This window comes from Rhamphochromis longiceps, linkage group LG4, assembly GCF_057381845.1.
Source record: "Rhamphochromis longiceps isolate RC_006_pf linkage group LG4, R_longiceps_female_GT1.1, whole genome shotgun sequence".
NCBI lineage: Eukaryota > Metazoa > Chordata > Actinopteri > Cichliformes > Cichlidae > Rhamphochromis > Rhamphochromis longiceps.
Window position 1 is genome coordinate 17,476,324 of NC_140560.1, and position 72,089 is coordinate 17,548,412.

At 41.7% G+C, this 72,089-nt stretch overlaps 2 protein-coding genes across 2 annotated transcripts; one reads left to right on the forward strand and one right to left on the reverse strand.

Moving 5' to 3' along the window:
• Positions 1-8,757: 8,757 nt before the first annotated feature.
• Positions 8,758-12,804, forward strand: LOC146671359 (peroxisomal reductase activating PPAR-gamma-like). The gene is made up of 6 exons (XM_085403576.1): positions 8,758-8,886; positions 9,379-9,553; positions 11,273-11,391; positions 11,509-11,605; positions 11,704-11,856; positions 12,277-12,804. Exons 2-5 carry the CDS (start codon positions 9,400-9,402, stop codon positions 11,805-11,807), a joined length of 474 nt encoding a protein of 157 aa, XP_085259702.1. The 5' UTR covers positions 8,758-8,886; positions 9,379-9,399; the 3' UTR covers positions 11,808-11,856; positions 12,277-12,804.
• Positions 12,805-14,048: 1,244 nt separating this feature from the next.
• LOC146671360 (protein cramped-like) lies at positions 14,049-48,988 on the reverse strand. The gene is made up of 19 exons (XM_085405338.1): positions 48,937-48,988; positions 26,697-26,899; positions 26,450-26,603; positions 25,914-25,997; positions 25,688-25,736; positions 25,371-25,456; positions 24,808-24,931; positions 23,851-23,932; positions 21,134-22,075; positions 20,668-20,839; positions 20,320-20,492; positions 20,138-20,212; positions 19,952-20,033; positions 19,666-19,776; positions 18,872-19,029; positions 18,021-18,207; positions 17,127-17,294; positions 16,745-16,890; positions 14,049-15,823 (listed from the first exon to the last, which is right to left on the reverse strand). Exons 1-19 carry the CDS (start codon positions 48,986-48,988, stop codon positions 15,710-15,712), a joined length of 3,162 nt encoding a protein of 1,053 aa, XP_085261464.1. The 3' UTR covers positions 14,049-15,709.
• Positions 48,989-72,089: the final 23,101 nt, after the last annotated feature.

Sequence of the window (72,089 nt, forward strand, 5' to 3'; positions counted from 1 at the left end):
TGGGAAACAGGGGTAAAAACATTCTTATGAGTTAGCACAAACTCATCGGCCAACACAGCTGCTTTGGACATGGACGTCACCTTCTGTTCGTTTAAGAACATTATGAGCCTCTCAGGTAATGAATTTTTAAAATCCTCCAGTAGCATTAACTCACGCAGCGACTCATACTCATCCCCAACTCCGTTAGCAGCGCACCATTTATCAAAAAGAGCCCCTTTTTCATGTGCAAACTCCACATATGTTTGACTGCTAGACTTCTTATGGTTCCTAAATTTCTGCCTGTAGGCCTCAGGTACCAGTTCGTAGGCACGTACAATTGTTTCCTTCAACACGTCGTATTTCATGCTTTGCTCTAGCGAAAGTGAAGCTACTACCTCCTGAGCTTTGCCCACTAATTTACACTGAAGTAATATGGGCCACATGTCTCTTGGCCATTTCAGAGCAGTAGCCACCTTTTCAAAAGCATTGAAGTACGAATCTACCTCAGTCTCACGAAAGGTAGGTACTAGGGCAATATGTTTGCTAACGTTAAAACTTTCCAGGGAGACTTTCGGGATTTCTTTAGTGGCATCTGTTTTCTGTCCTGATGACACCCTCAGTGCTTCTACTTCAAGCTGCTTTAACCTGACTTCCTTTTCAGCTTCTATCTCCAGCCTACGGACCTCCAGCCGGAGATCATAATCCGCTTTACGCACCTTATCCTTCTCTTGTGCCTCCAACTGTAAACGCAGTAAGCGAACCTTAAGCTTTGCATCACTGCTAGATGTTTGGGATTCTGGAGTGAAAGGCTTAAAGCGAGGCAGAGTTTGGGGAGCCGCATCAGAGTTAACTTGGGCACCCGGAGGTGTAGCAGGCAGCGCTTGCTCATCAGTTCTCTCTGGAGAAGCTAGATCAGCAGAGGCACCAGGGGAAACTGAAGGGTCCTGAGAAGGCACCCCAGCTGGAACAGGGCTGATTAAAATCCCCAACTCGAATAATCCCTCCAACAAAGCCTGCTTAATATCCTTCTTCACTCCATACTTTGGTACGGAAAGGTTATACTGGGCAGCAATACTCAACAGGTCGTCTTTGCGACACAAGTCAACTTTGTCAACGCTAGGGTGACTAACAAAACCAGGCAGGTCGAAACTCATCTCCGGCTGATACTATGAAACGTAGACACCCTAAAATCACGGCACCGTCCTCATTAATACAGGTTGTCCACCACATACAACGATCCCGGACGAGCCCCCACTTGTGTTACGTCCCCCCCACCATGGCGGAGGCAAAGGTAGGAAGGAGACAGCAACACTGGACAACCACAATCAATGAAGGAGGAAGACCACAGAACAGTTAAGTATCAGGCAGGATTTATTGGGTGCTTGCCTGGATAGTCAAATTTAACAACAGTAAAGAGGTGGGGGAGGAGGACTGGGCGGTTGATCCAAATCAAAGAAAGTAATAAAACAAAAAGAGGTCAGTAGCTTCCAGGGCCTAGCCTAACTGAAAGAAAAATGCAAAACAAAAGGCCTACCTAGCTACACGATAAAAGTCAGTGAAAACATACAAGGGTGGCATCAACCGCATAACCTAGTGTGACTAACAGAGTAAAATCTACAACCAGTGTATAGGGTACCCCGGCTTACCTGTCCAGCCTCCCACCACACACAACATAAAGATGCCTGTTCGCAAATGTTTGTCAAAGCAGAAGCCAGCAGCCACCAGCTGGCCAGGGAGCGGCTCATTTGTAGTGTTCCTTGGAGTGTGATTGGCCAACTGAGCCCAGTCCAGCCAATAGACACCTGCCAATCAACTTCGAACTGGCCAATCAGAGGAGGCCTGACGCCTGAAAGATGAATAGAACACAAAACAGAGTACAAAAGCAAAGCCACACCCCTTGGCACGTAACAGATGTTTTTAAAATTTAGTAATATTTAATACTATATTGCATCATGGCAAAACAACAGTCTCCTCAAGCTGCTTTATACTGTAAGGTGAAAACACTACAGAAAAAGCCAGAAAACCCCAACAATCCAAAGATCCCCTTTGAGCAAGCACTGGGCGACAGTGGGGAGGAAAAACTCCCTTTAGGAAGAAACCTCCGGCAGAACCAGGCTCAAGAAGGGGCGGCCATCTGCTGCGACCGGTTGGGGGTGATGGAAAGAGAATAGAGGGAGACAAGATGAAGTATACTTCTAATGGCCTATTCCAATTGGTGGTAATACATCATAAGAATTGAGGAAAGGTGGTGTTGATGGAGACTCTGGGGAAGGCCTTCGTCTGCCAGGGTGTTTTGGAGCCACTTGAATAAATTTAGTTTGCACTGGAGGTGGACGAGGTTTAATCTGTGGAAAGATCTGAGACGGAGTCTCCCCATAACATCTCCCCATCACGCCTCTATGGACCAACGGTGCGAGCTTTTGTCCTTTCTGTTTTTCTAATTTAAGCTGGAGTTGAACGTCTTTCACTCTAGATTTTAGATGACCTATCTCTTTTTCTTCATTGCCAGCTTTTCTAATCATCTGGTTCACTGGTCCAATGAGCTCCTGTTTTTGTTTGAATAAAGCGTATTCGGAAGACTTTACCATATCATTGTACTGCTTTTTAAATGATTCCAGCTCCCGTGTTTTATCTAGTAAAGCTGCATCTAGATCCTTGCATCTGGTACGTAGACAGTTCAGCTGTTTTTCAAGAAACTCCTTCGTTGTTCCAACAAAGGGGATGCCTTCCACACCGTCTACGTATTTCTTTTTCAAGTTGAGGAATTTATCCCTAAATTCCACCTTTTCTTTTTCTCTGAAGTGACCTGCATGTGGAAATGCCTTTTCAAAGGACAAAACGCACTGGTACAATTCCTCTTGGAAGTGGCGCTTTTTCTTTTCCAGGCAATTCGTTTTGTGTGTGAATATTTCTGTTTGCTTTTTTGTGGCGCGCAGTTGCTCTTCCAGTGAGATCTTTTCAGCCAGTGCCTGATTGTGTGCCGTTTTTACTTTATACCTGTCCACTGCTGTCTTTCTGTGTTCTTCCTTCTCTTTACTTAGGGCCTTTTTTATGTCTTCATTTTTCTTTTTCAGAGAATTATTTTCATCTTCGACCCCAGCCTTCGTTTTCTTTTCAAAGGCCAGAGCCCTAATATTTCTCTGACATTTTTGTTTCATCTCCATTTGCTGGGCCGTTTTTTCGTTGATGGTCTTCCCCATTTGAGCTTTCTCATCTGTTAAATCTTTCACCGTTTTGCCTATTAATTTGTTTTGGTCCTGCAGCTTTGCATTATGCGTCAAAAGGCCCTCGATCCAAAACTGCGAGGATTTATGTTCCTCCTCACGTTCTTTGACTGCATTGATGCTCACACTTTTACCAATTTCCACTTTCTTCTCAAGCTTTGCAATATATTTATCATAAATGCCTATGACGATTTTTAACTTTGTTTCTGCAGCATATGCTTTGTCTGTGAGTTTTGATGTATTTTCGTCGTAAAATTGCTGCATCCGATTTTTCTCCTCTTTGTGGCGTTTCACCAGTAAGTCGACGACTTGGCTGTTGTGAAACTGCTGACGCGCAACTTTTTCTTTTTCTGTTTCCAGCAGTGCTTGCAGCACTTCAACATCTTCTTCATGTTTCCTATTAAGTTCAGCCAGCGTTTTCTCCGTCTCTGCGCGGAACTTTATGAGAGCTTCGTTGTCATCTTTTATCGAGTCCAACCTGTCTGAGATACTAGTCCTGTCGTCCACAACAGAAGACAGCATCTCATTATTCTGCCAAAGTTCTTTGTTTTCTTTAGTTAGATCCTCGATCCGTTTGTTCTTGATTGTGTCCTGTTTTTTGAAGTAGTCAAGCTCAGTTTTAAGCTTTTCAACTTCATCAATCATTGGCTGCAGTCTTTGGTCGAACTGTCTGGCATATGTTTCTTTTTCACTTTTTTTAACCATTGCTTTCAAGAAATTAACATTTCTGTCTTTGTTAGGTTTCGAAGTCATTTCTGCTTTTTTATGTGCTGTATCACTCCAACAAAACGATAGCTCAATGAATTCCCTTTGACAGCTTTCCTCTATTTATAGACTTGAACATCAAAGGATGAAAGGACTGTCACTATGACATCACCACGTTCTGTGACGTAATGTCATTAAACGGCACCACGTTCTGTGGTAATAGGGCTTTGGAGCGTGATGTCACGGGGGTGGGCGTGGAAAGGATTTTGGGGGTCTAAACAAAGCGTGTCTTTTTTTTTTTTAAACTTTATTTATCAAACAATGAGTATACAATATACGAACAGATGAAGTATACAAAACAACAGAACATGAACACAAAAAGCCAAGGGTAAAAGAAAAAGGTAACAATTATAAGAATACACGCAAAAATTCACATACATATATTGTTTTGAGAGCCTTTTTGTTGCTGGAGTCTGATATTGATTGTATGTACATTTCCACATCCTTAAAATAATGACAGAAATATGGTGTTTTGTTAGTAAACTTACATTTATGGATCAAAAATTTAGCTAAAAGTATTAAGAAATTTATCATAAATTTTTTTTTCTCATACTTCTTGGGGAACTTAAAGAAACAGAATAAAACATTTTCCCATCGTAAAGAAAACTCCCTTAAAATATGGACAATAACAAACCTGCTAAATTCCTTCCAGAATCTCTTTGTAAAAGAACAGTACCAAAAAAGATGTGTCACAGTTTCTGGATGATCCCCACAGAAAGTACAATTAGTATTTATGTCCCTTTTAAATTTGACCATGTAGTGACTGGCTGGATAACATTTATGTAGAATTTTAAAAGAGACTTATTTCACCTTATTTACAATCAAATATTTATGGGGGACCATCCAGACTGTCTTCCACTTGATATCTGGAACATATCGGTTCCAATAAGATGTTATATATGGGAGAGAGACGATATCTTCTTGGAATAAACTACGTATTCTCTTATTGCTGTTACCAAGTTCCTATGAAAAGCAGATTTTTCCTATTGGTGACTCAGCTGGATCGGGGAGAGTGACTGAGGTAGATATTAAGCTGTCAGTGTTTTTATATAACATTAAAGTCCCTGAGGGTATGGCACCAAGCACCATTGAGAATTCCTGAACACTGATTGGAAAATTATATAGTGCAATAAAGTCGTTGTAAGTAAGTAGTTGTCCCTCTTTATTAACCAGCTGAGCCACCAATAGGATCCCATTTTGGACCCAAGTTTCCAGGAAAAGTGATTTATTTTTCTATAAAATATCTCTGTTGTTCCAGATAAGGTATTTGTGAGGTGAGAAGTTGTGTTTATAAATGAGGGTCCACGCTAAGAGGACCTGCTTATGGAAGGATGAAAGCTTTACAGGGAGTTTCTCACCATTGTAATTACAATTTAAAATAAAATTAAAGCCACCAAAATGAGAGAAAATATAATATGGTATAAAGTTCCAGATAGAGGTAGTTTTTAAGAAAATGTTTAGCCCAATTAATTTTGAAAGTGTTATTTAAAGTAGAAAAGTCTAAGACGTTAAGCCCACCTGATTCGTACTTATTCATCACAACAGTTTTTCTAATATAATGCGTACGGTTTTTCCATATAAAATTAAAGAGCATACGGTCAATATCTTTACTAATTTTCTTATCCAGATGTAAGGAGAGAGCAGCATATGTTAATCGGGATATCCCTTCTGCTTTAGTAATTAACACTCTACCTTTCAAAGACAAGTCCCTTTGCAGCCACTGGTTGAACTTTTTTAGGGTTTTCTGTATAATTGGAGTGAAGTTTGAAGAGCATCTTGATTTTTGGTCTTTGGATATTAACAGTCCCAAGTATGTGACTTCTTGTTTAACAGAGATATTACAGATAGTATTTGCAGGGCAGTCTTTAATTGCTAGTAACTCACACTTTTTTAGATTTAGGCATAAACCAGAGGCCTCAGAGAAATCACTAATCACAGTAAGGGCTGCAGGGATTTGGTTTGCATTCTTCAAGAAGAGTGTGGTGTCATTGGTTAACTGGCTGATGACGAGCTCCTTATCAGCTATGGTGATTCCTTGTACAACACTGTTTGAACTATTAGTTGCAAGAATTTGTGTACAAAGTAAAAATAAATATGGTGAAATAGGACATCCTTGGCGAATAGCACGTTTCAGGTCAAATCTCGGGGTGGAGCCGTTAATTATTTTAATAGAACTATTGCCATTTGTGTATAAGATTTTGACAGCTTTACAGAAAAACTTGCCAAAGCCAAATTTTTCCAAAGAGTGGAATATAAATTGATGTTCAATTGTATCAAAAGCCTTGTTAAAATCCAGGAAGACAATGAAGCTATTGTCAGGTACCAGATCAGAGTAATCAAGTAAATCCAAAACCAGTCAGTCTAATGTTATTAGAAATGTGTCTGTTTCTCATAAGTCGTCCTCAACATCTTGCATTTCCATCCCCTGTTTCTGACTCCCTGCCGTCTGTCTTCTCCTTGAAATTCTTCTGTAATGAAACCTGCAATCACCAATGAGTCAGCTGAATGGCTGGCTTATCATTTTAACTGTAACACTGTTCAATCTCAACTTTGCACCTACCGTTTTCATCATTTATGTCACAAGCATTTGTAAGTGCAATTTGTTTGGAGGCACAATCGTCTAATTTTTGTGTGTGTGACAACATTTCTGCATCTCAAGAACGGTTTAGTTTGGACTACTTGCACAATTTTGCGCTTTAAACTGACCTGCAATTTCGTTTGACTAAAAACTTCACAGCAGACATTTGCCCAAATTTCTGGAAGCTTTCTGGGGTGAACACAGCCTCTCATCAGTTTAATATATGAAGTGCCAGATCTTTATTGCATGTCCACATCTCCACTCATGTGACTGAGGCCTGGTATCAGCTTGGCATCCTTTCATCTCTCTAGCCTTTTAGTTAATTATGCCTTACTAAAAACGTGTACAACAGAGAGCACAATCTGTGATTAGGTATTGAAACAGCTGTTTACTCCCCAGATGTTTGTGTCCTCAAAGAAATTCCATTTTGATTTATGTGAATGTATTGTGCAGGTACTTTCTCTGCTTCGCCCTCATTGCTTGCTTTATCTGAGAACATAATCTGCCTTCTTTTAGCTTGGGGTAGGCCTCACTTTATGTTTTAAATTAAAAAGCTTGAAGACAAAGTGAACTCTGGACAAGCGTGCGGCCTACCTGAAGCCCAGGTGGGCTTGTTGATAATCACATTTTCACACTCATCTCGGGGCACATCCGTGGTGTTCTGGTGCCAGCCTGTCCCCTCTGTTTTTGTGGGGGTTTTCCCCACATACGAAAATGGCCGCTTCTGCCTGGAGGGAGTTTTTTATTTTTGCTTTGCAGCTGCACAGGATCTGTTTTAAACACTTCTATTTTAGGCAATTTTATAATATTTTAGACGACAGCACATAAAACACTGTTTGCTTGGACTGAAAACTGACTCACAAACAGGTTAGAGGCTCCACCCATAGAAGACCTGCAGGGAAAGATTTAATTAAAGATGCATCAACAACTATAACAAAAAAAGAATCCTATTAGACATGATTTTAAAAAAACAAAACAGTTATAGTCCCTGTTTACAACACCACACAGGTTGGAAACTAATTCTTGCAAAAATAATGCTTTCTACACAATTGCCCCAAGGGATCAATAAACTATTCTGATTCTGAAAGTCCAGATCACAATCCACACAACGGTGTATTCTTGGTATCCTTGGGAAATGTGTTGGATAGGTCTCAAATGTGGCCGGAACTCACATCTACATCAGAAGTCACATGAGATGATAAACCGTACCTTGATTTGATTTATAAATCAGAGTGTTATGGTCAGACGAAGCAAAGATTGACCTGTTTGGCCACAATGACAAGAGGTAAGTTCAGGGCAGTAATGTTGAGTCTTTAAAACTTAGTAACAGTGTTAACCAGGGTGGTAGCATCAATAGCTACAAAAAGCATCTGGTTGAAGTGCAACTTACTAAAGGACATTTAACCAAATATTACTGGGGGTGTATGTATATATTTGGGCCTATATATACTTTTGACCCTGTGTGGATTAGAGAAAATCCAAAATAAAGAAGTCTTTTTTTAAAAGTCATTAAAGATGTACGCTGTATAATCATCCCTTGAAAAAAATGTTACATTAAAATCGTTTATAATTATATTTATAAAGCACAAATTTTAACTTGCAACAGCCTTAGAGGTACATACGTTTGACCTCGTGTAACCTTGGATTAGAGAAAGTTCAAAACCAGTTCAAACTTGTTTACCTAATTTTTGTTCATTTTAAAGAAATTAAAAATGTGTGCTGTACAATCATTTCACCCAGGACAATTCAAAGAGATCATGAAATTAAAGTCCATAGTGAGTCCCTGTAAACTTCTGACCTCAGCTGTATTTATTCACACTCAGGATGTCTGCATGACTCTGAGTCAACTTCCTGTGTTTGTGATGCAATTTCCATTCTGAACTTCTGAAGAATATGACCCTGACAAATACCCTACATTTTGTAATAAATAATAAAAATAAAGTAAACTAAAACTAAGAATTTTTAAATAATTAAAAAGAAAAACTGAAATGAGATGTAGAGCACACTTCTAATGGATCATGTAGCAATGAAGAAGATAGCAGCTGATTAAATAGGCACTAGTGGTTTAAAAAGACCTCTAAATATAAATGTAAAGCATTAATATAGCAAATTATCAAATTATGAGCTTTACGAGAAATAATAGCTTATTTCCTTATTTGTTAATCATTTGAAAGAGCGCATTTTGTTAAGTGCATACTCCAGATCAGACGGTGGCGCTAAAGCGACCAAAAGCTGTTTTTCTAACCGTCAATAAAGACAAAACAGAAGGAAGAAGATCAGCTAAAAGAAGAGGAGACACATTGACACACTACTGCTGCTCTGCTCAGCAGCTCGGCTCAGGTGAGACCTGTAAAAAACAGAACTACAAACCAACACTTGTTAGTATTTGCTAGAGATGCTAGCTGTTGTTAGCTTTAGCCTCAGTAGCCGTTATTTTGACACTGCCTGCGCAGAACAAGCTAGTGCTAAACCCAGTGTGTGCATGTGCAAGGTGTTCACCTGGCATACTGAACTGTACTTTTTAACCATGCGAATATTAATGTGCTAAGTGATGCATGTATTTAGTTAACATTTGCTTAATAAGATTGTCCGAAGTCTGGTGATATCAAGTTATTGGTTGTTGCTAGCAGGTGGGGCTTAAGTGGTTAAGAAGATAAAGGAAGATCCATAACTCCTACTGTTCTTATTACAATGAATTACCATTTAATTCCCCCGCTTTTTTGGCTGTATGTGTGTTTATTATTGTCATGTTGGTAGTTGCATTCAGATGGACTTTAAAGGTACAGTAAGTAATTTCTTATAAGGTATTTACTGTTTATTTTTTACCTGCAGGTAGCTGGTGATTGCCAAGTAATGGAGCGTGTGATGGGAGGAGGAATGCTACCGGTGGTTTTAACCGGTTTGGGAGTCGTATTGTTGTACCGGATACTTGTACGTCTCAGAAAAGGGGCTTCAGTCCAAGGTGCTGTAGTGGTCATAACTGGGGCCAGCTCTGGGCTCGGGAAAGGTCAGCCTCCATTCATTCATTTCAGCTTACATGTGCAAACTCTCTAAACCATACTGCTTTAGTGCTAGTAGGCTTTTATTTAGATAATGTGCAATCTCATTCTTCAGTGTTGTTGTGCAGATGCCAACATGTAGTTGTAGTTCTTTATCAGATTTGGACATTGTACTGCCCGTTGGTTGTCTCGGACCAGTCTGCGTGCGATCAATGGGAAATTAGGATTTAAACATATATACGTATACATGAATCATTTTGTCCCATTTCAGACACCAAACACTCTTTGATAAATTCCTGGTCAGAGAGTGGATTCCTGATTTTTGTAGGAAACCACAATACAAATTTGTCACTTCTATTTTGAACATGAATGCTATTTTTTTACTTTACAAACACATGTTTGTGAGCGAATGCATCTCCTCTGTAAGTGTGCCTGATCTTTTGTTTCTGAGAGTTTCTAGCCCCGAAAGATGTCAGCTGACCTTTAAAAACAGGAAAGATTGATACGGAGTGTAGAGTTTTTAACAGGACGTAGACTTCTAAATATTTAATTACTGAAGTCAGAGGTAAAGCCATGTGTTTAGTTTGTGGAGAGCAGAGTGCTCTGTTTATGGATTACAGATTGAATCCCCTTTGTGAGACTAAACAGAGAGAGAAAAGAGCTGGACTGTTGCTAGCAAATCTGCGAAAAGCAACAGGACTTTTCACTAAGCCTCACACATCCAGGGATGGAGCAGGCAAGACCAGCTTTGTGATTTCAAACAAGCCATCCTCTGAGGAGTTTATCAAAGAGTGCTTGGTGGCTGTGGATGACAGTTGTGATGACCCAGCCCTGTTAATGAATTTTTTACATGGGACAACGAAAAGTGTCAAGTGTGTGATCATGTATAAGTTGTATAGTGTTAATGTTTTATTTTGGGAACAGAATGGTGTGTATGTGTAAGTTTGGTGATGGAGTTTTTATTATGAATGAATGATGAATTTTTATGAATTATTATGTCTATTTTTATGCTTAAGGACAACAGATGGAAATTAGCCCTTGGCTATAATCTGGTATGTTTACATTCATGTAATTTTTTTTTTTACATTTATGTTCATTAACATGCACTGTCCTAAATAAATAAATAAATAAAAGAGTTTAGCAGCCACAGGCTCAGTAAAAGGGACTACCAAAGTTTGTTTGTTTGTAAACAACTTACACCTGTCAAAATCTGACAGGGAAAAATGTGGGACTTTTAAAGCAGATGCAAGATAAAGTGACTGAAATGAAGCCAGAAGTAAAATTGCTTTTTTTTTCGCTGAATCGTACAGCAGAAGGTGTTGTGCAAGTCAGTGAACCATGCTGTTGGTGTTGTAACTAAAACCGTTAACTTCAGTTTGTTGCACTGTTGATTCACTGGATGTAGAAACTCAAGACGGACTAGATTCCTGTAGCTGAGCAAGAAAAAATAATTAAAAATAGCAATAGCACTTATTTTAAAATAAAGTTAAGTCTTTTAAATTTTGCAAAAATATGGACATTTTGTGCACAATTGTTTTGGGGAATGTTTATTATATCATGATAAAAATGTTAGCAGTTTTCTTCTATGCTTATTTCAGTTTTATAAAGTGCTCCTGGTAAGAATTAAAGAGATACTGAGCAGATTTGAGTTCAGCTTAGTGGTGTGGCTCTCTGCACCCACCCCTGTTTTATGCTCACTAATCTACAACGAGAATTCTGCATTGTAGAGTCTGCGCGGGTCTTCCACGCTGCAGGTGCACGGCTTGTGCTGTGTGGACGTGACGCAGCTCGCCTGCAGCAGGTGGTCCAAGAACTAACAGCGAGTTCAGCAAACACACAGAAACTGGTATGTATATACACACAAAGGAGTAACACAATAAAGTCTGGTCTGTCTGAACTATAGCTTAGCCTCTAAGGATCCATATGTAAAGAGTCGTTTTGTTTCGCTTTGGTTATCCACCAGATTCACACTCCCTGTACTGTTGTCTTCGACCTGGCTAAAACGGACACGGTGATTAGCAGCGTCCAGGGGAAGATAGCCATTCCTTACCGGTCAGCCTGTAAGTCGTCTTTGATTAATGCAAACAAACACAACATGAGTTTGCCAGCAGGAGGAGGGTAACTAAAGCAAGCGTCTGATTTGTCTCATGCTGGTCAGATGCTGCGTCCAAGCACGCCACCCAGGCCTACTTCGACTGCTTGCGGGCAGAGATGGAGCGCTACGGGATCCCAGTGACTGTGATCAGCCCCGGGTACATCTGAACCAACCTGTCGATCAATGCTGTCACAGGAGATGGATCCAAGTATGGAGGTGAGGCAGTGAGAGGATGGAACAAAAGAGTAACAGTAGCAAAAGCAGCATTTTTAAGAGTCAGCTGGTAACAGGTGATAAATCTCAGAGTTATTAAGGTGGTGTTGGAATGTGTGTGGATCTTTGATGCCAGCTGGGATTTTGTGTTTTCTTACGGATTTTTTTTTTGACTAAATAAGGAAAAGACTACAAGCCAAATGGATTTTTATAACTAAATAATAAAAGTAAGAAGCAACATAACCAGAGTAATTTATAAGTTATTGTAGGGTCTTTCTTACCTTACATTAAAAAGCACCTCGAGGCAACTGCTGTTGTGATTTGGTACTATATAAATAAAAGTAATTTGAATTAATTGAAGTAATCTGTACTCTCTTGTATCAATGATGCAACATGTCTCTTGTCTTTGCAACTACCGCTCAGTATTGGACAGAACTACAGCTACGGGCTGGGACCCCAGGGACGTGGCGTGGGAAGTCCTAAAGGCTGTTCGTCAGCAAAGTAAAGACGTGGTTTTGGCCGGCCCTCTGCCCACTGCTGCAGTATACCTCCGCACACTCTGGCCTGCACTTTTCTTCAAGCTCATGTCCTCGCGCGCTCGAAAGGAGCAAAAACCTAAGGATAAGTGATGTTCGAGCTGGTGAGGTCTAGGACCTGAAATAAGCAAGACTTTGGAGGAAATGAGGAGATCTGTTTTATAACATCTGGGACAGAGCTGGAGTGGGTTTTTGTACTATTCATTGTTTAATGTCTAATTTACATGTTGATATTGTCTGTCATGTCTGAGAAACTTTTACCCTTCCCACCCAAAAACAACAAAAATTGTTGGCAAAAGCCTGCAGTATCACATTTTGCAGGCTGGTGAGAAGAGATGGTTTAATTTGAACTCCATAATTTGGGACTCCTGATGCAAACAGAACAGCTTAAATAAACCAAACTGTGGTAAAGGAATCATGTCTGATGTTTTGGCAGAATGTCTACCCACAACTGTGTCACTTACTCTCCTTTAAAATATCTACTGTGGTTACAAAGTCAACGTTTGCCAACAATTTCTCATTGAAAAATGGTGCAGCACCCGACCTGTTTCTGGGTCATATTTTCCATGCAGTATGCAGAGCACATCACTGAAAATGAGTCACTTCAGCACACGTACGTGCAGTCGAGTTTTTGTTTCCGGCTAATATTCTTTGTCACTTTAAAGTGTCGTCTGGATTGGAGCATGATTGTACTTTTATTGGGAGCAGCGAGGAATTCAGTGTGGAGTCTGTGCGGATAAACCACTCATCCATCTCTGGAGAAGCTGACAAACCTGTCAGAAACAAGCCCAAGGCCAAAGACCGAACTTTGTACAAGCTTGCATATGAACTGCTGTGTATCCCCCAAACACAGTGAATACAAGAAAACAGGCAGGTTTTTATAACTATCTTTATGCACAGAATAAAACACCTTTTACAAACTGAAAACAGTATTTTTTTTCCTCCTTTCTTGGATGTCACCTTAAATTAAAACAGAAAAAACACTTGTCTCAGAAATATTAACAATAAATAGTCCAAATAATGATTTACATTATGTTACAAAAGCGCAGTGAATACTGGAATTTCCATTTGTACAAATACATCCTTCAATAGGATTCCTTATTAAGAATCATCTAGTGTGACAAGATCAAGCGTTTCCAAATGTTCACAAACTAACACCACAGGAGCGCTTACATTTGTTAGATCGTCTTACAATCTCGTTTGTGGAATGACAAAGAGGTCTAACAGTTTACACCAAACGGGTTCACACAGCTGCATAGAGATGATGCTGGTTGATCAAATTAAATGTGAAGGCAATGAGTCTGTACTGCATGAAAAATTCAGAGAAACGATGTCTGCTTCTGTAACATGCAAGAGCCACTCTTTAGTCATAGTGTTTTGTTAGCATCCACTAGTCAGAGGAAAGTAATTTGGGGGCATATAATAAAAAACAAAAATTAAAATAAATGGAGTCAACTATGGCTTTAGTGTTTCATTAAATTAACCGCTCGCTCTTATGGAGTGTATTTCTACTGGGAACTCAATAGTAGCCAGGACATTCATAATTCTAGTTTGTCAAACAAAATGAATGTGTGGCTGCAGCCAGCTCATTTGTTTGAACTAATTAGGACGGCAAGAAAGCAACAGAACTAAGGAAAGTAAATGAGCAACATTGTTAGATTTCCTTGTAATCGATGGCGTCGGCAAGAGAGCGCCCACCTGTTGTGTCAGCGTTACTGAAAACGACAGCAAAAGTAAACAAAGACACGCCCTCCTTGCTGTTGATCTGGCAGCTTCAGGTCTGGATAGGTCACCTTTTAAAACAGCACAAGCCTGAATGTATGTTAACAGACAGGCACGCATCAGAGTGCTGCCGCTCACGCGCATCTTTTTGAGTTGTTCATCTCCCTTCATTAAAACCTTCCTGTGCAATTCACGCTCACATCTACAATACAGGAGGGAAATTCTCCCTATTGCAGCTTGCGAATGAGGAGCTGGGAAAGCGCCGAGTCAAAGGAAACGTTTTAATGTGAACGTTCCTCAAGGCTTTCATTCAGACGCAACAACCATGAAGAACAGTACATTACGCACATTATGCTGTTTGTGGCTATAAGCACTGTCAGCACAGACTCTTTAAAACATTCTGATTCAGTCTCCAAATACCACACGTGTGAAGAGGGCTTAAATATCTAAAAAGGTATTCCTGTTTATGCAACAAAATCCAATATTTGAACTTGCATCTCTGCACACAAAACTAATGAGAAATGAATGCAACAATAAAATAATTCCAATAACATTTTCAGCATCTGTGGAGCTACCCAAGTGGAGTCAACCAACAAGCTGCCATTTTTTATTTGTATTTGTTTGTTTTTTTTGTTTTGTTTTTTTTGTTTGTTTGTTTTTAAATGTGGGTTTGAGAAATGAAGAACCCGATTCCAAACACGTGTGACTACAACACAATCTGTAACACCTGAACTCATAAGAGATGAGGAACAAAAAGAAAAGAAAAAAGGAGGCCAACAGGAAAAATGAACTTCTACACATCACTTTGTTTTGTTCCACTTTTGCTACTGAACTATGCCAAGTATCTCTTTCTCACCGACATTACTTTTAATAAAAATCACAGTCCAGTGGCTGTTTGCCACCAGCTGATGATCTGAACTGCACATTTTGAGCGGTCAGCCTTACAGCCTTTAATACACACGCACACACAGATACATTCATGCACTCACACACCGAGAGCAGGAAGAGACATGAAAGATCAGATATTTTGTTCGGATATGGCATAGTATTTTCCTGTACATGAGGTTGTATCTTTGTAAACTCATTTGTTTTATCTAAAGTGTTTGTATTTAAAGGGAATTGTTCCTTAGAGAACAGTTCAGTGAAACCAACGCAACTCGCTTTTGAACAATGGTCACGGTTGACCACCTATTATTGCACTTTTACAAACAGGCCATGGATGGCTTTGAGGGGGGATGGGGTTGGCCTTTCTCCCCAGTCTTCTTTCTCCAAACAGGGAGAAGACAGAGAGGAAACCTCTCCTCTCCTCACTTACAGTACCTCTTGTCACCAACAACATGATGCTCTAGGTGAGCAAAGTTCTGCCTTGGTCTCTTTTTAGGACCGGCCTGCTTATCGACAGGTGTGAGAACCAGACGTGGTAAAAGTTGGGGTAATTTGCAGCTGCTGGCTGCAAATCGGTTTTGAATTTCTAGCAGTAGTCACTGCTTCCAAGTGTGGGCCCAGAAGTTTGTGTCTCTCTCTCCTGGAACTGTGGAAATGCCTGGAACTGGCTGTAGATTAGAGGTACAGATGACCATGGCTTGGTGGAGTCTTCCTCAGGGAGGTGGAATGGAGGGCTCAGTTACGGCGAGCTCCTGAGCCAGATCATTGAAGCGAGCGATGTAGTCTATGCTGCTCTCACTCATCATACAAGCAAGCTGAGAATCCATCTGCAAGCAACACCAAAGAGCTTTCAGACTGACAACAAGGGCAAATCCAAGAAGGAGAAAAAAAACCCAAAAAACAAGATTTTTCCAGACATCCCTCGAACAGTTTCATACTTTAGGTCAAGAGTGCAGGGGGGGGAAAGTTCATCACATCAATATCTGTCAATGAAATTAAATTATTTACTGAAAAAGCAGATGTGTTAGTCCAAACACAGGAGGCAACAGTCACCGGGCTCTATTCACCTCCCAGGCAGGTTTGGGCCCCATCCCAGGAAACAGGTTTAAGCTAACAAGTCTGCGTTTGTTAACCCTGAGATGAATCACTTAACACAATCTGAACTAAACCTGCTCACTGGCAGGTTATCTTTAACAAACTTAGAGCTTCTCTCTGCCTCATCCCCTCCTGCCACACCTGAACCAGCTAACTGACACTCCCGATTCATTTCTTCATAAAGTCGCTATCAAAGCACGCAAGAGAGCGAGAGAGAGCACTAAAAATGGAAACGTGTTCACAGACTGAGATTCAGATATTAAATGCTGTCAGCATTTCAAAAGGTATGGTGTCTGAATCTCAGGGTGTGACTCAACAAGTTTTTCATTAAAAATCACCTAAAATTTGGTGGATCAGCCCAGAAGCTGATCTATCCAAAAGGTACCATGTGGTCCCTAACACAACCGGCTCTGGGTCAGAGTCCACTTGCACAGCAGGACAGATCCAAAAGGGGATAAGAACCACATTTTCAGAGTGGATATAAATGCAGGTTATTTTTAAAATGGGAAGTGATGTTTTTACATTTACATTTTAGAGACTAATTAATAACATATAACATGTTGGTTGCTGAGATTCACACTGTGTTGTGTTTGTGGCAAGTGTTGCTTCTCAGTCACAACTTTCTTTCATTTAATCAACAAGCATTTACTTACCTCTGCCACATCAGGAAGGCCACGGGATTGAAAGGAATCATGAGAATTGCAGTCCAGGAGGCTAGGACCGAGTAGAGCTGTGCCACTGGAGGGGCCAGTGGGGGTTAGGGTGGTCCGTCTGCCCTTATCAGGAGAGACCATGCTGGCTGCAAGGAAAATAAGAGCAAAAGACTGAGTAAATGGCCTTTCATCATACAGCTGTGTTAGTAATATTGGGGATTTTACAAACAAATCTTTGTAAATGTTGACTGCACGTGCTGCTGTATGCAGCATTTTTAGTGGGAAGTAATGATAAAAATACATCCACTTAATATTCTGTTCTTCTTGGCCTAAAATGTAACTTCTGGCACACTCTTGAGAAAGGAAGCAAAAAAACTCTTACAAAGGAGGCATCCCAGTGTGGAGTCAGACGAGTCGCTGGGGTACCACTGAGGGTCGTGGCTGGGTGAAGGGATCCAGCCTCTGGATGGGCTGAGCGAGGGAGACGAGGCCAGCAGTTTGGAGCCGTCGCTGTTGCCCAGCTTGGCTGGAGAGAGAGCAGCCTCCTCACCTGCAGTGCAGCAGGCAAACAGAAATGAGATATCAGCGATTAAACTCAGCAGGCTCAGATGTTTAGCTGCTTGGATGTCAACGTGCACTCTTTTCCACAACCTGCAGAGGAATTAATGCTGTGGAGCCACAAAGCTGACCTCAGTGGTAATTACAAAACCTTTCTAACCTACTCTCACTTTCCATTTCACTAAATCAGAATCAGAATCAGAATCAGAATGGGTTTATTGCCAGATGTTGAGGTTTACAACATTAGGAAATTGCTGCGGTGCTTCAGTGCAGACAATAAGAATTAAAGTGCTATGTAGAAAGAAAGATATGTGCATGAGATATACATGAGATATATACATGAGAATAAGAATTATGAGTGCTACGTAGAAAGATATATACATGAGTGCAGGTGGTGATCAGTGCCAAACATGAAATGATGCAGTGACACAGCGTAGGGTCATGTGTTAGTGGCGGGGACAGTCATGTGGTTATTGTTCATGTGTCCAACAGCAGAGGGGAAGAAACTGTTCTTGTGGCGAGAGGTTCTGGTGCGAATGGACCGGAGCCTCCTGCCTGAGGGGAGCAGGTCAAACAGACTGTGTCCAGGGTGAGAAGGGTCAGCTGAGATCCGGGCTGCACGCCGCAGTGTCCTGGAGGTGTACAGGACACTGTACAAGCTTTATTTAGCAGTTTCTTGTCAATATGGCTCGGGTAAGACGTCTGCACGTGCACGCACCGTAATGTGTGGAGTTGATGGCAAGCTCGATGATGGAGTCGCTGATCTGCGTTTGAGGTTCTCCGGGGGTTAGAGCCTCTTCAGGAGGGCCTGGGAGTGAGATATCAAGGAGCGAGGCAACGCTCGGGGGAGAGAGGAGTGAGTCTCCCCCGCCGGTGACTCCAGGAGACGGAGGTGGTACGCCATTCTATGGAAAGAGCGATTTAACTTAGCACATCACATTTTTTTAAACCATTTATTCAAGCATAGCTGACAATTTTCTTTACCAAATGGTGATCAGCTACGACTGGAAAACAAATGAGGTTACGCAGACTCACTGCCTTTAACTAAGCCAAGTGTTCCCTCACAAAGGTCCACTGTGAGCAAGGAAACGCCCTGATGGCGATACAAACAGCTTTATTTATCCCATCAGGGCAAACTGTTTGGAGCAGCTTGTTTTTAAACCGTAACAGACAAATAAACAGGTGATCATGAATATGACAACTGTATGCAAGAATAATGTCTACAAAGAAAATCTATAAAAATTACTAAATCATTTGTGAAGTCTTGTACGACAGATGCACAGTAAAAAGAAAAACATTATGCAAAACCTGGCCTACACCGCACAGATAAACAGAAAATCATTAGAGTGAGCAATAACTTTCATTAAAGTAAGATAAATCAAAAACTGACAGTTTTAAATGTAACACTCCAAGATGGTAATGGGCAATAGCATTTATTCTAATGCCACAGGCAAGGAGGAGACATCAAATGAAGGAGGCTTCTAGCGTGTGTGTGTGTGTGTGTGTGTGTGTGTGTGTGTGTGTGTGTGTGTGTGTGTGTGTGTGTGTGTGTGTGTGTCTGTCTCTGACCTCTGGAACATTTTGCTGGTGGAGTTGAGAGTCTGGCTCAGCATCAGCAATGGGAGTGGTGGCGAGAAGAGCGCTGTTATCCACAGTGGAAGAATCCACCTCCCGACAGGGACTGCCTGGGATGATGCCTGCAGACTTAGCTGCCAGGTCAATGGCACCTGAAAGTATTAACAGTTCAGGCAAATGAGAGATTTGTCATATCACTCCTGATAAGCATCAACAGCAACAGCATGTGAAGAGCAGAGCAGGAAGAAAAAAAAAAAAAGGATGGTCCAAGGTCTTCTGGAAAAATGTTTTTGCTTCTGTCGTCTGCACAGAAATACTGTCTGTCACTGACCTTCTCAGAGTTCTAGATTTTGACACAGGAATCTTACACAAATACAACTTGGACCTTAAATATGTTTTTAAGCAATTTTATAAAATATGTCTGTGAAGGTTCTCAGTCATCCAGGTCATCGTAGTCAAAGGAGCTTACAAAGAAAAGCATCTGGACTTCTTTAAGTTACTTGAAGACGTTTCACCTCTCATCCGAGAAGCTTCTTCAGTTCTAAGGTCAAATGGTGGGGAGTCCCAGATTTAAACCTAGTGGGAGTATCCCCCCACAGAGGGACAAAAGGACCCCTGATGATCCTCTAATCGCCTGAGCCAAGGTGTGAAACTGGGTGCTTATAAAAGCAAAGTTGTTGACCCCATAAAAACAACAATATGTAATTTTTTGCAGTATATTTGGTGTAGAGTTTATCAATATTTCAATAAAACAGAAAAATGTAGTAGATAACAGAAGAAGTCCATACTAGAGAGCTGGCTGGCCCCCGCAGAGCTGGATGTTGCTGGGGTTGTTTTAGTTTGGACAGAGCGAGAGGAAGGAGCTAGTCGGGGATGGATCGGCCGGAAAGATCCAATTCCTGAAGGAAGAAACAGGAAGTGAGAGAGCAGACAATTACCAGAGGGTCTTGCTGAGAAAGAGAAATCGTTTTTAGCTGTGATTTCATTAATGCATACTGTAAAACTACGCCCTAAACATTTCCAGCCTCAGCTGACGACATATTCTATCGTTCTGTCCTGCCATCTGAGGAGTACCTGTGGCAGAGGAGTTGGAGAGGATGGAGAAGGAGCAGACGTGTTGAGGAGTGTCTCCTGTAGTTCTGGGCAGCAGTGTTCGCTGTGAACGAGAAAGAAGTGGCCAAACAAAAACACACTTAGGAAAACCCGCCTTCCACCCAACCAAGCCCAGAACTGATGAATGGATAATGATCTTGCTCTCACCTGAACTACAAGTGGTTTGCGAAGTTGTCTGTTCCGAGGTTTTCTCTGTCTAGAAAGGAAAAGATCTGACTGCATCTGTGAGAAAAAGAAAAGAAAAAAGCACATATTAATGCTCGTTAATACATGAATTATGTCTTTGTACAGTTGGCATAAACAAAAAATGATGCATTATTCTGGCTTACACTGATCGAGTCGAGCTGCTGTCTGAAGGCTAGCTCTGCCTCTTTGTTAGGGGAGAACATTCGGTTGTGCCGTGAGCTGTTGGGTGGCAGCGTGGTGGGTACTGCGAACACGCTGCTTTCTGATTCGCCAACTGCAGTAGAACCCAGCAGAGAGCGGGGAAGGTTGCGCCCACCTGAACAGGATTGAAACAGATGTGGTGCCACATCAGGAAAGGCAGCTATTTGAAGACAACTTCTAAAGAGGAAGCATCGGTGCTGCATAATTACTTCTCGCTGTTTAATAACTACAGCACTGTAAGTACAGAAAAGACTTTATCACAAAAGCCAGCAGGAGAGAGACATAAATACCTCCAGCACTTGGCAGCTGTAACTTGGGCATGCGCAAAGACGCCTGCGGCCGCCCACAGCTGGGGCTACGGGCGCCTGCAACAGGACCCTTCGCCGGAGGTGTGAGGACCTGGTTTTGCTCCTCCTGATAGGTCTTGAGGGGTGATGTGGCTGTGGAGCACAGCTCTGGAGCCTGAAGGAAAAGACACATGATATGCTCCTATCTCGAAATAGCACTTTCATTGAAAAAGACAAAAAAAAAAAAACAAAAAAAAAAAACCTGTGGTGTTCATAGTACATAACCAGTAACATGTTTTTCATCAGCTGGCTTTGTACGGAATATAAACTCTTCACACTGCTGCATCTTAAAAATGTTTAATTTTAAGCCTTAATGCCACTGATAATTACACATTTTTCATCTTTTCAACTTGTAATTTAAACAACACACCAGGCCACAATCTTGGAAGACAGAAAAGGGAAAACTTACCAGAGGTTTGGGGTTGACTTCAGTGGAAACCAGCTTGAGTAAGCAGCGCAAAACTCGATTTGTCCTGTCGGGCTTTGGCTGCACTGAGGCTTGTCCCTCTTCTGAGTTGCTGGGTGGAGCTGTGACCGGCTGCCACTCGTACTCCAGCTGCAGCTTGCCTGGCTTCCCAAACATCAGGTACAGCTCGGCCAGGGTGACGTTCTCTGCGTCACGGGCGCTCCAGCCTTCCTCTCTGATCTGCTCAACGACCCGTTCTTTGGTCGCTGGTGGGGAAGCTTGCGACACGGCTTCGTCTGAGCCAGTCACTGGAGGTTTGACTGAAGGAGGCTGATTTGCCTCCGAGGAAGACGCGCTGGTGCTCTGCTCCTCTTTGTACTGCTCAGCGGAGCCATCGGCACCACTACATGACCTGTCCGTGCTTCTGGTCATGGCTAAACCACCACTGACCTCAACGCCAGTGCAGGCCTTTCCTGGATCAGAAGATCCCATCCCATCTCCCTCTTCTCTGACAGTCAGCTGAGAGGAAACTGGGACACAAGGGGACTGAAGTCTCTTCTCCTCTACCTTTGCAGAACTGTCTGCTGATGGATCAGGGTTGGGGGTTTCAGTTCGACGAGCATCACCCGTTATAGTCAGTGAAGCACCAGCAACAGCAGCGCTTCCCCGCCCAGATTTGCTGCCAGTTCGAGGTTGTGGAGCTGCATGGATGCCCAGGATCTGGGCAGCTGGCAACACCTTGGCATTAGGTCGGCTCTTGCCACTCTCGATCCAATGGACAGTGCAGGAGGCTTTGGAGTGAACCACACGTGCCACCCCAGGCAGTGTAGTCAATGTGCAGCTCTCAGCTGGAAAAAGAAAAAGTTCTTCCTTCTGAGTTATGCTGGGAGAGGCTGTGCTGGTCTGGTTGCCTTCTAGAGCCTCTCTCTCCATGAGACTCTTAAGCTGAGTTTTCAAAGTTAAGGACCAGTTTATATTCGACACAAGCTGGTACAGTGGGGCAAAAAAGTATTTAGTCAGCCACCGATTGTGCAAGTTCCCCCACTTAAAATGATGACAGAGGTCAATAATTTGCACCAGAGGTACACTTCAACTGTGAGAGACAGAATGTGAAAAAAAATCCATGAATCCACATGGTAGGATTTGTAAAGAATTTATTTGTAAATCAGGGTGGAAAATAAGTATTTGGTCACCTCAAACAAGGAAAATCTCTGGCTCTCACAGACCTGTAACGTCTTCTGTAAGAAGCTTTTCTGTCCCCCACTCGTTACCTGTATGAATGGCACCTGTTTGAACTCATCTGTATAAAAGACACCTGTCCACAGCCTCAAACAGTCAGACTCCAAACTCCGCTATGGCCAAGACCAAAGAGCTTTCGAAGGACACCAGGAAAAGTATTGTAGACCTGCACCAGACTGGGAAGAGTGAATCTACAATAGGCAAGCAGCTTGGTGTGAAAAAATCAACTGTGGGAGCAATCATCAGAAAATGGAAGACATACAAGACCACTGATAATCTCCCTCGATCTGGGGCTCCACGCAAGATCTCATCCTGTGGGGTCACAATGATCATGAGAACGGTGAGCAAAGATCCCAGAACCACACGGGGGGACCTGGTGAATGACCTGCAGAGAGCTGGGACCAAAGTAACAAAGGTCACCATCAGTAACACACTACAACGGCAGGGAATCAAATCCCGCAGTGCCAGACGTGTTCCGCTGCTGAAGCCAGTGCATGTCCAGGCCCGTCTGAAGTTTGCCAGAGAGCACATGGATGATACAGCAGAGGATTGGGAGAATGTCATGTGGTCAGATGAAACCAAAGTAGAACTTTTTGGTATAAACTCAACTCGTCGTGTTTGGAGGAAGAAGAATACTGAGTTGCATCCCAAGAACACCATACCTACTGTGAAGCATGGGGGTGGAAACATCATGCTATGGGGCTGTTTTTCTGCCAAGGGGACAGGATGACTGATCCGTGTTAAGGACAGAATGAATGGGGCCATGTATCGTGAGATTTTGAGCCAAAACCTCCTTCCATCAGTGAGAACTTTGAAGATGAAACGAGGCTGGGTCTTCCAACATGACAATGATCCAAAACACACCGCCCGGGCAACAAAGGAGTGGCTCCGTAAGAAGCATTTGAAAGTCCTGGAGTGGCCTAGCCAGTCTCCAGACCTCAACCCCATAGAAAATCTGTGGCGGGAGTTGAAAGTCCGTGTTGCTCGGCGACAGCCCCAAAACATCACTGCTCTCGAGAAGATCTGCATGGAGGAATGGGCCAAAATACCAGCTACTGTGTGTGCAAACCTGGTAAAGACCTATAGTAAACGTTTGACCTCTGTTATTGCCAACAAAGGTTATGTTACAAAGTATTGAGTTGTATTTTTGTTATTGACCAAATACTTATTTTCCACCCTGATTTACGAATAAATTCTTTACAAATCCTACCATGTGGATTCATGGATTTTTTTTTTTTCCACATTCTGTCTCTCACAGTTGAAGTGTACCTCTGGTGCAAATTACTGACCTCTGTCATCATTTTAGGTGGGGGAACTTGCACAATCGGTGGCTGACTAAATACTTTTTTGCCCCACTGTATATGCCCCAGAAAGCAGCATGTTAGAGCAGTACATTTCTAATATGTACACTAGGAATGAAAAACACTCTGAAGAGTTTTGCATACATATTGCACTGTAATGTTTTTTTTTAAAAAGGATACAATCCACTGGTCATGATAAGCCCACTTCTGTTTCAGATACTCTATGAGGCTGGAAACTTTCCTGTGGAGCTCCACCACCATCCTGAGAAAACAGAAAAAACATTTGATGTCAACTTTGCAAAATACAACACTACCAGGTCGAATACGTCTGACATAAACTACTTCTACATTTTACACTTAGACTACTGTGGATCAAATTTAATAGAGTTTTCTAAAACCGAAATAATCCTGTGTGGGAAAAATCAAAACGCCAACTACGTGCTCCAAAAATAACTAAAATAAAACAGAAATGTTCATTAATGTATAGTTTTACTATATTTGTTTTGTCACGTTTGCAAACAAATGCATACTGACATTGCTGTAATTCAGCCATTTTCACAAAGTCTTTACCCTTCTTCAACCTACCCATGATAAATAACCCTTATTATCATAATAATTAAACAAAAAAACAAAAAAAAACCCTAACACTGAAACCAGGAAAAAACGAAACTGAACCTCAAAAGAAGCAAACCCAGTCTGAACACTAACTGAAAACTGAACTGAGAACAAAAATTAAAAATGAAAGAAATAGAGTTTAAACTTTGAACAGCATCATGTCTGAGGGTGTTTACACTTTTCAAATTTCACGAGTTAGCTTAAAAAAAACCATATACACACATATTTAATTTGCACAAAAAAAACAAAAAAAAAAAAAACAGAAATTTTATTACTTTCATTTCTCAAGAGCTGACCCAGAAAACGGTGGAAAACATGCAAACCATCAAACTGAAATAAGCAGTCTGAAGCCAAGAAGAGGTTCTTAAATTAGCTCAGGCTTTGTTGCATCACCATGGCTTGAACTAATAAAATAAATAAATAAAATAATAATAGAAAATGAATTAATGAAGTTATGACATCTCTCTGACTCTTGGATGTTATGCTTTTGAAAATATATTGTGGTTCTTATCCATGTCAGACCTGAGGCGAGGGTTGTGGGCAAGACTCTGAACTCGGGCCCAGGAGTGGTTACTGCGTGGCTGGAGCTCCACTGCCACCTTCAAGGGCAGACGCACCGGCTTCTGGTCCTCTTCATCACTCACTCCTGCAGGACACAAAATTACAGATTCAGCCACTATAAGAAAAGCCCAAAACCTATAAACTCAACTATGCTCTCTCACTTAATCAACCACGACAAAATGAAAAGGCAGCCATCAATCTCAGTGGGATCCATTCACAGATTTACATACAACAATGACAAGAGACAGTCTTTTTCTACCCTTGATGAAAGCAAATATTTTCAGTAAGTGTGATGAGTGGGTGTTATTGAGCAGAGGGGTTGATGACAGCTGGTCAGAACAGTCATCTCCTTCATCCTCCTCACTTTGCACCCAAAGTTACCATGGAAACACCACCAGCCCACTTGATGCCATGGTTTTTGTAAAAAAGCCCCGCCCCTGTGAACCCCCCAGTCTCACCATCAGTGAGGTTTTCAGTGCTTGTTCTGTAACGCGTGTGCTGGGTTTCTGCAGGCTCATACTCACCATCTGGATCACAAAGTTTCTTCAACGCTCGGCACATTGGAGCTTTGATCCGCAGGTTCCTCCCCTTAGAGCGCACGGTGGTGGCCCTGGTGGAACAGAAGAATCTTTATTCATATATGTTGTAAGCTCTAAACCTTGCCGTGCCACAGAGAAAGCATCTGACTACATACTGTCAACTCAGCCCTCAGATTTGTTTTTCATACTAGCAAAGTGCTAATCTGTATCTTTCCAAATGTGATCTAGTGCATCAGTTTAAAGTATCACAATCCCAGATGTGTACGTAAACCCACTAGCCAAAGCTTCTGCCACAGACTTACCCTTGCTGGATGAGTTCGTTCAGCTTTGCCACATTCTTATCATCCATCACTGTCAAAGACAAAACACAAGACAGCTAGTTAAGACATGCTCCTCAGGGGCAACTGCCCCGAGCCACAGGGATCATCTGGAGTTTAATCACATCCCCTGTGTCCACAACCAGCAGAACAAACAGCAAAACACACGCAGTCTACATTGCATCCAAGCACTTTTACAGCCCTCACTTACATCCTCCAACTTTTTTGCGAAGCTCGGCGTAGCAGATGAGGCCGTACAGTTCTTGGGAAGATTTCTTTAACACCCTGGAGTACACTGAGAAGGAAAGGAAGCACAAGTCACAACACTGGTGGAGGCCTGTGCGTGCTACATAAAGATAACATGAGAGTAACACTGGGTGCTTTTTGTAGGGGAAAAGAGCTCCAGCTTATCTGGTGAACTTCTTTAACATATGTTTTGCCTGCTAAAAAACAAAAATGTCAGTGTGAGTTCTGTTGTAGGAAAAAATAATAATATATGTGGCTGTTTAACAGCATCTCTTCTTTACTTCTCATTCACAGTGTCTGCAGTAAGTAGCATAACTGAAACAACTAAACACAAACCTAAAATAAACCAATTAAGATCAGCCTAAGACATCACCTTGTTGTATGAGTTGTACACATTTTTATGAGGCGTCATTCGATAAAGTCATTACAGTGTACAAACTTCATATTTGGGGATCAAAAATTCCAAGGTGAATTAAGAGAGAGAGAAAAAAAGCAACTCACCGTTAGCGAAGTCGATGTGTTTGGAGATCTTGTGCCAAGTTCGGTAGTAAAAGTGGCGGACCTGTTCCTTGTTCTTCACCATATTTGCTGGCTTGCCTCTCTTCTTGTACTTCATTGCAATGTTGTTCTGGATGGCCTCAAAATCCTTCCCGTGCTGGGAACAAAGGAGGGCAGCCGTGAATCTACGACGTCAAAAGATCTACACATGGTAAACTTTTAACTTGGTAAAAGGTTGTTGCAACTTTACCTCATAAAGACCCTCAAAAAAGCTGTTTTTGTCCTCGGTGCTCCAGGATTCCCACTGCCGACGGGCTCTTTTCTGGTTACCAGCTTGTTCTTCCTTCTCTGTAGACCCTTGGCCCTTGGAGGTCTTGGATACTCCCCCCGTGGAGCTGACCACAGGCCCGGTCTGCCCCACCACACCCTGGGAAGAGGAGCCATTCTCTGCCCCTGTTTTAACACAGAAACATTCAGAGGAAAGGCACAACTTAAATATCAGCTCACCACCCTGGCTGTTTTTTATGTCATAACGAAAAAAGGTTGATCTGAGGTGTGTGATTTGCGAGATGTTAAAATACATGCACACAAAGCCACCCACTGCCATTACAGCGCACAGAACCTGCAGAGCTTCCCTCTCTGTGGTTAAGCTCTGGCAAGGAGACAGGAAAAGCAATCAGTCCCTATGGTCAGGTCTACATTACACAGTTCCAAAACCAACTCATGGTGGGCTCCACTGGCCAAGTTTTCTGGCCCAGCATTGTGCACAACACCAGGAGACATTAGCAGGAGCACCCAGAGAGTTGCTGTTGCAGTACTGTGCTACATTATAAAAAAAAATAAAGAAAGAAAAAAAAGTGTTTTTTGTTTTTTTTTTTAGCCCAAATGGGTGTTAATTTACAAACACAAGCATGTGACTGGCTCACAGACAATAACCTAGATGTGTCGCCTTCAAAATAGAAGTGCACCGATATAGCATCACATAAAAATAAGTGAGGCTTTCTTAGTCAGACAGTCAAACGTTTGTGCTCAATCTAAATATAGTTTCTGAGACAATCAGAGCTTTTCTGTTTCAAACAACAAAAATCCACCAGTCATACCTGTCAAAGGATACACAAGTAAATAATATTGTTTCTGATCTGATCAATGGCTGCTGTTTTGTGGACAAAGCAATTTTAAAAGGAAAAATGTACAAATTAAAATCACAGATGTATAATGTACTGAAATATTTTTCCAAATAAATTCCACTTTTCAATGAGGAACACACAGATTACTGGGTGGCATAGCCTCATTAACAAACTCAAAAACCACCACCACCTTACTAAGTCTCAGCCCCACCCAAAGCTGTCTGTGCCTCCAGAGGGACAGGTAGTGTGGAAACCCAGGAGGTAATGCCTCGTCTGCATAGATAAACTGACACCAACCAGCTCACACTTAGCAAATACAATACTATTAGTGATTGGTAGCCTACAGGGGAATCCTTCATTGTGTTTAAAAGTCATCCTGAAAGCCTTAAGTCATCTCTAGCTTTGATTCATTGTTTAGAAAGTTCCTGATATCAGTCACCCTCTGAGTTACTACAGAGGCTCATTCAGATTATTTGCAAAACCAAAACTGAATAATGGCAAATAAATTACAATCTCTGCTTTACTGGTATTTGTTGTAAAAGGGGGGTGATAAAAAAAACAAAACAAAGGTAGCCTAGGCTAAATCTGTGGGTCAATGAAATGATTGGCTGAAAACTGCAACATCATTCTAGTCCAATTTCCTATATAGTCCCAAAAGAAAATAATAAGAAAAAAGACAAAAGAACTGTAAGCAACCCTGTTCAGTAATGTCCCTTTCCTGTCCTGATATCAGGTCCATTTTAAGCCTGTGATTTAAACAGACACAGTTGAAAGGTACAAATGTGCATGACACGAATTCAAACGTGGTGCAGATGTGTGTCACAGGTTGATCTGGCTGTAGGCTGTGGCACTTGGCCAGAGGTGGCGCTGGTTGACTCGACTCCATGTTAGTGCACAAAGTAAACTGCTCGCTGTAGTTGTGAAGCAAAAACGCTGAAATCGGAGAAATAAACCGTGCGAGCGGAACGATAACGACGACAAGAGTCTCCCGATCGTTTACTCTTGCTGTCCTGTGAACAACATCGGCGTGGTGTTAATTGTTTGCTGTTTTCGCGATCGCGTCGCGAATGAGGATATCACCAGATAAACTCGCCACATTTTAAACATTTTGTTGTTCAACAGCATCAAGACTGACGGAGTGTGTTTGAGATAACCTCACAAGTGTCACAGATGACACATTTGGCGTTTTTTTGCTGGTTTGTCGGTAGCAGCTCCTGAAACGCAAGACTGCCACACATCTGTTCGACCAACGCCAGTTGATCTAAACGCCAGTAGATCTGGAACACCGCCAGTCCGAGTGTCAGGTGAACTGAACTTCAGGTAAGAAGTTATGACCTGCAGTCTATCTGGGTCAGATATAAACCAAGTTTAGGTGGAGTTTATTTTCGTTGTGCTGACTTTTTACCCTCAGTTGCAATAACTAGTACTGGTTCTAGCCAGCTTGACAGAGTTTTTATACAGCTGGGTGGGTGCTATGACGTTACTGATAGTGAACTTTATTTTATTCATAAGGTTAGTTAGTAGAGTTGCCAACGGCTCTTTAAAAAAATGGAATGGTCCCTCATTCAGAGAAAATATTACACGTTTCGTATTGAGCTGAGAAGGAACACAGTTTGTCCCGGACTTTCGCTATAATGAAAAAAAGACACAAAGCTGGAGTTATTCTGTCGTTACGCTGCACAGCTGCCTCTTCTCCTCTCATTCTCTCCCCTGCCTCTCCTGTTGCTACTTCAATCATGAAACTGATCAATGATCAGCTGATTGGCTTTTCTCCCTTGTTTATTTATCGCCCACTTTGCGCCAGAAAGAGGAAACCAGCAGATGTCGCGCTAAACAACAGCAGCACATTTAAGCTTGATCAGCTGTTGTTAGAATTTATTTGATATTACTTTCTAGTATCAGCTGATGTTTGCTGGAGCCACAGCTGTAAAGCTGCTGGTCATGATATCGGTTTGGATATGTGGTGAGAGGGAAACATGAAGATGAAACCAGGAGATGTCCTTACTGAATCATCAGAGCTGAACAGGTATTGGAGAAACAGGTTTACCTTTTAGTTCACATGAATGAGTTGAAGGGAAGTTATGAACTGTTTCTGAGACACAAATAACACCAGGATCCTTTTTTATGTAGCTGACAGCTGGCAACTGTGCAGGGGTGGATCTAGGAAAGTTTTGCCAGGGGGCCAGGTAGGGCATTAACAGGGAAAGGTGGGGCACAAAGAAATACTTTTCTTTCTTATTCTCATTTAAAATATCTAGCTTTTATTAAATAATTATCTAAATCTTACAACCAAAGTTTTTATCTGACGTAAAATGTATAGAAATCATACATATACCAACAAGACTGTACATCACTGTCACAACAGCATTTGTTTTCAGTCAAAGTCTTTATGGCTTTAATACCTGGTGGGCCGGTCTCTAGTCAAAATGCCTGATTTTCTGTCCCAGTCCAGCCCTGCAGGTTAATACTGGCAGTGTCACCATGCCAGCTGACTGTATTTCATCATCAGCCAGTGTTGTTCTTGATCAATATTACCAAAGTTTACCATAAGGCAGCATAGAAAGTATTTACTTGCTTTCAGGTTTTATTCAAATGTTAGTCTTTTCAGTTGTTTCCCCACTTTTTTTCTGTTTCAAAATCAAACACCAGTTTGTGAGAAGATTATCTTCTTTTTTTTAATAGGCATTGGTTTTGCATTGGCATTGGCTAATTTGTCAATTCTTTGTTACAAATGTTCGTATTTTAATATTCAAAAATGTTTTTGCCCAAAACATATGTGCACTATATGTCAGTAAAAATATTATGCAAATATTGCTGTCCTTGAATGCTGAGTAAACACTGACAAAGCACTGATTGTATCTCTTGTACTTTATCAACGCAGTATCTAAAAACTTTGCACCATAGTGGTTAAAATCTCATTCTAATAAGAATTAAAAGCGCATTCGGTTATTAGGTTTATAGGATTATTGAATTATGGTTAACGGTTGGTAGATTTTTTTTTTAAAACATTATCTGCCAATTACATCTGCCACCCTTCTCCAAATCTGTGCCCCTACCTGGCCCCCCAACAAAAATTTTCTAGACACACCACTGGGTCCGGGTGGATCTCCACCAGCAGCTCAGCAGGCGAATCCGAAAACTGACACTGACGGCCAAACTCGCAGCGGTGCTTGGAGTAAGCATAAGTGGACCTGGACCTCACCGGACCTGGAGTACCTGATGATTAAGTGCCGGCCATTCTGGCTACCGAGGGAATTTACAGCAGTGATTATTACGGCTGTTTACATTCCCCCACAAGCCGACACTGACCGAGCACTCAGGGAACTGTACAGCGCGATCAGCAGTGAGGAAACCACACACCCAGAGGCAGCGTTTATCACAGCCGGAGACTTTAATAAGGGAAACCTGAAGAAAGTCTCACCCAAACTCCACCAACACATCCATTTTAACACTCGTGGAGACCGGCTACTCGACCACTGCTACACCTCTTTCCGGGATGCGTACAAAGCCCTCCCCCGCACCCCATTCGGCCAATCAGATCACCGCTCCATCCTGCTCCTGCCCGCCTACAGGCAGAAGCTGAAACAGGAAGCTCCAACCCGGAGGGCGGTGCTGTTTTGATCACGCGGACTGGGAAATGTTTCACGTGGCTGCTAGGGACATTGACGAGTACACAGACTCAGTCTGCGGATTTATCAGGAAATGCGTGGAAGATGTCGTCCCATCCAGAACAGTTAAATCCTTCCCAAATCAAAAACCCTGGATTAACGGAGATGTTCGCGTGGCACTGGCGGCACGGAGCACCGCCTTTGCCTCCGCGAACACATCGGACTACAAACACGCACATTACCAACTCCGGAAGACTATCTAAGCAGCCAAACGTGAGTACAGGGACAGGGTGGAGCAACAGTTCGACAACCCTCGGAGTATGTGGCAGGGACTAAACACGATCACAGACTTTAGAGGGAAAACCAGCACACCGCAGACCACGGCCTCTCTGTGTGAGGATCTAAACGTATTCTACGCTAGATTCGACACAGCGAACACCATGAGACCGGACAGTGTGCGCACCGCGGATGACGTCAGTGCGCACACTGTGTCTGAGGAGGATGTGCGGAAGTGCTTCAGGAAGGTGAACGCACGCAAAGCTACTGGTCCGGACGGGATTCCCGGCCGCGTTCTCAAGTCATGCGCGGCTCAGCTGGCTGCAGTGTTCACGCACATCTTCAACCTTTCCCTCTCTCTGTCTGTAGTCCCAGCCTGCTTCAAAATGGCCACCGTCGTCCCTGTACCCAAATCCTCCACCATCTCCTCATTGAACGACTGGCGACCTGTAGCCCTGACCCCCATCGTAAGCAAATGCTTCGAGAAGCTGGTCAGGGACTTCATCTGCTCTGCACTACCCGACTCACTGGACCCTCTACAGTTCGCATACCGCCACAACAGGTCCACTGATGATGCCATAGCCTTGACACTACACACTGCCCTGTCACACCTGGAGAAGAGAGACACGTATGTGAGAATGCTGTTTGTAGATTACAGCTCAGCATTCAATACCATCGTTCCCTCGAAGCTGGACAGGAAACTGCAGGATCTAGGACTGAGCAGCTCCCTCTGCAGCTGGATCCTTAGCTTCCTGTCTGACAGACGCCAAGTGGTCAGACTGGGCAGCATCACCTCATCCCCCATCACACTGAACACTGGTGCTCCACAGGGGTGTGTACTGAGCCCTCTCCTGTACTCACTCTACACCTACGACTGCACAGCCACTAACAACTCCAACATCATTGTGAAGTTTGCGGACGACACTACAGTGGTGGGTCTTATCACCAATGGTGATGAGACGGCTTACAGGGAGGAGGTCAGCGCCCTGACCCACTGGTGTCAAGACAACCATCTCACCCTCAACGTCGCAAAGACAAAGGAGCTGATAGTGGACTTCCGGAGGTGCAGAGAAGTACACACCCCCATCACCATCAACGGCGCTGCTGTGGAGAGAGTGAGCAGCTTCCGGTTCCTTGGTGTACATCTGGCTGAGGATCTTACGTGGTCAGTACACACAAACAAAACAGTGAAGAAGGCGCAGCAGCGCCTCTTCTTTCTCAGGAGACTGAAAAGATTCGGCATGAGCCCCCGCATCCTCAGGACCTTCTATCACTGTGCCATTGAGAGCATCCTCACTGGATGCATCACCACCTGGTATGGCAACAGCACCGCCTACAACTGCAAAGCTCTCCAGCGAGTAGTGCGGTGCTCTGAACGGATAATTGGAGGTGAGCTTCCCTCCCTCCAAGACATCTACAGGAAGCGGTGCCTGAGGAAAGCGGGGAGGATCATCAAGGACTCCAGTCACCCCAGCCATAAACTGTTCAGACTGCTTCCATCAGGAAGGAGGTTCTGCAGCATCCGGTCCCGTACCAGCAGACTGAGAGACAGCTTCTTCCATCAGGCCATCAGACTGCTGAACACTTCATAGACACCTCAGCTTCACTACTGGAACTTTAACATTATGCACTCCATACTGTACAGTAATGCCACTGTTTTGCACATGTCTCAACTCTGTATATTTTTATATATTTTATTTATTGTTTACTCTATTTAATTTGTAAAATATGTGTACACACACACACACACACACACACACACACACACACACACACGTAGAAAAATATTTAGTATACACATCCAGAAATGCATATACTATTATATATTGTACATATATTTATTAGTTTCAGATGTAGCCATTCTTGTATTTTGCTTGTTTACATTATTGTATTTTGCACAACTCTGTTGCTTGTGAAGCTCGCACACAAGAATTTCACTCACATGTGCTGTACCAATGTACCTGCACATGTGATGTGACAATAAAAGTGATTTGATTTGATTTTGATTTGAAATTATTTTTGGAGTGGCACAAATAATTTGTGTGGCATCAAATTTGATGCAGAACAGCTGATTGTTCTGTAAATAGTTTGAAATGTTTATTTAAAAAAACGCCTTGGCTGCATTTTAAGTAAACAGCTGCAAAAAACTTTGTTTGCATAGATCAGTTACTTTTTTGAAGACGTAATTATATAATTAATTGCCCAACATTGGTCATTATATACTGTATTTTGCAGACAGAGAGTTACAGGACTCTCTCCCAGACCACAGACTCATACTCATAATACAAGTCAGAGCTTTTTTTTTTTTTTTTTTTTTTAAAGAAAGTTGCGTTTTCAAAATTGGAGTTCAAGTTATTTTTACTTCCAATAGTGTTAACATACTACACAGGTCATGAACAAGATTTTTTTTTGAATTTTTGTTGTAAGTGGGCTAAAGGAGTTAATTAAAAAAAAGTCTAACATAAATTTAAATGTTGTAATTTGATTATTTTAATAAACCATGTAACTTGGATGGATTCAATGCTGACGTGACCACAGTGCACACGCCTGCTGTTGCTCACAGTGGTCCAAGGGACCGCTCAGAGAGTTTGTGTGTTCGCTCAGACACATGAAAAATTAGAGGGAACATTGGACCCAAGCTTCGCCCCCACAACAGGGTCCTCAACCGTCCTGGAAGAAAGTCTAGTGTGGTATTCTACTGATCAACTGAGCATGCCACCTTTCCCAGTTTGTGTCCATAAACCTCTTTGTGTGCTCCCCTGTTGATCTTCTCTCATTCCTACACTGCTCTTTTGATGGTCATGTGATCTGTACACCTAAATACAGCCCAGTTATTGTTGTTGTTCACACCTGACGCCTGGGCTCATAAGTTGTCCTCAATATCTTGCATTTCCATCCCCCGTTTCTGACTCCCTGCCATCTGTCTTCTCCTTGATATTCTTCTATAATGAAACCTGCAATCATTGCAATCACCAATGAGTCAGCTGAATGGCTAGCTTATCACTTTAACTGAAACACTGTTCAGTCTCAACTTTGCAGTTACTATTTTCATCATTTATGTTACAAGCATTTGTAAGTGCAATTTGTTTGGAGGCACAATCGTCTGATTTTTGTGCGTGACAACATTTCTGCATCTCAAGAACGGTTTAGTTTGGACTACTTGCACAATTTTGCGCTTTAAACTGACCTGCAGTTTAGATCTATGTGAATGTATTGTGCAGGTACTTTCTCTGCTTCGCCCTCATTGCTTGCTTTATCTGAGAACATAATCTGCCTTCTTTTAGCTTGGGGTAGGCCTCACTTTATGTTTTAAATTAAAACGCTTGAAGACAAAGTGAACTCTGGACAAGCGTGCGACCTAACTGAAGTCCAGGTGGGCTTGTTGATAATCACATTTTCACACTCATCTCGGGGCAGACCTGTGGTGTTCTGGTGCCAACCTGTCCCCTCCGTTTTTTGAGTGCCCCCCCCCACATATAAAAAGAGACGGTTTATTTTATAATATTTTAGACAACAGCATATAAAACACCATTTGCTTGCACTTGTGTGTGTGTGTGTGTGTGTGTGTGTGTGTGTGTGTGTGTGTGTGTGTGTGTGTGTGTGTGTGTGTAAAAACTGAGATGTTCAGAGGTCTTGCTTCATGGTATCGAGCAGCTCACACAAAACAGGGTCTTTGTATTTTAATGTAGGTGCTGATGTAAACCACAATTTTCAGCAAACATCTATCAGGTCATTGCACTTTTCTTTATTTTTAAAGCTTAAGTATGCGTACATGGGATATATTAAAAACTGACAAGCTGTTTGAACATATGATGTGAAATCACTTAATTAACCTGCTGGATTTGCTAAAAGTTAAAATATTTATACTACTTTGGCTAATGGGTTTTGCACATTACTCTTAGCTTAGTAAGTGGCTATTAGTGAGGGTCATGATAATCAATTCAATTGCGTAATGGGCTGACTAAGTATTTCCAGACTAAGAGAAAAAGTCAGTGAACATATCCGTTGGTTTAGGTGTAGGCTTAATCCATTTCTGAGAAAACTGAAGAGCATAAGTGACGTTCTTACTTCGATTCGTCCAAATTCATGTGAGTTCCAGTCTGTTCAGCCTGTTTCTGTGTAGCACCAAGCAGTAGACCTAAACCTGGATGTGCTTCTGGGTTCTGCCTCTAATGAAAACAGACGAGTGTAAAATGCAACCATTGTTTGTAGTTTGCTGCCACCTACTGAGTGAAAAAAGAACTGAAGCTGTAAAAAGCAAACACGTTACAATAAAGTTGCTCCTAAATTCCTAATGATAGGCTTTATTTTGTTTCAGTTTCAGCTCACCATTCAGCTCATCAGACTGTTTTCCCTTTACATTTTGATATAATAATGATGGATTGCATTTATATAGCACTTTTCTAGGCACCCAAAGTGCTTTACAATTCCACTATTCATTCACTCTCATATTCACACACTGGTGGAGGCATCCCCAGAGCCACGGTCGCCCCATAATAGCTTTTTTGTACTACTGATACACATATTGTTAATTAATTACTGCCTTTTTCTTCCATTAGAGTAATATTTTCTTGAGCTGTGTAACTGGATTTGTTCAAATATTGTCCTTCAAGAGAAGGACATTTGCTCTCAACTCTTTCCTTGTTGAAATGTTATTCCAAGGAAGTGAGTTTCCTACAGGGTATGGAGGGTTAGTATGTGTTAATGATTTCAGTGTCATGCAGGGGAAAGTAGCATTCAGTGGAAGCTTCTCGGTGATTGTTTTAAATCCAAATGTGACCCTTATTTGTGGCGCATGTTAGCATACAGTCAGCTCAGGAGTTAGTATCAGTCATGTGGTTGTAAAATGAGTAAAAACAACCTCAGATTATCACATATTGACTACATCTATGTTTATGTAGCAAAAGTTGAGTCAAAATGCAGAAGCAGTATGTGAAAAACTATACTGTTACTGTTTCCATGGGAATTAAAAGGGTAAGAAGCAGTCATTTGCTGCTAATAATTTAATGCAAATGCTCTAGATTGACTTGTTGCACACTCTGTGCATCTGTCTTTAATAAAGAAGTGGAACAGCCTGACTCCTCGTTTCTCTCAGATGAGTGACATGAGGGGGTGGAGCTTCATTCAGCTTCCACTTATTTCACTCAGGTGTGCCCACATCCTCATTTTAGGTTTGACAGTGGCTGTATCCCAATTCAGGGTCTGCACTCTGCAGCCTTAAAGTACGCAGCCTTAACGGTCCACAAGGACCGCGTACTCAAAGACCGCTAAGGCCAGAAGTGCGAGGCCTGTGAAATGGGACGGTCCAGCCTCTGTCGCGCTGCCCAGGTTGCCCAGCAACCATGATACGAACTGCTGGAAACGTTTCAAACAGCTTTGTTTGACAGAAATGAAGGAGAAAATCTTTTGTTCATTTGTTTGTTTGTGTCAACATGAGCTTTGCGTGATTTGATAAGTATCTGAGGCTGAGACCAGAGGACTGTAAAACATGATTGTTGGGCTTCATGGTTGTACTGAACAGTCATTTTAGGATTAGTTAGTAAATAACAATTAGCTAATGTTGTTCATGAGACTAAAGTCATCTCACTTTGGTAATGTAAATATAATATGGCCAATATTAAAGTTAGTATTATATTAATCAATATTAGTTATTACAGCTTCAGTAAAGATTCAAGTTGCAGTTATTTATATTTCCTATCACCTTAAATCTTCACTCAAAGACAAGTATCTCTCACAGTTTATATATACACACACATGTATTATATATAAGAGACAAATATTGTTCTTTTAACATGTTGGCTCAATGCTTACATTAATGTGTAAAAAGAAAATGTACGAGCTGTGATAACTGTTTCTGATAGAATGAAGAGTAGACTGATATATTAAATATTCCTTTATTGGGTGAGAAAATCAGACCATGTCATAACTGCTTTAAGTCACACAGAATAGATATCAGAGCCTTAAACAGGCTGACTTCTGCTAAATGGGTCTAACTGGGCAGAAAGTATACAAACACATAATATCCTTATAGAATATGATGTAACACTATAGATCAACTTACCTCAGAATATATAAAGCATACAATTACAGTAATGTGATGCAACAAACACAGCAGTGCTACTAATCCAAAATACTCAAAGCTTCATAGAACTGAAACAAACATTTATTTTTAGGTCCATTCTGCTGCTGATACATACTTTATGTTTCTGAATATTAAACTTGTTGCTGCCTTTCATAGTGTGTAACTTGAAGGCCCTGAGTACTTTCTCCCACACTGAAAACACTGGGATGATAACATTATTTGAACATTACCTAATAAGACTGATTCAGGACAGACAATTAGTTATTTTAAACTTTTCTAGCAGTCCTTCACAAACAGGGAACAGTCTGTCTATTCTCTCCATCTGTCAGCTGCTGCTGGCTCTTCCTCCTCTGCTTCCTCACACACTGCTGAGTTTGTCCTGATGGATCATCAGGGGTGCAAAGCCTCACAGATGATGTGCAGCAGTGGGTCCCTCAGTCTGTCTGCAGTTGTCACACATGGAAATCAAATGTGTGAGAAGCTGCAGGATTCAAACACAAGTGTAACTTATAAATACATGTTCATACTTTTATTACACAATCAGAAAGAAAGACAAAGAGAGAGAGTGCAGGACAGACAGACAGGTGACAGTCTCAGGTGTACACACTGCTACAAACAGCACAAGAGAAGGAGGATTTGGTGTTTGTGTTATTACAAGTGCTAAACAAGAAGAGTTCCCAGATGATTCAGTGGACACATGTGTGACTCCTGTGATTAAAGCATCTTTCTTTCAGCTTAACGAGTGAACCGCCAGCTCGTTCAACGACACGTTAAAGTCTGTTTGGTTCGACATCACCGAACAGAGGCAGCAATATAACATAGCTAAAGTTAACAGTGCAGTGAATCCTGCTTGTGCCGTGATATTCAGGACTGCAAACCGAGCAGCATCACTGACTTTCAGCTTGTTGTGTTTGTGGATATATGACTGACTTTAATTATCCATAAAAACATCAAATTCTCTGTAAGACTAAGGTTGACTATTGAGCGGAGTATATTTGAAAGCTTCAGCCGTCTGCCGTTTTTTCTGGCAAAATTATCCACACCCACCGCCATGCTATGAAGTCTGGGATATGTTGGGCCATGAAGGATACACATACCCATCCTTAAAATTCAGGGAAATGAAGGATGCATTTGAGGGCCGCATTTTGAGCCGCCTTCGAATTGGGACAGCCTTTGTCGCGTCGCTGTGACGTAATTAGCCTTAAAATGAATTTGAATTAATGATGGTGCCTTGTATGTGGGGCTGTCCAAATTCATGGGCTGCATCCTCCTGAGGCCGCATTTGTAGGCCTACAATCACTTGACCCATCCTTCAAATTCGGGGAAAAGGAGGACGCATTTGTAGACTGCATTTGGAGGAGTCTACGAATTTGGACAGTCTTTGTCGCGTCGCTGTAACGTAATAGGCCTACAAGCCGGGAGCGAGCTGGAAAAAAGCACACGCATTTTTGAGAAGGTGGTGGCTGCTCAGCCCCGGCTGTGTAGTCCAGAAAGGTCAAGTCAAGTCAGAAAAGCTGGTCTGTTGAGTGCAATTACCAAAGTCACCTTGAATTTGGTTTTTATTAAACCTTTATTCATCCAGGTAAAAAAAATCTCATTAAAAATCTAATTCCCAAGAGAGATCTGGCATCGTGGCAACAAAAGTCAAAATACACATACGACATAAGGATAAGGTTGCTACTTTTATTATCGAGATTACGGTAAGGGTGCTGAGTAGCTGAATAAGAAGTCTGTGCTGCAATTTTGAAACTGTTAATTTATTTGCAAAAGTTTCATTCTGCTACTTAATTCAATACAGGTTTTTATAATAAATTATTATGCATACATTATAAATCATAACTGTAGTTGCAATTCCTTTACTTTTGAAAGATCAAACGTCCCACAACTTAAAGTCCACAAGCCACTGCTGCATTGAGGTAATATTTCGTACGCAGGCAAAAGAAGTCCATTGTCCAAACATTTTAGTTGAGAGTTTTGGTTTATTTATCCATCTTGGCAAGCAATAACAAGATCCTTCCTGCTGCTTCTCCTGCTCTGGTAAAAAACCACAGGCCCACCCCAATGCATGCTGGTCCTATACCAGTCTCTTTATTCATAGAAACAAAATGGCCCTACAGCTCTTACTAATTTAACAAAATAACAACAAACAAAACAAATCATTTAACCCTTGTGTGGTGTTCATATCTTTATTACTCAGCCAGTGTTCATGGGTCTGGTGGACCCGCTAGAGTTTTGGCTTTCCAAATTAACACTATCAAACAATTTTATGTTAAATTACTCAACAGATGTTTACTTCATCCCAATTACAAGCCATATGAACAGCAAACATGGTTAATTTTTTCCCTTTACCTTTGTTAGATCACATTTATGAATTAATGTGCTTCTCTTTTTTCTTTCTTTCTTTTATAAAATGTTATAAAAAGCCCCTCTCTCTTCCAAAATCAATTGGATGGCCCTCGCCATCTTTTGCCATCTTGTTCAGTTGTGATAAAGAACCACACTGGCAAAGTCTTATTTATAATATTTATGCCCCTAATTTGCCAGTGTGGGACAGGGTATGAGAGAATAAAATTTGGATCCCTCAAGAAAGAGGGTAAAATGTGTGAGGTGTAAGAGCAGACGGTGTTGATAGTTGAATTTTCAACAATGTTGCAACTTTGTGCGGGAGCAGGAGGGGAAGAAAACACTATCAGCAGCACCAGAAAGGAGGAAGACAGAGTGTGGGAACACAGGACCTGCACTTTCAACACTTTTATTAGACCTGGGTCCAGTGGACCCGAACACCTTGTATGTAATGTAAATGTGTGGGGGGAGGTACAGTATGAGGCCATTGAAAATTAGTTCGGATTTATGTTCTTCACAGAAAATAAGCCAAAGCCAATGAATTTCAGATTGAAAAAATAATTAATTGTTTAATTTTTCTTTTGAAAAAAACTGAAAACGGGTCTCACAGACCCGAACACCATACAAGGGTTAAAACAAAATATTAACCGACAAATAAACCCCAAAATATAAGTAAACTAACAACAAACTTTAACTAATTTCAAAAAAAATAAATAAAGAACAAATAGCTCCAACAATAACAAAAATGTAATGAGTCATAAATCATGTAATACGTAAATCCTTAAGAGCTGACGACAAATCTGTAAAGAAATTCCATTTTGACTTTCATTCTATCGACAATTACTATTGATTGATTTTCATTACAAAAAAGATTTAATAGGTTCCTTTAAATAATAATAATAATAATAATAATAATAATAATAAAGAAGGAAAGAAGTCAAAAGTTATCTCGATGAATTATCAGATGAGTGCGTCATAAACTTTAACTCACCAAACTAGCAGCATAAATTATGAAACCAGATAAGGTTTTATCAAACTTAATTTAAATCTCTTCTTTCAGCCAACTGGAAACTGTCAATCACATGCTAGCTTTCTAAATTGCCACTCAGCCACCAAAACAAAAATGTTGTAAAAGGGCAGGGAGATGCAGAACTCAAGAGAAAAACTTTATCGCTCTGTTTCTTTTGAAACTGATATAAAATTGTATCAAAAACTCACACAGATGCAAAAGATTTGGACGTTTTTGGAATTCTAGCAAGTGTGAAATGACTTGCTATTGTTGGGATTTCTGGTTTATATATTGGGGATTTTACCTTGCAATATAAGTCCTTTCATACAACACAATAAAACACAACAGAAATCAGAAGGTTTTTGTGATTTGGATTTTTATTTATTTATTCATTTTTTCTCTTCTTTTTTGGTCAGGTTAGTACGGTGGCCCTCAGAGGCCAAACGGACTGCAACTTTAGAAAACACCAGCGATAAGAAAAATGCTGTTTTGTTTTTCCTATTTCCGTTGTGTTTTGTGTGCTTTTGCAGCATTTTTCTTACTGCTGGTGTCCGTTTGGCCTCTCAGGGCCACCGTAGGGTTAGAGATTTTGATTAATTTCATTGAAGTATACTTTAGTTTTATTGTTTTACTTTGATGCTATAATAGATGTTTAGGAAATTCAGTTATATTTAAGATTATATAGCATCATGGCAAAACAACAGTCTCCTCAAGCTGCTTTATACTGTAAGGTGAAAACACTACAGAAAAAGCCAGAAAACCCCAACAATCCAAAGATCCCCTTTGAGCAAGCACTGGGCGACAGTGGGGAGGAAAAACTCCCTTTAGGAAGAAACCTCCAGCAGAACCAGGCTCAAGAAGGGGCGGCCATCTGCTGCGACCGGTTGGGGGTGATGGAAAGAGAATAGAGGGAGACAAGATGAAGTATACTTCTAATGGCCTATTCCAATTGGTGGTAATACATCATAAGAATTGAGGAAAGGTGGTGTTGATGGAGACTCTGGGGAAGGCCTTCGTCTGCCAGGGTGTTTTGGAGCCACTTGAATAAATTTAGTTTGCACTGGAGGTGGACGAGGTTTAATCTGTGGAAAGATCTGAGACGGAGTCGGAGTCTCCCCATAACATCTCCCCATCACGCCTCTATGGACCAACGGTGCGAGCTTTTGTCCTTTCTGTTTTTCTAATTTAAGCTGGAGTTGAACGTCTTTCACTCTAGATTTTAGATGACCTATCTCTTTTTCTTCATTGCCAGCTTTTCTGATCATCTGGTTCACTGGTCCAATGAGCTCCTGTTTTTGTTTGAATAAAGCGTATTCGGAAGACTTTACCATATCATTGTACTGCTTTTTAAATGATTCCAGCTCCCGTGTTTTATCTAGTAAAGCTGCATCTAGATCCTTGCATCTGGTACGTAGACAGTTCAGCTGTTTTTCAAGAAACAGCTGAACTGTTCCAACAAAGGGGATGCCTTCCACACCGTCTACGTATTTCTTTTTCAAGTTGAGGAATTTATCCCTAAATTCCACCTTTTCTTTTTCTCTGAAGTGACCTGCATGTGGAAATGCCTTTTCAAAGGACAAAACGCACTGGTACAATTCCTCTTGGAAGTGGCGCTTTTTCTTTTCCAGGCAATTCGTTTTTTGTGTGAATATTTCTGTTTGCTTTTTTGTGGCGCGCAGTTGCTCTTCCAGTGAGATCTTTTCAGCCAGTGCCTGATTGTGTGCCGTTTTTACTTTATACCTGTCCACTGCTGTCTTTCTGTGGTTTTCCTGCTCTGTGCTTAGGGCCTTTTTTAGGTCTTCATTTTTCTTTTTCAAAGAATCAACTTCATCTTCGACCATAGCCTTCATTTTCTTTTCAAAGGCCAGAGCCCTAATATTTCTCTGACATTTCCGTTTGATCTCCATATTCTGGGCCTTTTGGTTGTCTATTACTTTGCCCATTTGATCTTTCTCGTCTGTTAATTCTTTCACGGTTTTATCCATCAATTCATTTTCGTCCTGTAACTTTGTATTACGTGTCAGAAGACCCTCAATCCAACACTGCGAGGATTGATGTTGTTCCTCGCGTTCTTTAACCGCATTGACGGCCACACCTCTACTATTTTTTACTGTTCTCTCAAGCTTTTCTATTTTGGAATCATACATTTCCATGACCTCTTCTAACTTTCTGTCTGCAGCATTGGCTTTGTCTTCGAGTTTTTTTAGTATTTTCCTCGTAAAATTGCTGCATCTTATTTTTTTCCTCTTTGTGGCGTTTCAATAATAATTCAACAACTTGGCTGTTGTGAAATTCCTGACGTACCACCTTTTCTTTTGCTGTTTCCAGCAGTCCTTGCAGGACTTCGACTTCGTCCTCATCATCTGTGATTAGGTATTGAAACAGCTGTTTACTCCCCAGATGTTTGTGTCCTCAAAGAAATTCCATTTAGATTTATGTGAATGTATTGTGCAGGTACTTTCTCTGCTTCGCCCTCATTGCTTGCTTTATCTGAGAACATAATCTGCCTTCTTTTAGCTTGGGGTAGGCCTCAGTTTATGTTTTAAATTAAAAAGCTTGAAGACAAAGTGAACTCTGGACAAGCATGCGGCCTACCTGAAGCCCAGGTGGGCTTCTTGATAATCACATTTTCACACTCATCTCGGGGCACATCCGTGGTGTTCTGGTGCCAGCCTGTCCCCTCTGTTTTTGTGGGGGTTTTCCCCACATACGAAAATGGCCGCTTCTGCCTGGAGGGAGTTTTTTATTTTTGCTTTGCAGCTGCACAGGATCTGTATAGAAGTTTTAAACACTTCTATTTTAGGCAAATTTATAATATTTTAGACGACAGCACTGTTACGAGTTCAAAAATTGGGGATGGAGACAAGAGGAAAAACCACAATAACAACACTGGTCCGGCCGGGTTAAGTCAAACGATGATTTTAATGATCACACGCGTGGATCGAGGGCATTTTGACGCATAATGCAAAGCTGCAGGACCAAAACAATAGTCATAGTGACAGTCCTTTCATCCTTTGATGTTCAAGTCCTTAAATAGACGAAACCTGTCAAAGTGGATTGATTATTGAGCTATCGTTTTGTTGGAGTGATACAGCACATAAAAAGCAGAAATGAGTTTGAAACCTAACAAAGAAAAAGATGTTAATTTCTTGAAAACAATGGTTAACAAAAGTGAAAAAGAAACATATGCCAGACAGTTCGACCACAGACTGCATCCAATGATCGATGAGGTTGAAAAGCTTAAAACTGAGCTTGACTACTTCAAAAAACTCCATACAGTCAATAAGAAATGGATCGAGGATCTAACAAAAGAAAACAATGAACTTTTGCAGAATAATAAGTTGCTGGGTTCGGTCTTTGATGACAGGACAAATATCTCAGACAGGTTAAACTCAATAAAAGATGACCACGAAGCTCTCATAAAGTTCCGCGCAGAGACGGAGAAAACTCTGGCTGAACTTAAAGAAAAACATGAGGAAGACGTCGAAGTCAGCTAATCTCTTTTCTTCCACCTGAGAACCTCATTGACCCTTTGAGAATTCATCTCTCCCCTCTTTCACTCCTTCCTGCTCTCCTTTCCTGTTCTCACTTATTCCTCCTTCACCCACAACCCTAAACACCAACAAGACATTGAAGTTTTGCTGGAAACAGAAAAAGAAAAGGTGGCACGTCAGGAATTTCGCAACAGCCAAGTTGTTGAATTATTATTGAAACGCCACAAAGAGGAAAAAAGTAAGATGCAGCAATTTTACGAGGAAAATGCTAAAAAACTCGAAGACAAAGCTAATGCTGCAGAAAGAAAGTTAGAAAAGCTCATAGAAATGTATGATAACCAAATAGAAAAGCTTGAGAGAAGAGTAAAAATTAGTACAGGTGTGACCGCCAATGCGGTTAAAGAACGCGAGGAGGAACATCAATCCTCGCAGTATTGGATTGAGGGTCTTTTGACACATAATACAAAGTTACAGGACGAAAATGAATTAATGGGTAAAACCGTGAAAGAATTAACAGACGAGAAAGATCAAATGGGCAAAGTAATAGACAACCAAAAGGCCCAGAATATGGAGATCAAACGGAAATGTCAGAGTAATATTAGAGCTCTGGCCTTGGAAAAGAAAATGAAGGCTATGGTCGAAGATGAAGTTGATTCTTTGAAAAAGAAAAATGAAGACCTAAAAAAGGCCCTAAGCACAGAGCAGGAAAACCACAGAAAGACAGCAGTGGACAGGTATAAAGTAAAAACGGCACACAATCAAGCACTGGGTGAAAAGGTGGGTCTCGAAGAGAAACTGTGCTCCACAATAAAGCAAAGAGAAAAATTTATACACAAAGCTAATTGGCTGGAGAAGAAAGAGCACTACTTCCAAGAAGAACTGTAAAGTGCATTTTGTCCTTTGGAAAGGCATTTCCAAATGCAGTTCACTTCAGGGAAAAGAAAAGGTGAAATTTAGGGATATGTTCCTCAACTTGAAAAAGAAATGCATAGACGGTGTGGAAGGCATCCCCTTTGTTGGAATAACAAAGGAGTTTCTTGAAAAACAGCTGAACTGTCTATGTACCAGATGCAAATATCTAGAGACAGCTTTACTAGATAAAAAACGGGAGCTGGAATAGTTTCAAAAGAAGTACAATGGTATGGTAAAGACAGGAGCTCATTGGACCAGTGAACCAAATTATCGAAAAGGCTGGCAATGAAGTATAAGAGATAGGTCATCTAAAATCTAGAGTGAAAGACATTCAACTCAAGCTTAAATTAGAAAAACAGAAAAGACATAATTTCCCTTACATTGCTTCACCCATCAAAAAGTCACGGAAGCGAATATATATATCAATTTTTTAATGAATTTTAAAGTTGTGGGGTTAATTTTCTACGTAACATGAGCTGAGAAGCAGCAGCAACGCTAGGCTAATGCTAGGCTAACAAGCTGGCTAGCTAGCAAGTTCAAAACCTGGTTCTAAACTGAAAGAAGGTACAAAAACAGTTTACTTCCAAGCCAGAGTATCACGCAAAAAATCACAGAAATTATCTCTTGAGCTCAAGCTGCTCCATCTGAACTAGTGATGGGTCGTTCGCGAACGAAATGGCTCTTAGAGCCGGCTCTTTGACGTGAACGACGCGAGCCGGCTCCTTATCGCGAGCCGTCACGTGGTTTGTTTTTTTTTTTTTTTTCTCTCAGCCTCTCTCTCGCACTTTTTTTCCGCTTCACTCTGCACGCGAGCCTTGTGCTTTACGCTGGGCAGAGGGGGGAGGGGCGGTAGTTACACTCAGTAGCACAGGAACAGAGCCAGAGAGAGAGAAAGAGAGGCAGGGACAACAACATTAGAAAGGTATAGTAATCATCCACAACTATTTTCGGTTGCAGATGATAAAGGATTGAGAAAGTTTATTCATGCAGGTCCATATGACAGAGAATGTACATGTTCTTTTAGTTTTCATATTATAATTTATATTTAATTGTGTTGTGGTTTGCAGTGTTTTGTGTTCTTTTCACTTTAAATTTGTGAAAGGAAAAAGCTGAAAATTTAAATAGTTAAAACTTGAAATGTGAATAGTTGATTTTTGTATTATATGATTTATTCATTACATTTTATGTGGAGTGAATAAATAAAAGTATATTTACGGTGGCCCCTAGAGACAAAGCACATACAAACTTCAAATCACGTACGAACTCTGAAGCATGTACAAACTCCAAAACACGTAAAAACACGTACAAACTCCAAAACACGTAAAAACACGTACAAACTCCGAAGCACGTAAAAACTCAGAAGCATATAAAAACTCAGAAGCACATAAAAACTCAAAACACGTACAAAAGACAACAGAAGTGCTCCAGGATGCTGGGCGCAGTGTTGAGCCTTTGTTATCTTGTGGCTACACAAGCCAGCAAGTACCAACGACCGGATTTGGTGTGTCATAGTAACAGGTAAATGAACTTTTTTTTCAATTATTTGAATATATATATGAGTGCCTGTGTATAAATACACAAACAATACACACATGCTTTCAATTGTGTAATTTAAGTGATCTAGTAGCTCTGCTTTGGAAGTTCAGTTCATGCTAGAAATGTGTTTTGGAGTTTGTACGTGTTTTGTCTCTAGGGGCCACCGCATATATTTATATATAAACATATATAAATAAAACCACTTGTTTTTATGTTAGTAATTCCTTTTGTGCATAATTTTATATTATTGTTAATAATAAATTAATTAAAGCAACAAAACAACCTGAAGAGCCGGTTCGGAGCCGAAAGAGCCGGCTCTTTTTAGTGAGCCGAACCGAAAGAGCCGGATCTCTAAAAAGAGCCGGAAATCCCATCACTAATCTGAACCCAGGTTTGCTCAAACTAATGCAATAAAAAAATGTGGGTGCCATGAACATGCAGACTGATCTGTGCAAAGTGAGGAGGATAGCAGTGACATGGCATTTTCAAACCATATCTTTTAAAAGCCTGCACTGAGAAGCAAAATTTCTAGCTTACTTAGTTTTTCCAATTCAAGACAACTCAAACTGGGTTGATCAGCTTTTTGAATAAAAACTACTGGTAACTTATTTAAACAAACTGATAAAAATTGAGTTTAGTATATCCTTACATTTTTTAATTAAACACAATGTTAGATTTTACAGTGTACATGATAATGGAGTGCTGCTGGAATAAAAGAAGAAAATCTTTGTTTCTTGGGGCTTAAATTGCAAAATGTGAACAAATGCCTAAAAACGTTCCAGAAGCTCATCGTCCAAACTGCAGTGTAATTATAAAACAGAAAACCTCTGTTAAATAACAGAAAATGCCCTATTTAATTATTTTGTGTGGACATATTCTCAACAAAAACATTTTTATATTTCATAACACTTTACAGATATTTTTTAAAACTTTATTAATCCAGAAGGAAACTTGTGTGGTCAGCATTTACTTTATAAAACTAAATACTGAATACAAAACGTATTAATAAATAATCATTACATTGAAATTTTCTTCAGGAAATGCATTGTCTAGTTCTATAAAATCATGAGTTTTTTTCAGGTTTAAGGCTGGCAGTTTGCTATCACACACAACACTGAATAATAATTAAATACGTGTTTTTAAATAACACAAAATTCAAGTCGTTCTTTCATAAAAGTCTTTTTTTTGTTGTTGTTTTGCTGTGATAGAGCTCCTGACCCAGGCCAAGCTGGCTCTCTAGGAAGACAAGGAAAAACTCCCAGGTGCCAGATGATGGGAAGAAACCTCGGGAAAGTGTGCACAAATTCCACTTGACAACACAATAAAACGCAACATAGCACAAAAGGTCACGGAGGATCTCATAACAAGGACAGAGCAGGACGAATAGGACAATCACAGGAAAGGAACAAAATCACGAAAAAATTAACGGAAAGGACAAATAAGAAGGGGGTGCCATAACAATAGAAAAATAAGGATGGATAATGGAAAGGACATTACAGAAGGAGGTGCCAGAAAAATAATAAAAACAAAAAAAGCCTAAGCTAACACAGGACAAACATTAAAGATACTGAACAAAAAACCCCCAATAAAACAGAAATCCCAAGAGTGGGAGGAGACACAGCATACTATAAAAGGAGGGGCAGAGAAGAGTTTCTTCATTTTAATTTGGCCAGCGACGCATGTGCACAGCCTGAAGACGGCACAGCCCAGCCGAAACGTAGCTACAGCCATGCGTCAGCGCTAAAAAGTGTTTTTGTTTGTTGTTTTAGTTTGTTTTTGTTTTTGTTTTTTTTTGGGGGGGGGGGGGGTTCTTTTGATGTTTTTTCATTTACATATTGATTTACTGGCCTAAAAATTGGAATATCATAAATTTATAACCTAAAAATTGGATAATTTATGGATAAAAACAGTTTAAAAGCCTAAAAATTGGAATTAAAAATGACACAGAGACTAAATTCATTGAGCAAAGACAAATTTTATTAAAACACAGTTAGAAACCTAAAAAAACAGGACAAATAAAACACAACTTTGGTAAAATTAAACATAATTTGGTATTTACCTGAACCTGAAAAAGAAAAGGACGGTACTTACCTCAATTCGGACCTGGGGATTGCCGGATACGGTAGATGGGATGGTGGGTCTCGGGAAGGGTCATGGTGCGGAGCGTGCACCTACTCCTGCCCTCCTTGTGCAGGGAGGAATTTCCATTCCCCTAACCTAACCCACCCTAATAGTGATGGGATTTCCGGCTCTTTTTAGAGATCCGGCTCTTTTGGTTGGGCTCACTAAAAAGAGCCGGCTCTTTCGGCTCCAAACCGGCTCTTCGGGTTGTTTTGTTGCTTTAATTAATTTATTATTAACAATAATATAAAATTATGCACAAAAGGAATTACTAGCGTAAAAAAAGTGGTTTTATTCATATATGTTTATATATAAATATATGCGGTGGCCCCTAGAGACAAAACACGTACAAACTTCAAAACACATTTCTAGCATGAACTGAACTTCCAAAGCAGAGCTACTAGATCACTTAAATTACACAATTAAAAGCATGTGTGTATTGTTTGTGTATTTATACACACGCACTCATATATATTCAAATAATTAAAAAAAAAAGTTCATTTACCTGTTACTACCACACACCAAATCCGGTCGTTGGTACTTGCTGGCTTGTGTAGCCACTAGGTAACAAAAGCTCAACACTGCGCCTAGCATCCTGGAGCACTTCTGTTGTCTTTTGTACGTGTTTTGAGTTTTTACGTGCTTCAGAGTTTTTACGTGTTTTGGAGTTTGTACGTGCTTCAGGGTTTGTACGTGCTTCAGAGTTCATACGTGATTTGAAGTTTGTATGTGCTTTGTCTGTAGGGGCCACCGTAAATATACTTTTTATTCACTTCACATAAAATGTAATAAATAAATCATATAATACAAAAATCAACTATTCACATTTCAACTTTTAACTATTTAAATTTTCAGCTTTTTCCTTTTACAAATTTAAAGTGAAACAACACAAAACACTGCAAACCACAAAACAATTAAATATAGATTAAAATATGAAAACAAAAAGAAGATGCATATTCTGCTGTCTTTCTGTGGTTTTCCTGCTCTGTGCTTAGGGCCTTTTTTAGGTCTTCATTTTTCTTTTTCAAAGAATCAACTTCATCTTCGACCATAGCCTTCATTTTCTTTTCCAAGGCCAGAGCTCTAATATTACTCTGACATTTCCGTTTGATCTCCATATTCTGGGCCTTTTGGTTGTCTATTACTTTGCCCATTTGATCTTTCTCATCTGTTAATTCTTTCACGGTTTTATCCATCAATTCATTTTGGTCCTGTAACTTTGTATTACGTGTCAAAAGACCCTCAATCCAACACTGCGAGGATTGATGTTGTTCCTCGCGTTCTTTAACCGCATTGACGGCCACACCTCTACTATTTTTTACTGTTCTCTCAAGCTTTTCTATTTTGGAATCATACATTTCTATGAGCTTTTCTAACTTTCTGTCTGCAGCATTGGCTTTGTCTTCGAGTTTTTTTAGTATTTTCCTCGTAAAATTGCTGCATCTTATTTTTTTCCTCTTTGTGGCGTTTCAATAATAATTCAACAACTTGGCTGTTGTGAAATTCCTGACGTACCACCTTTTCTTTTGCTGTTTCCAGCAGTCCTTGCAGGACTTCGACTTCGTCCTCATCATCTGTGATTAGGTATTGAAACAGCTGTTTACTCCCCAGATGTTTGTGTCCTCAAAGAAATTCCATTTTGATTTATGTGAATGTATTGTGCAGGTACTTTCTCTGCTTCACCCTCATTGCTTGCTTTATCTGAGGACATAATCTGCCTTCTTTCAGCTTGGGGTAGGCCTCAGTTTATGTTTTAAATTAAAAAGCTTGAAGACAAAGTGAACTCTGGACAAGCGTGTGGCCTACCTGAAGCCCAGGTGGGCTTGTTGATAATCACATTTTCACACTCATCTCGGGGCACATCCGTGGTGTTCTGGTGCCAGCCTGTCCCCTCTGTTTTTGTGGGGGTCTTCCCCACATACGAAAATGGCCGCTTCTGCCTGGAGGGAGTTTTTTATTTTTGCTTTGCAGCTGCACAGGATCTGTATAGAAGTTTTAAACACTTCTATTTTAGGCAAATTTATAATATTTTAGACGACAGCACTGTTACGAGTTCAAAAATTGGGGATGGAGACAAGAGGAAAAACCACAATAACAACACTGGTCCAGCCGGGTTAAGTCAAACGATGATTTTAATGATCACACGCGTGGATCGAGGGCATTTTGACGCATAATGCAAAGCTGCAGGACCAAAACAAATTAATAGGCAAAACGGTGAAAGATTTAACAGATGAGAAAGCTCAAATGGGGAAGACCATCAACGAAAAAACGGCCCAGCAAATGGAGATGAAACAAAAATGTCAGAGAAATATTAGGGCTCTGGCCTTTGAAAAGAAAACGAAGGCTGGGGTCGAAGATGAAAATGATTCTCTGAAAAAGAAAAATGAAGACCTAAAAAAGGCCCTAAGTGTCACGATCCTGGGTCTTATGACCCAGTGTTTTGAGTTTTAGTTCATTTTGATGTTTTAGTTTATGTAAGCCCTTCAGGTTCCTAAGTTCATTTGTTATCATGCTTAAGTGTTTCTAGTTCTTATTATTTCCCCCTCGTGTTTCCAACTATGGTAAATCTCCCCTGCTTTTCATGTGTTTCATGTCTGTGTCTTACATTGTGAAGTTTGGGTTGTCATGTCTACGTCTCATTATGTTTCCTGTTTTATTGTGAAGAGGTCTGGTGTTTCTGTGTTCATCGTGTTCAGTTTTACTCTTCCCCTGTGGCGTTATGTTCATGTTGATCTACTGTGCCTTTCTGTTCCATGTTTCAGATCCCTATGTTCTGTCTCCCCCAGTCTGTTAAGTCCACATGTCTTGAGTTCCGTCAGTGTGTTTCCTGTTTTACTTTCACAGTCTGTTCTATGTTAATGTTTCTAGTTTTGCTTCCCTTGCCTCGTCCTGCTTAATTACTCTCAGCTGTGCTCTCCTCCTGTGGCTCATTCCCCCTCGTTATCCCTCAGTGTATTTAAGCCCCATGTTTCTCTTTGTCAGTGTTGCGTCCTCCATCATAGCTGTGTGATTTTTCCCTGTGGCTCCTTGTGCTTTAGTTTTTCCCAGTTTAGGTTATTTTGTATTGTTTTTCGTGTCCCGCTCCACGCCAGCAATAAAGCTGTGTTTTTTGAGTTTAACTTTTGACTCTGTGAGTTTGCGTTTGGGTCCTTCTCCTGCCTGCCACACAGCCGAACTGTGACACTAAGTAAAGAGAAGGAAGAACACAGAAAGACAGCAGTGGACAGGCATAAAGTAAAAACGGCACACAATCAGGCACTGGCTGAAAAGATCTCACTGGAAGAGCAACTGCGCGCCACAAAAAAGCAAACAGAAATATTCACACACAAAACGAATTGCCTGGAAAAGAAAAAGCGCCACTTCCAAGAGGAATTGTACCAGTGCGTTTTGTCCTTTGAAAAGGCATTTCCACATGCAGGTCACTTCAGACAAAAAGAAAAGGTGGAATTTAGGGATATATTCCACAACTTGAAAAAGAAATACGTAGACGGTGTCATGGTCCTGAGTCTGAGGACTCAGTGTTTTGTGTTTCCTTATGCTTTTGTTCATTCCGAGTGTGTATTCTGTTGTTATTTTGCCATTTGTTAGGTTTCTGTTCTTTGCCTGCCTGCTCCCACTTCTCTGTGTTCCCTCTGTCTGTCCATGGTGTTTTTGTGTCTGCTCATGAGTCTGCCTGTCAAGTTCAGTGTCCTGTCTGGTTCTCTGTCTGTTAATTTCCTGTTTTATTCTGAAGGTTCATGTCTGATGTGAGTGTGTTCAGTTTACATTTTGTCACGATCCTGGGTCTTATGACCCAGTGTTTTGAGTTTTAGTTCATTTTGATGTTTTAGTTTATGTAAGCCCTTCAGATTCCTAAGTTCATTTGTTATCATGCTTAAGTGTTTCTAGTTCTTATTATTTCCCCCTCGTGTTTCCAACTATGGTAAATCTCCCCTGCTTTTCATGTGTTTCATGTCTGTGTCTTACATTGTGAAGTTTGGGTTGTCATGTCTACGTCTCATTATGTTTCCTGTTTTATTGTGAAGAGGTCTGGTGTTTCTGTGTTCATCGTGTTCAGTTTTACTCTTCCCCTGTGGCGTTATGTTCATGTTGATCTACTGTGCCTTTCTGTTCCATGTTTCAGATCCCTATGTTCTGTCTCCCCCAGTCTGTTAAGTCCACATGTCTTGAGTTCCGTCAGTGTGTTTCCTGTTTTACTTTCACAGTCTGTTCTATGTTAATGTTTCTAGTTTTGCTTCCCTTGCCTCGTCCTGCTTAATTACTCTCAGCTGTGCTCTCCTCCTGTGGCTCATTCCCCCTCGTTATCCCTCAGTGTATTTAAGCCCCATGTTTCTCTTTGTCAGTGTTGCGTCCTCCATCATAGCTGTGTGATTTTTCCCTGTGGCTCCTTGTGCTTTAGTTTTTCCCAGTTTAGGTTATTTTGTATTGTTTTTCGTGTCCCGCTCCACGCCAGCAATAAAGCTGTGTTTTTTGAGTTTAACTTTTGACTCTGTGAGTTTGCGTTTGGGTCCTTCTCCTGCCTGCCACACAGCCGAACTGTGACACTAAGTAAAGAGAAGGAAGAACACAGAAAGACAGCAGTGGACAGGCATAAAGTAAAAACGGCACACAATCAGGCACTGGCTGAAAAGATCTCACTGGAAGAGCAACTGCGCGCCACAAAAAAGCAAACAGAAATATTCACACACAAAACGAATTGCCTGGAAAAGAAAAAGCGCCACTTCCAAGAGGAATTGTACCAGTGCGTTTTGTCCTTTGAAAAGGCATTTCCACATGCAGGTCACTTCAGACAAAAAGAAAAGGTGGAATTTAGGGATATATTCCACAACTTGAAAAAGAAATACGTAGACGGTGTCATGGTCCTGAGTCTGAGGACTCAGTGTTTTGTGTTTCCTTATGCTTTTGTTCATTCCGAGTGTGTATTCTGTTGTTATTTTGCCATTTGTTAGGTTTCTGTTCTTTGCCTGCCTGCTCCCACTTCTCTGTGTTCCCTCTGTCTGTCCATGGTGTTTTTGTGTCTGCTCATGAGTCTGCCTGTCAAGTTCAGTGTCCTGTCTGGTTCTCTGTCTGTTAATTTCCTGTTTTATTCTGAAGGTTCATGTCTGATGTGAGTGTGTTCAGTTTACATTTTGTCACGATCCTGGGTCTTATGACCCAGTGTTTTGAGTTTTAGTTCATTTTGATGTTTTAGTTTATGTAAGCCCTTCAGATTCCTAAGTTCATTTGTTATCATGCTTAAGTGTTTCTAGTTCTTATTATTTCCCCCTCGTGTTTCCAACTATGGTAAATCTCCCCTGCTTTTCATGTGTTTCATGTCTGTGTCTTACATTGTGAAGTTTGGGTTGTCATGTCTACGTCTCATTATGTTTCCTGTTTTATTGTGAAGAGGTCTGGTGTTTCTGTGTTCATCGTGTTCAGTTTTACTCTTCCCCTGTGGCGTTATGTTCATGTTGATCTACTGTGCCTTTCTGTTCCATGTTTCAGATCCCTATGTTCTGTCTCCCCCAGTCTGTTAAGTCCACATGTCTTGAGTTCCGTCAGTGTGTTTCCTGTTTTACTTTCACAGTCTGTTCTATGTTAATGTTTCTAGTTTTGCTTCCCTTGCCTCGTCCTGCTTAATTACTCTCAGCTGTGCTCTCCTCCTGTGGCTCATTCCCCCTCGTTATCCCTCAGTGTATTTAAGCCCCATGTTTCTCTTTGTCAGTGTTGCGTCCTCCATCATAGCTGTGTGATTTTTCCCTGTGGCTCCTTGTGCTTTAGTTTTTCCCAGTTTAGGTTATTTTGTATTGTTTTTCGTGTCCCGCTCCACGCCAGCAATAAAGCTGTGTTTTTTGAGTTTAACTTTTGACTCTGTGAGTTTGCGTTTGGGTCCTTCTCCTGCCTGCCACACAGCCGAACTGTGACACTAAGTAAAGAGAAGGAAGAACACAGAAAGACAGCAGTGGACAGGCATAAAGTAAAAACGGCACACAATCAGGCACTGGCTGAAAAGATCTCACTGGAAGAGCAACTGCGCGCCACAAAAAAGCAAACAGAAATATTCACACACAAAACGAATTGCCTGGAAAAGAAAAAGCGCCACTTCCAAGAGGAATTGTACCAGTGCGTTTTGTCCTTTGAAAAGGCATTTCCACATGCAGGTCACTTCAGACAAAAAGAAAAGGTGGAATTTAGGGATATATTCCACAACTTGAAAAAGAAATACGTAGACGGTGTCATGGTCCTGAGTCTGAGGACTCAGTGTTTTGTGTTTCCTTATGCTTTTGTTCATTCCGAGTGTGTATTCTGTTGTTATTTTGCCATTTGTTAGGTTTCTGTTCTTTGCCTGCCTGCTCCCACTTCTCTGTGTTCCCTCTGTCTGTCCATGGTGTTTTTGTGTCTGCTCATGAGTCTGCCTGTCAAGTTCAGTGTCCTGTCTGGTTCTCTGTCTGTTAATTTCCTGTTTTATTCTGAAGGTTCATGTCTGATGTGAGTGTGTTCAGTTTACATTTTGTCACGATCCTGGGTCTTATGACCCAGTGTTTTGAGTTTTAGTTCATTTTGATGTTTTAGTTTATGTAAGCCCTTCAGATTCCTAAGTTCATTTGTTATCATGCTTAAGTGTTTCTAGTTCTTATTATTTCCCCCTCGTGTTTCCAACTATGGTAAATCTCCCCTGCTTTTCATGTGTTTCATGTCTGTGTCTTACATTGTGAAGTTTGGGTTGTCATGTCTACGTCTCATTATGTTTCCTGTTTTATTGTGAAGAGGTCTGGTGTTTCTGTGTTCATCGTGTTCAGTTTTACTCTTCCCCTGTGGCGTTATGTTCATGTTGATCTACTGTGCCTTTCTGTTCCATGTTTCAGATCCCTATGTTCTGTCTCCCCCAGTCTGTTAAGTCCACATGTCTTGAGTTCCGTCAGTGTGTTTCCTGTTTTACTTTCACAGTCTGTTCTATGTTAATGTTTCTAGTTTTGCTTCCCTTGCCTCGTCCTGCTTAATTACTCTCAGCTGTGCTCTCCTCCTGTGGCTCATTCCCCCTCGTTATCCCTCAGTGTATTTAAGCCCCATGTTTCTCTTTGTCAGTGTTGCGTCCTCCATCATAGCTGTGTGATTTTTCCCTGTGGCTCCTTGTGCTTTAGTTTTTCCCAGTTTAGGTTATTTTGTATTGTTTTTCGTGTCCCGCTCCACGCCAGCAATAAAGCTGTGTTTTTTGAGTTTAACTTTTGACTCTGTGAGTTTGCGTTTGGGTCCTTCTCCTGCCTGCCACACAGCCGAACTGTGACACTAAGTAAAGAGAAGGAAGAACACAGAAAGACAGCAGTGGACAGGCATAAAGTAAAAATGGCACACAATCAGGCACTGGCTGAAAAGATCTCACTGGAAGAGCAACTGCGCGCCACAAAAAAGCAAACAAATATTCACACAAAAAACGAATTGCCTGGAAACTGTGCCGTTGTTATGTTCATGTTGATCTACCAGTGCGTTTTGTCCTTTGAAAAGGCATTTCCACATGCAGGTCACTTGAGAGAAAAAGAAAAGGTGGAATTAAGGGATATATTCCACAACTTGAAAAAGAAATACGTAGACGGTGTCATGGTCCTGAGTCTGAGGACTCAGTGTTTTGTGTTTCCTTATGCTTTTGTTCATTCCGAGTGTGTATTCTGTTGTTATTTTGCCATTTGTTAGGTTTCTGTTCTTTGCCTGCCTGCTCCCACTTCTCTGTGTTCCCTCTGTCTGTCCATGGTGTTTTTGTGTCTGCTCATGAGTCTGCCTGTCAAGTTCAGTGTCCTGTCTGGTTCTCTGTCTGTTAATTTCCTGTTTTATTCTGAAGGTTCATGTCTGATGTGAGTGTGTTCAGTTTACATTTCCCCTGTCCCGTCAGCTCTGATTTCTCCCAGCTGTGTTGCCCTCCTGTCTCTTATCCCCTGATTACTGGTGTGTGTATTTAAGCCCTGTGTGTTCTCCTGCCTGTTGCCGGTTCGTCTGTATTACTCCATGTAAGTCCGCGCTTTTCTGCATTCATCTGTGTCTCTCTGCGTCTCTGTATCCTCCGTCAGTCTGCGTCTCTCTGCCTTTCTCCCCGTGTCCTGTGGATTTCTAGTTGCTCTTTAGTTTTCCCAGTTTAGGTTTCCGTTAGTTTGTCTCATTATTCGTTTTCTGTTCCTGCCACTGACACCTTGTAAATAAACTCCACTAATCTTTTCATACACTGCTTGCTCTTGGGTCCTTTTTCCAACTCCACACGGCTCGCCTCGGCAGCCGTGACAGACGGTGTGGAAGGCATCCCCTTTGTTGGAACGACCGAGTTTCTTGAAAAACAGCTGAACTGTCTACGTACCAGATGCAAGGATCTAGATGCAGCTTTACTAGATAAAACACGGGAGCTGGAATCATTTAAAAAGCAGTACAATGATATGGTAAAGTCTTCCGAATACGCTTTATTCAAACAAAAACAGGAGCTCATTGGACCAGTGAACCAGATGATCAGAAAGGCTGGCAATGAAGAAAAAGAGATGGGTCATCTAAAATCTAGAGTGAAAGACGTTCAACTCCAGCTTAAATTAGAAAAACAGAAAGGACAAAAGCTCGCACCGTTGGTCCATAGAGGCGTGATGGGGAGATGTTATGGGGAGACTCCGACTCCGTCTCAGATCTTTCCACAGATTAAACCTCGTCCACCTCCAGTGCAAACTAAATTTATTCAAGTGGCTCCAAAACACCCTGGCAGACGAAGGCCTTCCCCAGAGTCTCCATCAACACCACCTTTCCTCAATTCTTATGATGTATTACCACCAATTGGAATAGGCCATTAGAAGTATACTTCATCTTGTCTCCCTCTATTCTCTTTCCATCACCCCCAACCGGTCGCAGCAGATGGCCGCCCCTTCTTGAGCCTGGTTCTGCCGGAGGTTTCTTCCTAAAGGGAGTTTTTCCTCCCCACTGTCGCCCAGTGCTTGCTCAAAGGGGATCTTTGGATTGTTGGGGTTTTCTGGCTTTTTCTGTAGTGTTTTCACCTTACAGTATAAAGCAGCTTGAGGAGACTGTTGTTTTGCCATGATGCAATATAGTATTAAATATTACTAAATTTTAAAAACATCTATTATAGCATCAAAGTAAAACAAAAAAACTAAAGTATACTTCAATGAAATTAATCAAAATGTCTAATCTGGCAAAAAAAAGAAAAGAAAAAAGGTTTCACCTTTAAATAAAAATCCAAATCACAAACACATTCTGATTTTTGTTGTGTGTGGGGGTTTTTGTGTGTGTTGTCAAGTATAAAAGTTTTGCACTCTGTCACGGTCTCGATGTCTGCCCGGCCGGCTCCGCAAGGTTACATATGTTTATTGTGTTGCTGCTTTCTTCCACTCGTCATTCTGCCTGGGCGGAGCTCAGGCCCACGCACCTGTCTGCAATTACGCTGCAACGTGTCCTGTCTGTATGGAGCCTGAGAGCTGCCAGAGTAATAATGTAGATACAGGCCTCTTTCTCCTTCTGCTGGTGTTCATGGTTTTATTCCATTGATGTTGCTATCATTTGTAAATATATTTATTTGGTGTTATTTTATCAATTTTCTATTACTGTCGTTCATGTATTTATTTTTTTTTGTATTTAAATATGATTTTTTTAAAGTAATGCTGCGAGTTAAAGGTTTCATTGAATAAAAAAAAAGATTTAAAGATGACTGGTGGCGGAAGCAGAGCACAGACTGTGAGAATCTATCGCCATCGTGTGGTGCAGAGATATATTTCCATTGAATTTAGACAACGAAAGCTTGGCTCACAGAGCAGCTGCAACACGAACAAAAAACATTAAATAGCAACATATTATATTATATTATATTATATTATATTATAGTGCAAACAGTGCAGGCTTCAGCTCTGGGGAAGAAGCTGTTCCTCAGTTTGGGTGGATTCTGTCACTCACAGCGTTGTTAGCCCTCTTGTGCGCGCAGACTGCAACCCCCCTCCCCCGCCCCCCCACTGTGCGTTGCCCTGATATCTGCAGTGTGAGGTTGGATCGCTCATTTTAATCCTCACACTGATGCCACTTATTTCGGTCTTTGTTTGACATAAAAGGGCATATTTGTCACTTTATTGCAACTATATTTGCACTCTTGAGCTCCTTCATTCACTGACTGATTATAAAGTTATTACTTGCGTTATGTATTCATCCTTTTGAACATAATTAATGAAGCCACATGTAATCACTAAAATTTGTATTTTGGGTACAATAAGAGAGTTTCAGATGTAATGCTGTTTTGTTTAAATTTCACCAACTTGCTGATGCCCACGGTTGTGAGTGCAGCTTCTTACTGTACATGGGTGGATGGTTGTAAATCACATCACAGATGCCAAAAACCTCTCAAACCAAGCCCTCTTGCCGGTGATGCTGTGCGCAACCTCGTGACAACCACATGACTGATACTAACTCCTGAGCTGACTGTATGCTAACATGCGCCACAAATAAGGGTCATATTTGGATTTAAAACAATCACCGAGAAGCTTCCACTGAATGCTACTTTCCCCTGCATGACACTGAAATCATTAACACATACTAACCCTCCATACCCTGTAGGAAACTCACTTGCTTGGAATAACATTTCAACAGGGAAAGAGTTGAGAGCAAATGTCCTTCTCTTGAACCTTCTGTCAGTCAGACAAGTGTAGCTTGGGCTTTTCTTTGCACAGGACAGGATTAACAATGGCGACATAAACGAGCTAAGGAAGCATAGAAACTGCAGAAAGGGCGTATGGCTCCTGTGTCAGTGAATCCAAACTACCTCTATGTTTGAACAAATCCAGTTACACAGCTCAAGAAAATATTACTCTAACGGAAGAAAAAGGCAGTATGTGTCTCAGTAGTACTAAAAAGCTATTATATCAAAACGTAAAGGGAAAACAGTTTGATGAGCTGTATAGTGAACTGAAACTGAAACAAAACGAAGCCTATCATTAGGAATAGTGACTTTTTACAACTTCAGTTCTTTTTTCACTCAGTAGGTGGCAGCAAACTACAAACAATGGTTGCATTTTACACTCATCCGTTTTCATTAGAGGCAGAACCCAGAAGCACATCCAGGTTTAGGTCTACTGCTTGGTGCTACACAGAAACAGGCTGAACAGACTGGAACTCACATGAATTTGGACGAATCGAAGTAAGAATGTCACTTCTGCTCAATTGAATTGATTATCATGACCCTCACTAATAGCCACCTTAATAAGTTAAGAGCAATGTGCCAAAGTAGTATAAATATTTTAACTTTTGGAAAATCCAGCAGGTTGATTAAGTGATTTCACATCATGTGTTCAAACGGCTTGTCAGTTTTTAATATATCCCATGTGCGCATACTTAAGCTTTAAAAAAATACAGTCCAATGACCTGATAGATGTTTGCTGAACATTGTGGTTTACATCAGCACTTAAATTAAATCATAAAGAACCTGTTTTGTGTGGGCTGTTTGATACCATGAAGCAAGACCTCTGAACATCTCACTTTTTACACACAAACACACGCATCCAAGCAAACAGTGTTTTATGTCCTGTGAGGTTTATAATATTATTTTATGCCATGTTAGACCCCTAATTAAAGATTGTGAATTATTATGTAGTTTTAGTTTGCATTATTCTCCTGAATTAGGAGAGGGTGATAACTATTGCATTTATTAAACTGATTTGCATTACACTGCTGATTTATTGTGAATGGATGATATTGTTTCATGATGCATTATACTGCTGAGTTATAAGAAATACTGTTTGCAGAAAAGTCATCGCCTTATTTGTCTGATTAGAAGAGAACGGAACATGCTGGAGTTTTCTGCCCCATCTCAGCAGGAGCAGATAAACAGGGAGCCAAGGTCGTAGCTTAGGCGCCGTGTGAGAGAAAGCATGTGAATGTTTAGGCTTTTATGATAAGGTGGGGGCACCAGAGGCTATAAGAGTTTGATCAATGCTCCACCATTTTGAGATCTGAGGCTGTCTGCATACAGTGTCCATCTCCCACGCGTGTGATCATTAAAATCATCGTTTGACTTAACCCGGCCGGACCAGTGTTGTTATTGTGGTTTTTCCTCTTGTCTCCATCCCCAATTTTTGAACTCGTAACAGTGCTGTCGTCTAAAATATTATAAATTTGCCTAAAATAGAAGTGTTTAAAACTTCTATACAGATCCTGTGCAGCTGCAAAGCAAAAATAAAAAACTCCCTCCAGGCAGAAGCGGCCATTTTCGTATGTGGGGAAGACCCCCACAAAAACAGAGGGGACAGGCTGGCACCAGAACACCACGGATGTGCCCCGAGATGAGTGTGAAAATGTGATTATCAACAAGCCCACCTGGGCTTCAGGTAGGCCACACGCTTGTCCAGAGTTCACTTTGTCTTCAAGCTTTTTAATTTAAAACATAAACTGAGGCCTACCCCAAGCTGAAAGAAGGCAGATTATGTCCTCAGATAAAGCAAGCAATGAGGGTGAAGCAGAGAAAGTACCTGCACAATACATTCACATAAATCAAAATGGAATTTCTTTGAGGACACAAACATCTGGGGAGTAAACAGCTGTTTCAATACCTAATCACAGATGATGAGGACGAAGTCGAAGTCCTGCAAGGACTGCTGGAAACAGCAAAAGAAAAGGTGGCACGTCAGGAATTTCACAACAGCCAAGTTGTTGAATTATTATTGAAACGCCACAAAGAGGAAAAAAATAAGATGCAGCAGTTTTACCAGGAAAATACTAAAAAACTGGAAAACAAAGCAAATGCTGCAGACAGGAAGTTAGAAGAGGTGATCAACATGTATGACTCCAAAATAGAAAAGCTGCAGACGGCAGTAAAAAATAGTAGAGGTGTGACCGTCAATGCGGTTAAGGAACGCGAGGAAGAACGTCAATCCTCGCAGTGTTGGATTGACGGTGTTTTGTCGCGTAATACACAGTTACAAGACGAAAATGAATTTATGGTTAAAAACATGAAAGAATTAACAGAGGAGAAAGGTCAAATGGGCAAAGTGATAGACGACCAAAAGGCCCAGAATATGGCGATCAAGCAGAAATGCCAGAGTAATATTAGAGCTCTGGCCTTGGAAAAGAAAATGAAGGCTATGCTTGAAGACGAAGTTGATTCTTTGAAAAAGAAAATTGAAGACGTCAAAAAGGCCCTAAGCACAGAGCAGGAAAACCACAGAAAGACAGCAGTGGACCGGCACAAAGTAAAAGCGGCACACAATCAGGCACTGGCTGAAAAGGTGGCGCTGGAAGAGAAACTGCGCTCCACAAAAAAGCAACGGGAAAGATTTATATCCAAAGTGAATTGGCTGGAGAAGAAAGAGCGCTACTTCCAAGAGGAATTGTGCCAGTGCGTTTTGTCCTTTGAAAAGGCATTTCCACATGCAGGTCACTTGAGAGGAAAAGAAAAGGTGGAATTTAGGGATATGTTCCACAACGTGAAAAAGAAATACGTAGACGGAGTGGAAGGCACCCCCTTTGTTGGAACAACGAAGGAGTTTCTTGAAAAACAGCTGAACTGTCTACGTATCAGATGCAAGGATCTAGATGCAGCTTTACTAGATAAAACACGGGAGCTGGAATCATTTAAAAAGCAGTACAATGACATGGTAAAGTCTTCCGAGTACGCTTTATTCCGACAAAGAGAGGAGCTCATTGGACCAGTGAACCAGATTATCCAAAAGGCTGGCAATGAAGAAAAAGAGATAGGTCATCTAAAATCTAGAGTGAAAGACGCTCAACTCCAGCTTAAATTAGAAAAACAGAAAGGACAAAAGCTGGCATCGTTGGACCATAGAAGCATGATGGGGAGATGTTCTGAGGAGACTCCGTCTCAGATTAATCCTCGTCCACTTCCAGGGAAAACTACATTTATTCAGGTACGTCCAAGACACCCTGGCAGAAGTGCAGGTATGGCTTCCCCAGTGAATCCTCCTGTAGAGTCTCCATCAACACCACCTTTCCTCAATTCTGATGATGGATTACCACCAGTTGATTGTTAAAAATTAACTGCTAAAATAGGCCATTAGAAGTATACTTCATCTTGTCTCCCTATATCATGGGTGGGCATTCTCAGTCCACGAGGGCCGGTGTCCCTGCAGGTTTTAGATCTCACCTTGGCTCAACACACCTGAATCACATGATTAGTTCGTTACCAGGCCTCTGGAGAACTTCAGGACATGTTGAGGAGCTAATTTAGCCGTTTAAATCAGCTGTGTTGGTTCGAGGACACATCTAAAACCTGCAGGGACACCGGCCCTCGTGGACTGAGATTGCCCACCCACCCCCAACCGGTCGCAGCAGATGGCCGCCCCTTCTTGAGCCTGGTTCTGCCGGAGGTTTCTTCCTAAAGGGAGTTTTTCCTCCCCACTGTCGCCCAGTGCTTGCTCAAAGGGGATCATTGGATTGTTGGGGTTTTCTGGCTTTTACTGTAGTGTTTTTACCTTACAGTATAAAGCAGCTTGAGGAGACTGTTTTTTTGCCATGATGCAATATAGTATTAAATATGACTACATTTTAAAAACATCTATTATAGCATCAAAGTAAAACAAAAAAACTAAATGAAATGAATCAAAATGTCTAATCTGGCAAAACAAGAAAAGAAAAAAGGTTTCACCTTTAAATAAAAATCCAAATCACAAACACATTCTGATTTTTGTTGTGTGTGTTTTTTTGTGTATGTTGTCACGTATAAAATCTTTGCACTCTGTCTCGGTGTCTGCCCGGCCGGCTCCGCAAGGCTACATATCGTTAGCTTCATAGCATAAGTGCCTAAGTCATTGACTTAGTCAAATGACTTAGGCAATTATGCTATGAAGCTAACGATATGTTTATTGTGTTGCTGCTTTCTTCCACTCGTCATTCTGCCTGGGCGGAGCTCAGGCCCACGCACCTGTCTGCAATTACGCTGCAACGTGTCCTGTCTGTATGGAGACTGAGAGCTGCCAGAGTAATAATGTAGATACAGGCCTCTTTCTCCTTCTGCTGCTGTTCATGCTTTTATTCCATTGATGTTGCTATCATTTGTAAATATATTTATTTGCTCTTATTTTATCAATTTACTGTCGTTCATGTATTTAATCTTCTTTGTATTTAAATATGATTTTTTTTTAAGTAATGCTGCGAGATGGACAGTTAAATAAAGGTTTCATTGAATTAAAAAAAAGATTTAAAGATGACTGGTGGCGGAAGCAGAGCACAGACTGTCTGTGAGAATCTATCGCCATCGTGTGGTGCAGAGATATATTGCCATTGAATTTAGACAACGAAAGCTTGGCTCACAGAGCAGCTGCAACACGAACAAAAAACATTAAATAGCAACATGATATATTATATTATATTATATTATATTATATTATATTATATTATATTTATAGCTGTCGAAATTAACGCGTTAATTGCGATAATTAAATTTTGGAATTAATTACGTTAGAATATTTAACTATTTAGCGCAACACGCAGATAAGTCGCTCCCATAATTCCACTTGATTTGTTTACCGCGCCACTGAAAATGGAGAAGCAGGAAGCGGATGGCCTTCTGGATGGGGAATTTAAATACAAGAAGAACATAGATGGGACAATAAACAAACGCGTTGTAATTTGCACTCACTGTAGTAAAGAGTTTCAATTTCACCGTTCAAATTCGACCTTAAAATACCACCTTAATGCCAAACACGCGTTTGTCGGGGCAGCAGCTTCACCCGGCCTGCGTCAGACCACTCTTAGTGAACGCAGGCCACTCGGTAAGTCTTCTTTGGACAAACTGACCGACAATATAGCCAAATGGATAGCAAAGGACTGCAGACCGCTAAGCATTGTGGAGGACAAGGGCTTTGCGGATGTTTTAAAGGTTGCATCTCAGGACGCGTCCTACAAGCCCCCAGCGAGAAGCACAATAACAATTCGAATCCACGAACTGTATGAAACGGAGAAAAAGAAAAAAGAAGAGGCTTTAGTTCACACAGAATGCGTGGCTCTGACAGGAGACCACTGGACATCATTGAGTAATGACAATTACCTGGGAGTTACTGCGCATTTAATCACTGAAGCCTGGGGTCTGACATCCTTTGCGCTGACTATAATGAAAACGGAAGAGCGGCACTTTGCGGAGGCTTGTGCAGAGCAGTTCCAGACTGTTGCTCGCAGGTGGAGAATTGAGGAGAAGGTGACAACAGTAGGCACGGACAGTGCGCGCAATATGATCGCCGCGGCTCGCATCATGCCATTCAATCACATGCCGTGTACCGCGCACATTCTACAGAGATGCATCACAGTGAGTCTCGCAGACAGTGGCTTTGTCACTGCGCTGGCCAAATGCCGCAAAATTGTTGGCCATTTTAAGCACAGCCCAGCAAACACAGCAGAGCTGAACGCAGAGCAGGTGTCACTGGGGCGCAAGCAGGAGCCGTTGGCCCAGGACGTGCCTACGCGCTGGAACTCCACGCTGGAGATGGTGAAGCGCTTGATCCGCAACCAAACTGCAGTAACCGCGACTCTGGATAAACAAAAGCATAAACTTGTCCTCCTGACGCCTCCAGAGTGGGACAAACTCCAGAGACTGGAGACACTTCTAGAGCCCTGCAGGTGAGCCTGTCATTGTGACCATAATTGTAGGTTTAGATTAAATGTATCAAACATACATCTTAAATCAGTTTTGTTATTATGAAAATGTCTTATTTAAAAAATAAATGAAATCAAATATTTTATTAATATTACCTAGTATTAAAAAGCTTTTTTTAATTTGCTGTCTTATCTCTGTGTGTGTGTGTGTGTGTGTGTGTGTGTGTGTGTGTGTGTGTGTGTGTGTGTGTGTGTGTGTATTCCACTGCAGATATGTGACTGAACTGCTGGGAGGAGAGGCCTACGTCTCCTGCTCTGTAGTTCTACCAGCCTTCTGCCACCTGCGCCGTGTCATGTGTAGCCTGGCTAAATTAACCAGCCCAGAACACAGATTATCTTTGGGGTTCTTTTAATCTGAATGATAAAGTAAGTGCTCAGAAGAAAATAACAAGGTTGTAAAAATAAAGAAATAAAATTGTTACAGACAGCTCCTATCCAGTAACAGCTTTGTGCTCTGGTAACCCACTGCTACTGCAGGTTATTTCCCCAACTTTATCAGCATCTGGAACTCAAGGACATCTAGCGTCATTTCGTGTCTGATATAAACCCAAACATAAATAAAACAAAACTTAGCAGTGCAAAAATAACTGTAGTGGCTTCTCCTGCATAGATACAGAGCCAAGATTAAACAGTTAACACGGTACATTTCCCTCTTACCCACAGAGATAGTATAATACAAGTGTGAACTCAAATACATACAGTGCATTAATCCAGCAGAAAACGGAATATGGATCCCTCTGAGACGAACGGCGAAGTTGGTGGCAGCTACTCCTGGTGCCTTAACTGTTGCACACTTTGCGTTCAAAACAGATCACGCAGCGAAAAAAAGGCATTGCACACCCACATAACACCAATGCAAGCTAGCACTCGTGCATGTCTCCGTAGATCCCCATGATCCCTTCCGCTCTCAGAGGTACCCCAAAAGAAAAACAGTGCCATCCAGTGGCATGTCCCATAATATCGAACTTCCACCCGGCTACATACTCCCCTGCTTAAGAGTCAACGTCCCCGGTGACTCAATTGGTATATCTCAACTCATGCACTGCTTCCTTAAAGAGAGCAGTACCCAAATTAGTCAACAACTGAGACAGTACCTCAGGGCTCAAGGTGATGGCATGACATGCTGATACAGGGACATGGTAAGGGTTTGAATGCACTCCAGCATTAGCTCTTTTACTCCGACGGGGCACTGGTGTTGGTGGAATGACCCCAATATCCCTGTTAGTTTCAGTAGCAACTGTCTCTGGTGTGGACACCTGCTCAGAGTCAGATGGTACAGTAACACGAGCATCATCAGTGTTTACAGACTCAGAAATGTCACTGCTTTGAACTGCTTCATCAGACCCCTGCTCTGCACTTGGGTATGAGGTTTCTCCGAACAACACATACTCAGGATCTGGATCTGAACAGCCTGTTTTCTCTTCTGTCCTAGGACTCACTACCACAGGGGATTCATTATTTTTCTTTTTCCTGGGTGCAGGAATTGGGCCAATACAAGGTCTAAGGTTAGCTCTGTGAACCCGTTTTACTGGCCCACCCTCCACCGGCTCCACTGCATGTGTGCTGCCCTGGACTTCGACAACCCTATAAACCACAGGGCTCCAGGCGTCCTGAATTTTGTTCCTGCCTTGGGGCCAGTGTCGCAGATAAACTAACTGACCTACTTCAACAGGGGGGCAATAGACTCGGGTTTTGTCCAGCTCAAGCCTTTCCGCTGCTTTCTGCTCCGTGTACTGCCTTGCTCTGTTATGTGCTTCATTTAAGCGCTGCTGATGCACAACCAGCCAGTCATGTCTCTTATCAAGCACCTGCTCCTGCCCCAGTAAAGCATCTACAGGAAGGTGGGGGTGCACTCCAAACATGAGGTAATACGGCGAGTGCCCTGTGGTGGCATGGGGAGTCACATTGTACGCATAGACCAATTCTGGCAAATACTCAGGCCAACGGCGTTTCTTGTCAGGTGGGAGGGTACGCAATAGGTCATGAAGTGTCCTATTGAAACGTTCACATTGTGCATTACCTTGGGGATGATGTGGTGTAGTACGGCTTTTTTTAACCCCATATAACTTGCACAGTTCCTGAATCACATCACTTTCAAAATTTCTGCCCTGATCAGAATGTAACCTCTCTGGTACGCCATACCTCATGAACCACTCTCTAAGCAAAATCTTAGCAGTTGTATCAGCTTTCTGGTCGCGTGTGGGGAAAGCTTGTGTGAACTTGGTGAAAACATCTGTAACCACCAACACATTTTCCCGTCCATCTGAGGCTGGCTCCAACATGCTAAAATCTACTGCAACCACTTCAAGAGGTCTAGTGGCCAAAAAAGGCTTGACAGGGGCATGAATCTTGGGCTGTGGCAACTTAGTAAGCACACATCTGTAGCATTTCTTAATCCACTGGTCCACTTCTTCATACATACCAACCCAAAAACATCTCTGTCTTAACAGATTCTGGGTCCGCTCCACCCCCTGATGCCCCATCTGATCATGCACACTCCCCAGTACAGCTTCCTTTAAACAAGCTGGCAAAAGGAGCTGCTGACACCTCCCCAAATGTCCATCCTCAATGACCCGATACAACAATCCCTCCAACTCCATGATACGTGACCACTGCCGGAGCAGAGAAATCACAGACTTAGCCAAACCTCTCCTCTGCTGGTGTGTGGGTTTCTTCTTTTTGTCCCAAAACTGCCTAAAGGACTTGATAGTAGGGTCAGAGCACTGAAACTGTCGCAACTCTTCCTTAGAATACCCTGGCAGAGTGGGTGTATTCCCTTGGGAATCAGTAAAATGGGTGTCTTGCTCAACTGCTGTGACCCGGGCCTGCCTCACCTGACAACATTTTACACCTGCACTTACTAAGTCCAGGCCTAGCGTTGTCCCTCTGCTGACAAGGTTACAGATGGATATGCATCCATCAAACTCCTCCTCATCTCCTGCAGGCTGGGGCTCCCCTGCTAATGGCTGTCTAGAGAGGGTATCGGCTGCTGTGTTACACCGACCAGGACGATACTGCACCTCAAAGTCAAATGGCGCTAACTGGGCAACCCAGCGCTGTTCAATGGCTCCCAGCTTTGCTGAGTTCAGGTGGCAGAGGGGGTTGTTATCTGTCACAACTGTGAATTTGGAGCCTAAGAGATACCCCCTAAACTTCTCAGACACAGCCCATTTAAGGGCGAGGAGCTCTAATTTCATGCTGCTATAGTTTCTGTCATTTCTCTCTGTATTTCTCAACCTTCGGCTGGCGTATGCTATAACACGTTTCCTGCCACCCTGCACCTGATAAAGAACTGCTCCCAGTCCTAAACTGCTGGCATCCGTCTCAACAACAAATGGCAGTGAGAAATCAGCATAAGCAAGTAGGGGGGCACTCGTGAGCTTCTCTTTCAGCTGTTCAAATGACTCTTGACAAGATGGCGTCCACACACTTTCCAGCAAGTTTTTATATTTAGCTGGACTGTCCTCCTTGCCCCATGCATTAATCAGATCATGCAAAGGACCTGCCAGCTGCGAAAATCCATGGAGAAATCTCCTGTAATAACTGCAAAAACCCAGGAAGGATCTCAGCTCTTTAACTGTGGTGGGTACTGGCCACTGCCTCACTGCAGCTATCTTGTCTGGGTCCGTACCTATCCCTTCAGCTGAGATCTGGTGACCCAAAAAGCGTACACTAGATTGGAGAAAATGACATTTCTCCACCTTAACCTTCAGCCCAGTTTCCCTGAGTCTCTGCAACACTGTCTGAAGACGTGTCAAATGGTCTTCAAAAGTTGATGAGTAGACTAATATGTCATCTAGGTACACGAGCATGATCTGAAGGATTAAGTCACTCATAGTGGCCTGCATGAGTCTTTGGAAAGTGGCTGGACCGTTACACACACCAAAGGGCAATCTGGTATATTCAAACAACCCAAATGGGGTTGTAAAAGCAGTCTTGTGCCTGTCTCTTTCGTGAACTGCCACTTGATGATAGCCACTTGCCAGGTCGATAGTCGAGAAAAACCTTGCACCATGTAATGCATCAAAGGATTCATCTATACGGGGCAAAGGAAAGGCATCACGTCTGGTCTTGGCATTTAGCCGCCTGTAATCGACACATAACCTCAAGCTGTTGTCTGTCTTCCTCACCAGCACAATGGGCGATGCATAGGCACTAGTGCTTTCTTTGACCACACCCTTTTTCAGAAGCTGGGTTATGTGTTCTCGCACCTCTTTGTACTGTGTTGGAGGTATCCGTCGGTAGGCCTGAGTGACCGGGACATCATCGACTAGGTGTATCTCATGACTGATCTTCTCTGTATAACCTAGATCTTCATCCTTGAAAGCAAAAACATCTGCATACTGAGCCAAAAGTGCAGCTAATTTGGTCTGTTCCTCTTGGGAGCCACTAATGCTCAGCTGCTCTATCAGCAATTTCAGTTCACCATCAGATTCTTTAGCCCCTTCCTTATTCAGTGACACTTCCTCGTGGTCAGCAGAGATACGATTAAACTGCACCTCAGCTGCATTTTCAACACACTCCACTACAGTAAGCATACCAAGTCTGGTCCGGGGAGCCAACCACACATCTTCCTGAGAGAAGTTCACAACTTGAACTGGAAACACGTGCCTGTCAGTTTCAACAAGAGTAGGAACAACAACCAAACCACTGGGAACGAGCGTGTTGGTTGGCTCAAGTAACATTAAGGTCTGGTCATCTGAAACTTTCCCAAGCCCTCTAGCAAATACTGTGGCCACGGATGATGCTGGCACGTGTACAGTATTTTTACCAGCTAACCGGGCGATGGATGACCTCTCTAATACTTCGCAGGCTTGCACCCTCTGAAAAGCTTCTCCCCAAGCAGCATTTAACTCTCCTCCGAGAGTTGAATCAAAACTAGCAATGGCTAGCTCCTTACATCTCTTTATTATGTTCATTCCAACAAGAACAGGGGGGGATCCCTCTAGTCTGCTGGCACCTTTTCCCACCTGCTGTTCCACATCATTTTCCTGCACCTTAACTTTAGCTGACATTAGCTCTTGGTCCTGTGGCCCTCCTGGTTCTGGGGCGGGGTCCCTGACTACCAAAAACCCACACTCCTGCGCTGTTAACCCCATGACCTGCACATCCAGCTCAATGTAACCTATATAAGGAATTGGCAATGAGTTAGCTGCAGTCAATTTAAGCCATTTAGCTGTAGGGGTTACATCATCATCTTCACCCATTAGGTGTTGTCGGAAAAATGCCTCTGAGATGGTGCTAACCTGGCTCCCTGTATCCAAAAGGGTTCTAGCCTTAATCCCTCCCACCTCAATTTCAACTTCAGGACATTTACCAACTGCTCTGTCAAAAAATCTCTCACGAGTTAGGGTCTTTGAGCCAGTAGTCTCCCCTCGAATTGCCCGGCTCTTGGCAACCGAGGTGGCTAGTTTCCCTGACCAGGTGCAGGAACAGAAACTGGAGAAGCTCCTTGCTTAAGGGTTTTGCACTCCCTAGCAATGTGTCCAACTCCCTTACACTTGAAACAGATGGGCTTCCCATCATCAGTGAACTGGAACTTTGATCTGGGAATCCCACGTTTAGGGGCCCTTTCTCCGGATGTAACACTCTCCCTAACCACACTGAGTAACTCCCCAATAGCCTTGCCCTGCTCAGAAACCACCTTAAGGATTTCATCTAGAGTTGCAGATGACCTATCTGGAGCTTCACGGGTACTCTGATCCCTTGCAACCGCACTGTCACTTAATATGGGCCTGCTCTTGGCAACTCTGGTGCCACTAGGTTTTTCTTCCATCGACCAAGCAATTGCTTCCTGACGTACATCAAAAAGCGTAGACTCTGGCTTTTCCCTCACCATCTTGCGAAGCTCCCTTCGCAGAGTGGAGTCTCTTACTCCCTCCACAAACTGGTCTCTAACTGCCATCTTTGTGTCTCGTACTGCATCAGGCCTTTGTTTAAGGGCTAAGCGGAGGATCTGGGACAGAGCGTGTGAGTACTCAAAGAAATCTTCACCTTCTAGCTGGAAACGGCTAAAAAAGGTTTGCAGTAACTGTGCTACACTGCGCCTCTCACCATAAGCTTCTCTAAGAAAACAAAATATTTCTTCGGGTTCAATTTGCTCTCCCCCAGTACATAACTTGATCTCTTCAAGTGCAGAACCCCTGAGGAGGGAAAAAATGAAGTCAACCTGATCATCATTACCCAAGCCTCTAGTTCTGATACCCCTCTGTACTTCATCAATAAACTCCTCTACAGAACGTCCATCTACGGTTGCATCCCCACTAAAGGGTTGAATAGGTCGCTCTCGCGGCAGATATACATATGACCTACTTGCCCCGTCACTCAAAGCAGTTATCCTGGCCATAGCCTGGTCATGTTTGTTACTCAGTTCTGACAATTTTGCCTGAAGCTCAGTGACAGGGTCCCTTGCGGTGGCCTCCGCCAAACCCTGGTCATCGTCACTGTTTGTGTCTGACATAATGAAATGTCTGTGTCCAGATTAGTCTTTGGTCAGGATGCAGAAATTGCCTTAGCAGTCTATTCAGCTAGGTGCC

Bases quoted from the DNA above. Each gene is read 5' to 3' on its own strand.
- LOC146671360 (XM_085405338.1), bottom strand. From the start codon at position 48,988: ATGACCCTTCCCGAGACCCACCATCCCATCTACCGTATCCGGCAATCC. The intron at 22,076-23,850 runs GTATCCTTTTTA...TTGAAAACTCAG, and splicing joins CTTATCATGACCAGTGGATT to CTTAAGAGTCTCATGGAGAG. The intron at 20,213-20,319 runs GTAAGCCAGAAT...TTTTTCTCACAG, and splicing joins AGCAGCTCGACTCGATCAGT to ATGCAGTCAGATCTTTTCCT.
- LOC146671359 (XM_085403576.1), top strand. From the start codon at position 9,400: ATGGAGCGTGTGATGGGAGGAGGAATGCTACCGGTGGTTTTAACCGGT. The intron at 11,392-11,508 runs GTATGTATATAC...GTTATCCACCAG, and splicing joins CAGCAAACACACAGAAACTG to ATTCACACTCCCTGTACTGT. The intron at 11,606-11,703 runs GTAAGTCGTCTT...CATGCTGGTCAG, and splicing joins CATTCCTTACCGGTCAGCCT to ATGCTGCGTCCAAGCACGCC.